The sequence below is a fragment of the Cuculus canorus genome, chromosome 4, assembly GCF_017976375.1.
Source record: "Cuculus canorus isolate bCucCan1 chromosome 4, bCucCan1.pri, whole genome shotgun sequence".
NCBI classification, from domain to species: domain Eukaryota; kingdom Metazoa; phylum Chordata; class Aves; order Cuculiformes; family Cuculidae; genus Cuculus; species Cuculus canorus.
The window spans coordinates 38,014,366-38,086,454 of record NC_071404.1 but is presented as its reverse complement, the minus strand read 5'-3'; the positions used below and the strand labels follow the sequence as shown (position 1 = coordinate 38,086,454).

General features: G+C 38.2%; 2 protein-coding genes across 5 annotated transcripts; one reads left to right on the top strand and one right to left on the bottom strand.

Annotated features, from left to right (window-relative positions):
* The first annotated feature begins 15,311 nt into the window (after positions 1 to 15,311).
* NEIL3 (nei like DNA glycosylase 3) lies at positions 15,312 to 41,216 on the top strand. Of its 4 annotated transcripts, none has more exons than XM_054065032.1 (11): positions 15,312 to 15,435; positions 17,193 to 17,308; positions 22,871 to 23,005; positions 24,061 to 24,274; positions 25,456 to 25,530; positions 27,969 to 28,135; positions 30,645 to 30,814; positions 34,030 to 34,288; positions 36,138 to 36,312; positions 37,135 to 37,291; positions 39,333 to 41,216. In XM_054065032.1, the coding sequence occupies exons 1-11, from the start codon at positions 15,337 to 15,339 to the stop codon at positions 39,443 to 39,445; spliced, it is 1,680 nt and encodes a 559-aa protein (XP_053921007.1). In that variant the 5' UTR covers positions 15,312 to 15,336; the 3' UTR covers positions 39,446 to 41,216. The 4 variants fall into 4 exon arrangements, with proteins under 4 accessions (XP_053921007.1, XP_053921005.1, XP_053921006.1 ...); XM_054065030.1 differs by having other exon boundaries at positions 33,886 to 34,288; positions 39,333 to 40,028; XM_054065031.1 differs by lacking the exon at positions 39,333 to 41,216 and having other exon boundaries at positions 33,886 to 34,288; positions 37,135 to 38,349.
* A 199-nt stretch (positions 41,217 to 41,415) lies between these two features.
* On the bottom strand, positions 41,416 to 69,933 carry AGA (aspartylglucosaminidase). The gene is made up of 10 exons (XM_054065034.1): positions 69,779 to 69,933; positions 67,785 to 67,938; positions 67,049 to 67,161; positions 60,043 to 60,155; positions 59,074 to 59,188; positions 57,039 to 57,114; positions 56,077 to 56,184; positions 53,857 to 53,990; positions 42,963 to 53,056; positions 41,416 to 41,744 (listed from the first exon to the last, which is right to left on the bottom strand). Exons 1-9 carry the CDS (start codon positions 69,915 to 69,917, stop codon positions 52,956 to 52,958), a joined length of 1,053 nt encoding a protein of 350 aa, XP_053921009.1. The 5' UTR covers positions 69,918 to 69,933; the 3' UTR covers positions 41,416 to 41,744; positions 42,963 to 52,955.
* Positions 69,934 to 72,089: the final 2,156 nt, after the last annotated feature.

The window sequence follows — 72,089 nt, the reverse complement described above, 5'->3', positions numbered from 1 at the left end:
CTATTATTTATTATTTTTAAATGCTCCTTGATATACAATGCAGTGAATACTATTCCCCCTGGATAACATCTTTCCTTAGCTTCAAGTTTCATCACTCAAACACCTTTCAAGAAGAGGTATCAAACTCATTCTAAAGTATAGTTCAGCACCTAAAGAGCTTCAGAGTCTTATGCCTAGGACTGTGACTAGCAAGAAAACAACAGTTTGCAATACTAGACAAGACTGGGGTATGGGTGGTCAAATGAACATTGTTTAACATAATACTTAGATCTACATCTTATTTAATTTACTTTTAGCAGTCTTCAAATCTAGGTCATGTTAATAATATTTTACATCTATAGCATATGCTTCATTCTTACAATATTAGCTCACAAAATATACATTGCATATATAATACCAATGAAGCATGTTAATTTTTGGAAACAGTATCTGTAAACAAACTGTAGCACACATCGAAAAGGAATTCTTGACAAGGAAATGTAAGAAATCCCTTGATTTTTTTACATTATTAGAAGATTTTTAGAGTTGTATTGTAGCTTTTTGTCAAAGCTTTTATCTTTTAAATTTTCACTGATTTTCATAAAGAAAATATGACAGCTCAATTTAAATTTTTTGCTGCTTTTAATTTCCTTTAGTATTTATCCTGTTAGTTCAAACAATAACTCAGGTACCCAGAATGGCATGATTTATTTTTGCTGTGCAGCACATGATAAAGTTTCTTATGAGTAGGATGAAAATAACAGGCATCTTGGGCCACAACAAATGACTTTTTAAAAAAAAAAACAACTCTATAATAAATATTTTTAATTCAGTTAAACTGTTTTAATTTTAATAGGGTACATCGGGGTAATAATTCAAATGAAACTAATGGGCCTGTTTTAGCGCATAACTGGCACAGGAAAAACAAAGCCTTAGGTTCTCAATAAATATTTTTAATAGCAAGTCTTCTCATTTGGGCTGGAACACAAGAGACAGCAAATCCCTGAATAATAGGGTAATTCCATCAACACAGTTTTTATAATTATAACCTGAACAACAGTGAGACTGAATAGCTGAACTTAGCCTAGCAGCTTAAAAACATACACTTCAAAAAATATCACCTTGCCTACTTCTTGCACATAAATCATAGAGTGCCACCTTGCCTTTGCAGCCCTTACCTTCTCAAGTGCTAAAAATTGCTGGCATCATTAACTCACTTCATATTATGCTATTTCTCTTTCTGCCTAATGTGTCACCACCTCATTTTCTCCTGTATCTCCTGGTTTGACAGATGCAGTTGCAGCAATACTTTTCTGTTTTTTTACTTATTCAGATGCTGCTATATTGCCAGCTTCCTCCTGAGAGCGCTGCTGTATCAGCAGCCTGCCTCCTGTGCCAGCAAGTAGACTTCCAAGCACCACAAGAACTGCAATACTGCGTCCTAAGAATACACCATTTATTTCCAACTTAACCCATGCTGTGCGAATTTATCCACAATTTACAGAAACAACTGACTTTTCCAAGGAAAATGCATGCAGCCCACACTACTGTGGCCCAGACAGCTCTGTCTCACTGACCCAGGTAAGAAACACATTCTTTTTGCACACAGTCTATACAGAACATTACACGCAAAATACATTCACAACTTCTGAAAAATCAGGCAGATTTGTATCCTGTGTTGTTTTGACTGTATGTGCCTGATTTTAGAGCTGTTGATCATAGCTATTCTTTCATGTTCATAGAATCATAGAATCACCAGGTTGGAAAGGACCCACTGGATCATCGAGTCCAACCATTCCTAACACTCCCTTAAACCATGTCCCTAAGCACTTCATCCACCCGTTCCTTAAAACTCCTCCAGGGAAGGTGACTCGACCACCTCCCTGGGCAGCCTGTTCCAGTGCCCGATGACTCTTTCCGTGAAAAATTTTTTCTGATATCCAGCCTGAACCTCCCTTGGTGGAGCTTCAGGCCATTCCCTCTTGTCCTGTCCCACTTGGGAGAAGAGGCCAGCTCCCTCCTCTCCACAACCTCTCTTCAGGTATTTGTAGAGAGCAATAAGGTCTCCCCTCAGCCTCTTCTTCTCCAGGCTAAACAACCCCAGCTCTCTCAGCCGCTCCTCGTAAGACTTGTTCTCCAGCCCCCTCACCAGCTTTGTTGCTCTTCTCTGGACACGCTCCAGAGCCTCAACATCCTTCTTGTGGTGAGGGGCCCAGAACTGAACACAGTATTCAAGGTGCGGTCTCACCAGTGCCGAGTACAGAGGGAGAATAACCTCCCTGGATCTGCTGGTCACATCGTTTCTGATACAAGCCAAGATGCCATTGGCCTTCTTGACCACCTGGGCACACTGCTGGCTCATGTTCAGTCAGCTGTCAATCATTACCCCCAGGTCCTTCTCCTCCGTGCAGCTCTCCAGCCACTTTTCCTCCAGTATTTAGCACTGCATAGGGTTGTTTTCACAAGACCTTGTGTAAAGCTGGTACATAACAGATAATGAGTTCGTTTTTCTTTTAAAAATACATTCTAAAAGGCAAACTAGGCTACAGCGGTGATTGCAGCATGGATAGACTGACACGGAACAATAACAAAACCATGAAACTGCTGATACAGCATTAATTCAGTAAGGAATTAAAGGATAATAAATTAAAAAAAATACACTATTTATAGAAAATCTTATAATCAAACAAGTTTGGTGACATTATTAGACCACATCCAATTCTGATTAAAAGGTACTTGTAAAAATACAAAGTAAATTAAACCACCCCAAAGATCTAAAAAAGAAAGTTACAAGTATCAAGTTGAGATGTCTGTAGACGGGTCCATCCAACGCTACTCTTAGTGCTGTGCGCTTCGAGGTTTTAGGAATGGTCAACGGTTATTATATTGACAAAAATTATCTAGAATTTATCACAGGTAAATGTTCAGGGGAGACAGAATCACCTAAACTTTGTCTAAAGATAAGCTGTAGTGCACTCTTTTGATCAAGTAAGAAATCAGAACACACTGTTTGTACCATCTTACACCCTTATTCCTGCTAAAAAGGATATCCTGTATCTTCTGTAGCTGTTACTTCCCTCAAGCTGTTGAGTGTTTAATTGCAAAATAAAGTGTTCAAATGTGCAGATGATACAAGTGTACCTGTAATCACAATCTGTAAAATAACCCAGACATGACTGCAAGCAAAGAGAAACTGTTTTCCCAAATTAATCTTAAATTTTTAATAACTGTCTTTGGATTTGGTCTGCCTTTTCTTCTAGATAGGCTCTCATAATCATTTCTGTGCAATATCTGCCAATTTAAATAATGGTCTGATTAGTTTGTCTTCCAGATTATTAATGAAGATGTTAAATAAGAGCAGTTCTAACACTAATCCCTTGGTGCCTTGGTAGATACCTCTCTTAACACAAACCATCACACCCTTTGTTTGGAGGTTGTTTGGATAATATAGCTGATGTAAAAGAAGGCTATCTGCTTCGCTATGTTAACCACAGGGAACATATTACACCAGTTACTGAAAAACATCACTAAGTTTATTTCCTTCTTGCTGCAAGTCAGAAAACGAAGAGTGTTGATAAGGTCTGGAGAAGAGCTCTAAACCTTTTAGTTCCTGACACCTGAGAGACAGTTCAGCAACAAGATCACTTTAAATACTCTACATGACAGACAACTCATAGAAGCAAATCCCTATATTTTGAAATGAAGCCCTACTGAATAAACTGAGAGTAGTATAAACTCTCATTAAAAACAAACAAACAAACAAAACCAACCACAAAAACTTCAACTCCTAGAAGAAAACAATCATTTTTTCTTATAGTGCTCCCAAACCAGAGCGTATCTGGCTGAAAGTGACTTATGAGAAGTCAGTTTCCTCTGCATCTTTGAGGGCAAAACCCATTTAGCAGCAGTTGAACTGCACTTGAGTTACTTTAGACAGAGTCATCTACAGATGGAGGATTTTCAATCTAATTGTCCTCCCTGATAATGGTTTAGGTAACTTTGTTCTTACCTACTTGTTATCACCAACTCTTCTTTACTGGTTTGCATCCCTTTTTCTGTCGAAGCTTGTTGGTGTATTTTTCCTTCCTTCCTGATAAATCAGTCCACAGATGGTCAAAGCAAGATCTTTCCGCTTCTGAGAAAACAAATACAAAGTAAGACATTTAGTGGTCACTGTGAGTCTCAAGAGTTTTATTCTATTTTATATAACCTCTTTTGAACCATAATAGAAGCTTGCTGCTATTACAAAGAGTCCAGGGGCCCTACTTTGCAAGAGAGCAGTCTGCTCGAGCACAAGACTACTGTAGGTGGTTATTTCTTTGGGCAGCATCTTATGGTGTACGTTCATGATTCAGATATTATTCATGTTGGTTTTAGATACAAATCCTATAAACACTCATGCAGTGTTCTTCTAAAGTCCAGTTAGAGGACATCTTTGGTTTATTTTATGCAGTTCTTTCAGTTTTTTTTTTCGCCCTCAGCAGATTCTGCTTATATTAAACATTAATCTTTCCCTAGTTACTCTAGTCTAAAATTTTTTACAGTATCAACACTTTTATCCACTGTTTAATACAGCTTCTTTTTTCCTTAGATCTGACTAAAGGTGGGTAGTAGAACAAGCATACTTCACAACTACTTTCTCAACTGTCGTCCTTAGCCTGTGATGGGCCACACTCTATTAATACAAAATGCCCACTATTTAGGAAGTCTGCATGACGGAACTGAAGGCATAGGCTGAAATACGGTAAAGAGAGTTCAAAATATCTGAAGGCAAAAGGAATAAATCATTTCTAGTACTGCACTGTTGCCAACCCTTAAATTGAAAAAGTGCATCCAAAAGCAAGGTTTTGTCCTTTTTGAACTTCCTAGTGCTCCTGTCAAATGTCTTCCTCATCAGCTGCTACCAGGTTATACCCTGACAGATAACCTTGTTGCCAATGCAACATTCTCCCCACTTCACAAATCATGAGAAACTTTATTGCAGAGAAGTCCATCGCTTACTGCTATAGCAGTTTAATCTGCAACTCCTTATTGACAGTCATCTGCCAACACCTCTTAGATATCGTACTTCATTATCAGAAGGGGAAAAAATAAATAAAAGCTGCAGCATGTGCAAAACACAGTTTGAAAATTAAGTAACATGAACAATTTCACACAATTCAAAAACACAGAGGAATCTGCCTCACGAACAAGTGCGGATCTTAGATGCACAGAAATACACAGATTGGAAGAGAGTTCTGATGTTCACCTCATCCAACGTCCCACTCAAAGCAAGGCAATATTCAAATCGAGATCAAGTTCCCCAGTGTTTTCCCCAGGCGTATTCTTCAAGGGTGGAGATTTCATATGCACCCTTGCCAACCCGATCCTGTGCTTAACCGCTCTCCATGAATTTTGCTTTGCTTATATAACAAAAATTTGTCTTCCTGAATGTGTTCCATTGCCTCTTGCCTTTTTTGCTGTGCACCTCTGAGAAGAATCTCTGCACCCTTAACAAATTCCCCTTTCCTTAAGTGGGTGAAGACAGCAATCAGAGAAGCATAGAAAGCCTCGCCCTTCTCTCTCGCTGTCCATCATGCGCTCCAGATCCCTAAATACATTAGTGGGGCTCTCTTTAGTTTTTCAATGCCCTTCTTTGCTGTGAAATCCAAACTACCGTCAGGATGTGGCTTCACGTGTGCTAACTGAACAGAAATAATGGCTTTCCTTGACCTGACGGCTATACACCACCACCTGGAGTAGCCCTGGATGCGGTTCGCCCTCATTGCCACAAGAGCGCACTGCTGGCTCACTTTCCATCATGCCATCAGGATACCTGCAGGTCCCTCTGGCAGCGTCGTTTCTCTGCCAGTCAGTGTCTCGGCCAGCATTTGTCGCATGGGGTTATTCCACCTCAGTAGCTGGATTTCGAAAAAGACGCATCTTCTTGCTTCTAGCCCGGGCTTCTTAGTTTCTGAGTTCTCTCACGTCTTTCAAACACGCTGCCACTATACACTTTGAAGCCCTGCAAGTCGTTCACCAGTCCTGGGCTTTGTGACCCACACTTGTTTTCTCTTTTGCTTCCTTCTGCTTCCCAGTACTTCTTACCACTCGAGGCAAAAAAAAAAAAAAAAAAAATCTTGGTTGGTCCTTCTCCCATTTCCAAAGCTCTCCCTGGGTTGAAAGCCAGGAATGAAGTGAAAACCTCAACTGCACTAGTAACGCACTGCTTCCTTCCGGCCAGGACGAAAAATCTTTTTCCAGTCTCCACAAAGAAAGGCAGACATTCATGAAGAGCTAAAGCTTTTTATCCACTTCAAAACTGTCTCTAGCCTTTAGGAAACTCAGCAAGGTCTATCCTTTCCTTCCAATCTGTTACCTTTGACTGAGATTCAAGAATAAAGTAGCAACTGTAAGCTTTTCGGGTCAGTTCTTGTATAGCTTCATCATGAAGCATAACGCCATTTGGGGGCAAAATGGGTATTTTAGGAAACAAAAATAGAAATAAAAGTTCATAAGAAGGGATATTCACATTACTTTTATGAACCAATTTGAGTTATGTTATTGCATTCTTACATGACTTGCTGATAGGGGTCCAAGTAATAAATATATCTATGGAAGGCATCCAGTTTTGTTTCATTTACCAGCATTGTTTGAGGCGCTATGAATCATGTCAGAGATTTAAAGCGATTACTGACAGAGAAGACTGTAACCTTTCTTCCAATACAACAGCTGTTCTGAAAAATTTCCATAATAATAGTTGCTTTTAATTATATAAAGAACTGCAGTCTTTTTAGCTTCATATTAATAATACAGCTTTGATTCAAAAGTTGCTAAAGAGATAATCCTCTGACTTTTTTTGTGAAGGTCATTTTGTGAACAGCAATGATTTGAATCCCAGTGTAATAATTTTTTTCAAGGGAAGTAAAGAATAGTCCTCAGTTCTCTGGAACTTGGACTGAAAAATTACAAAAAAGAGTTTGGAAAACATTATTCACCTAAGAGTCCTTCAAGAAAATGTTACTGATACCTAAACAAACACACTTAAAATAAAAATACCAGAAATATGGCATAGACATGAGAAAAAGTTTATCCTAAAATATCTAGTCCAATACTACTGATAAGAATAAACCAAAAATCTTTATATCTAGAATTGGTGTATTTTACTGAAGGATTATTTTCAGTAATTTTCAAGAATCAGGCAAGTCAGTGAAAATTACATTTCTTTATCTTCCACTCTTCCTGCTTCTTTCTGTGATTGATTACTGGCCCCTGACTGCTTAATGCTTATTCATTCTTCATTTTTTCTGGGCAGATCACTAGTTTGTGAAGAATTAGAGCCCCCTGCTATTCCTTCTAAGCCTTGAATCTTCAGGTTAATTAAGATGGAGTGGTGAATATACATATGTAGCTGATAAAGGCTTGCAGCAAGGTACTAGGAATCGTACTGTTTGTGTAACAGAGAAGCAAAAACTGGTTGAATCTGTTAGGACAACTTTTGCTACAGCCCTCATTGTATTTTGCCCAGAAAATGTCACTTATTTTGGTCAGTTATTATAGCTTTATGGGTCTTAGAATACTTTGCTTCAATGACTATTATCCTGATGTTTTTCAGGACAGCATTAAAATACAACTTCTAAACCTGAAGGAAAGATAGCAAGTTCTTCATCCCAATATCATCTTCTCCTACATCCTCTTATTTTTCCTTGAGGTTCTAGTTTTAAAAGTAAAACATCCAGGGTAAGAGAATACACCTGAGAGCACTGTATGTATAAATGCAATATTGGTAAGAAGGCTACAAAGTCTGTTTCTGCCTCTCTCCTGGTACCAATTTTCTCCATCTTTCTTTTGACTGCATTAGTGTGTAGATAGCTGATAGGCATTGCTGGACACTTTTCCTTAAATATCTTAAGAGCTTTACCCTTTGAATAAACTGCTGAAAGCTTCAAATATTTTCCTTTCTTCTCCATATAAATGTAGGAAGTTTTACTTATTTTGAGACAAACCAATACCCACCAATAAAAGAACGAAAACTACTGGCACTGAACTATGTCTCAAGATGCAGTAAAGTTATGCGTGCTGTTCATAAGTCGCTAGGCAGGTTGTCTGTACTTATCGTATGAATATCCAGCTTCAGTAAGATCTGCTGTTCCCACCCTGAGGCAGTTACACATTGCTGTCAAACTCGTTTCTCCAAATGAAGTTAAACTATGACTGTAAATGAGATTATGCTTTTGTGAATGGGTAGAGGCATCTATGCCAATGGATCCAAACATCTAAAAGCAAGCAGAGGATTTAACTGAGAAGGGAATAAAAGCCTTTCCGGAATCTAGAATTTTCAGTACAAATTTATTAAATACCTTTGGGGTTTTTTTCAATTATTTTCGAAACATTTTATTTCTGAATTTAGACTGGCTCTTAGTAAATTCTACTCCAATATTACTCTAGAATTTAAGAACTGCAAAAGATGTTTTCTCCTTTGGGCATAATATTGATAAATATAAACTTGATATTGCTTAATATGGTTATAGAACTTCAAAGTGTTCGTGTATTTCACCAAACATTTCTGAAGGAATCCATATATTTTCAGATCTTTCTTTTTCTCCTGCTTTGGTTTCTAACACACGTAAAAACCTTAGTCTGTAACAGTTTGATCTCAGAAGTCTGATACTGAGACATAAGGAGTCAAAAAATAGGCCTTCACACACTCAACTTCATTGCTACCTAGCCTTGAAGATACCTATGTTCCCAGGAAGCTAAGTTTCTGCTGCAGCAAAAATTTTTTTGCCCCAGAATGCGTAAAAGCATCAAGACTTGAAGATACCAGTTTCTTTATACCTCATGTGTAGATTAACTAATTTTGCTTTTGGAGTCTGCTCCAAGAGATAAACTTTCTTGCACTGTTAATAGGTCAGCTCCGGAACAGAAACATAGTGAAGAGAATACTGTAGTGATCTCCACAACTCTCTCTCCTGCTGGCTTAAAATAGTCCCACAAGGGATAATAAATCTAGGTTCAAAGCACTCAATGTGATTTGGAGCAGCATATGGAGTGCTGATCTCCTGTCACCAAAGGAACTGCCATTATCATTGTGTTATTAGGTACTCTGATGGAGAAAGGAAGAGGAATCTCTTTAGTAGCAAAACATTTCCTTTCAACTAAAAAAAAAGAAATAATGGATGTAGATGGATAGTGAATACTTAAAAACATAACTTAATAACTACACCATTAAGGTGCATACCCAACAAGCCAAAATTAAATTCATACTCTAAAAAGCCCCTGTTAAAACTAACAGCAAGATCACAGCCTCAGATCAGAATATCCTTCCAGACACAGTTGTACTACAAAAGATGGAGTTGGAGGTGGCTACATGCAGCAGTCAGATGCTGAAAATTAGGTTTGATAATTCCAGGCTAAACTAAACAGCCTTGGTTCCTGTCATTGCTCTAGTTAAAAACAAAGTATGTTATGCAGTGTAAAAGCCCCCTGGTTACAGAGACAGAATTAGCCTCAGTTCAGAACACTGTCTATTCTAGTCTCCTGCATACTTTCTAGGAAGTTAAGAACTCTAGGTTCGATTGCTTTCCACTTCGCAGAAGAAGGATGCACCACTGATTATCCAGGTATAACTGGATTGCTATAGCAGCTTAAAGAAGCTGCAATATTCTCTTTTTCTTGAAAAAATTGCTTTGCTTGGATATCTGACCAAAGAAGATGCTTCACTGCTGTGTATCCAGAGCACAGAGAGGCATCTAGGCAACTCCATGGCACTTCCAGACAGTACCTGGCTCAGCATACAACTGAATCATGTTCTTAGACATAACTTTCCCCTTGTACTGCATAAGGAAATAGCTTTAAGTTACACAGCAGGGTATCCAATAGCAGGAACTGGCATTGTTCCCTGTGTGGCTAATAGAGAGAAAGATCTAATGAGGTCTCTGCTCTAAATGACTGTCTGGTGAGGTGCCTACCTTTTGCCATTGATTAGACAGAGAGTTCAGAGTTTCTATTACCTTACAAATACAGTATAGTCAATGGTCCTCAATTATTATTGAATTTTAGGGAGTGTGAGTAGCTTGCCCCTCTCCTTTTAAGTCTAATTCGCTCTCATGGATTTAACCCTTTGGTATGAACAGAATAAAAATTCAGATTTAAGTTAGATTAGTTCTGCTTTTTCTTTTTTTTTTCCCCAACAAAGGCTAAGACATTAATACAGTACAAAGGTATCAAGTATGATTTGCAGTGTTTGAAAAGAATCTACATCTAATTCCTGACTGAAAATCGCAAAATTACTGTGCTGTAAACTAACATGTCGAGCTAACCACAATTTTCAAAGATTGTTATTCTTTTGCACCCCAGGGAAATCAAGAATGAATACAGAGATAAGATGCGTTTTTTACTAACAGAGCAGTGTCTTGCTCACAGCAAAAGTCATTGCCAGATGGATCTGTCATACTATTAAGCACTATTCAGAGAAATCCTGGTAATATTGTGACAATACTGAAATAGTAGTAATTTTTGAAATATAATTGGACACAATTAAGTGGTTTGGGCCTTTTTGCAGGCTCTCATGTCCTGCTTTGGCAACTTCAAATAGAATGTATTAAACCTATAAGTAAGAAACTGACTTTCTTGTTTAGTACAAGGGCTAGAAAGACAGTCTGAGAAACTACAGTCCTGTAAGAGTGACCTTGGTGCTGGGGATGTTTATGGAGCAGATTACTGTGCATGCCATCATGCAGCATGCAAGGAAAACCAGCTGATCATGCCCAGGTGGCATGAGATTAGGAAAGGCAGAACTTCCCTGACTAACTTGATCTCCTTCTATGACAAGGTGACCTGCTTAGTAGATGAGGGGAAGCTTGTACTTTAGTAAAGTCTTTGGCACCATTTCCCACAGCATTCTCCTGGAAAAAACTGCCTGGTCATGCCTTGGACAGGCATACCCGCCACTAGGATAAAAACATGGCTGGATGGCTGAGCCCAAAGAGTGGTGGTGTATGGACTTAAATCCACTTGGTGGCTGGTCACAAGTGGTGTTCCCCAGGGCTCAGTGCTGGGGCTAGTTCTGTTTAATATCTTTATCAATGATCCAGACAAGGGGATTGAGTAAACCCTCAGTAAGTTTGAAGATGACACCAAGTTGCGTGAGAGTGTTTGTCTGCTTGAGGGAAGGAAGGGTCAACAGAGGGATCTGGACAGGCTGGATCGATGGGCTGAAAGCACGTGTATGTGGCTCAACAAGGCCAAGTTCTAGGTCCTGCACTTTGGTCACAACAACCCTACGCAATGCTACAGATCTGGGGAAGCATGGCTGGAAAGCTCCCTGGAGTAAAAGGACTTGAGGCTGTTGGTTAATAGCTGGCTGAATATGAGTGTGCCCAGGTGACCAAGAAGGCCAATAGCATCCTAGCTTGTATCAGAAATAGTGTGGCCAGCAGGAACAGAGAAGTGATCGCACTGGTGAGGCCAAAACTTGATACTGTGTTCAGTTTTGAGCCCCTCACTACAAGAACAAGATTGAGCTGCTAAAGCATGTGCAAAGAAGGGCAACAAAACTGGTGAAAGATCTGGAGCACAAGTCTTATGAGGACTGGGTGAGGAAACTGGGGTTTTGTAGTTTGGAGAAAAGGAGGCTCAGCAGACACCTTATTGCTCTCTACAACTACCTGAAGAAAGGTTGTAGTGAGGCAGGTGTTGGTCTCTTCTCCCAAGTAAAACATGATAGAATCACAGAATCATAGAATGGTTTGGGTTGGAAGGGACCTTAAAGACCAGCTAGTTCCAACCCCATTGCCATGGGCAGGGACACCTTCCACTAGATCAGCTTGCTGAAAGCCCCATCCAACCTTCTTGAACACCTCCAGGAATGGGGCTCCACAATTTCTCTGAGCAACCTGTTCCAGTGCTTCACCACCCTCAAAGTAAATAATGTCTTTCTAATATCTAATCTAAATCTAACCTCTTTCAGCTTAAACACATTACTCCTCATTCTACCACTACAATCCCTGACAAAGAGCCCCTCAACAACTTTCCTGTATGGACCATCTAAGTATTGGAAGGCTACTATCAGGTGTCCTTGGAGCCTTCTCTTCCCTAGGCTGAACAAGCCCAACTGTCTCAGCCTGTCCTCGCATGGGAGGTGCTACAGCCCTCTGATCATATTTGTGGCCCTCCTCTGCACTCGATCTAATTCATGTCCTTCTTGTGCTGAGGACTCTAGAACTGAATGCAGTTCCCTGACCCAGATGCAGGACCTTGCACTTTGTCTTGTCAAACTTCATGAGGTTCACACAGACTCACCTCTCAAACCTGTTAAGGCCCCTCTGGGTGGCAAACTTTCCCTCCAGTATGTCAACCATGCCACACAGCTTGGTGTCATTGGCAAACTTGCTGAGGGTGCCCTCAATCCCACTGTCCATGTCTAAGATGAAGATATTAAACCCACCGGTCCCAATACCAACCCCTGAGGAATGCACCTTGCTGCTGGTCTCCACTTGGATATCGAACCGTTGACCATAAAGGGAATGTCTTTGTAGTTCACTGTACACTTTAACCAGGTGGAAGAAAAAAAAACTGCCTTAGTGAGAATCTCAATAATTATTTTGTTTTTCAGACTGTTGGATTAGAAGAACAGGGTGTGCTTGTACTCTGCACATTTCTGTTCTCTCATCTTGCCTCCAGAAAAATGTAACTTTATTATTTGGTCTAAAACGATACTCCTTATAAATAAGTCTGTATCACTATATGAAAACATCTTTTGCCAACACCTTTTTTCAAAGCTTTGTTAATTGCAATTTTAACTTGCATACTTAAACTGCACACTAATGTTCTAAGACTAACATGTTAACCCAGAGGAGAATATGCACATAAAGAGTGTGAGCAATTGGATGTTGGGCTTCAGCTCTTGCAAACTAGCCACCAACAATTTCATGCCAAATGTCCTGCAACATGAACTGGTACAACAAGGCAAGGAATTGGGGCTTCTATATGAATGCTGGAAAACATAATACAAAAAACGGACTGTCTACATTCCATAATTCTGGGGGAAAGTGAATTTTTTGAAACAAATGTACTTTTCATTTTCTTTTTTCTAATGAGATCACAGCTGCAATTATCCAAATGTAAATATTGGAAATGCACAAACAAATGAAGAAATGGTGCCTAAGAACACCACTGGGAAAAATAACAGAGGCAGCTGTGCACACGGCTACAATAACAGAGCACAAATTTATGAGCATATGTAGATTTACTCAATTTTTCTTTTAAAAATAGATTTTGCCTTCCACTGCAGGTGACTTGCTATTATTTGCTCTATCAATTACCATAGTTCAGTAGAATGCTATGATTTTGTTGATGTAATAGCAGACAGGAAGTAAAAAATAGTCAAATGTTACAATTATACTCCAGTGAGATTTATTTGCTTGTTTGTTCTTGAAATTTGCACATTTAATTACCTATGGGAGAGATTATTTCTTGTGGACACTAGATTTTTCGAAGTCAAAGTGAGGTGTGAACAACTATTGATGGAATTAAGTTCCAAGAAATGTTATATTCTGATGAAGAACCTTGAAATAAATTTAACAAAAGCTTTTATTTTGTAAGCAATCGATCAGCCTCCTTCTAAAACTTGCATCTTACAAAATATGTTCCCTACTAGCCTGGCAGTGTTTAAACTGAAAGATAGCAACTGAGATTTCCTGACTCAAGGAATTACTGTCACAAAAAGCAGCTAAGATTATTCCATTTGGAACACTGTAAAACACAAACAGTTATATATTTCTGTCTTGGCTGCACCACTACATCATTAAAAAAATGTATCAGTAATAATTTCGTCCAGCAACTGTTCTGCAGCTGCTGTCATTTATGTACTTTTACCTAAAACCCACCCAGATTTAGAATTCAGCACTGGGCATTTGTTTCAAACTTCAGAACTGTCAGACTGGCCTCTCTTATAATGCTACTACCCTTCTTCCTTTTGTTGCAAATGTATTCTTAAACATTTCCTTAAAGCAAAGAAACTCCCAAATGTTTACTAACCACCACCAAGCACTTCAACATACAGATCACCAAAGAGTTTGCATATACCTGCAATTCAACTTTTAGTGGAATAAAAGTGCACGCAAAAGGTGAGTTTCTGCAGAACCTCTAGTTAAAAATTCATTGTTTACATGAGTGGGAAAGGAGTAGGGAATCTTAATAAAAGAAAAAAAAAAGGAATACATTTAGAATCATAGAACTATTTGTGGTGGAAGGGACCTTAAAGATCACCCAGTTCCAAACCCCTACCACGGGCAGGCACATCTCCCACTAGATCAGGCTGCCCAAGGTCCCATCCAGCCTGGCTCCAGGGATGGGGCAGCCACAGCTTCCCTGGGCAACCTGTTCTAAGTGCCTCACCACTCTCATAGTGAAGAAATTCTTCCTTATGTCTAGTCTAAATCTGCCCGTCTCCGGTTTATACCCATTCCCTCTAGTCCTATCACTGCAAGCCTTTGTAAAAAGTCCCTTCCCAGCTTTTTTGTAGCTCCTCTTAGGTACTGGAAGGTCGCTATGAGGTCTCCTCTGAGCTTTCTCTTCTCCAGGCTGAACAAGCCCAACTCTCTCAGCCTGTCCTCATATGGGAGGTGCTCCAGACCTCTGATCGTCTTTGTAGCCCTCCTCTGGACCCATTCCAACAGCCCCATATCCATCTTCTGTTGAGGATTCCAGAACTGGACACAATACTCCAGGTGAGTCTCACAAGAGATGAACAGAGGGGCAGAATCACCTCTCTTGCCCTGCTGGTTGTGCTGCTTTTGATGCAGCTCAGGATACAGTTGGCCTTCGACCAGTGTGCGTTTGCCTCAGAACGCGGACGTGAGGAGATGGTGTCTAATGCTCTGCCTTCAAATGCAAGTTCTCTCGATTTTCTTAAAACTCATGAACTCTTACTTCAAATGCAGCTGATAAAGGAGAATTTTCCTTGCACAAACTTGGACTGACTGCAAAACCCCCTTAAATATTGACTTCTTAAAGGCTAAGATTAACTTCCAATTGTACATTAAATAAGTCTTTAAAAATGTACTTGCAAGAGTGGTTTCGACACCACCAGGAAACCTGCGACGGCTAATTAGGTATTTGAGGACAAGTTCACACTGAAGAACGAAATAAACAGGATACACCCCCGAAGGGTCTTACAAAACAACACCTTTTGGTTCCCGTCCACGCAAAACGCAGCCTGAGCTTCTGGCCGGGACCAGAGAGGTCACACGGGCCGGGTTAGTCCGGGCGGACCAGTAGGTTTCTCTCTGCCCCGCCCCGCGTTGCTCCGGGAGCTCTGTCCCGGGCGCGGCAGATTTGAACGGCGGAAGCGGAGGCGTTGGGAGCTGCGCGGCCATGGTGGAGGGACCGGGCTGCGCGCTCTGCGGGGAGAGGCTGCGGCGCGGCGTGCGGACGGGGCAGCCCGTGCGCGGCGTGCGGGGCTGCGGCCCGGCGGTGAGAGGGGACGGCCGTGAGGCCCTGGGGAGCCTTGGCGGGGGGGGGTGGGGGGGTGGTGGTGGTGGTGGGGTGTGTGCGTGCGTGAAGGCCGTGGGGCCGAGGGGGGGGGGCTTGAGAGGGGGGCACGTGGAGGCCGTGACGGTCTTGGAAGGGGGGTCGTGGGGAACTTGGGAGGGGGCGTGTGTGTGGAGGCCCTGATGGTCTTGGGGGATGGGCGTGGGGAACTTGGGGTGCACACACACGTGGAGGCCGGGGGGGCATTGGGGAGGGGGCCTTGGGGGGGGAGAGGCGTGGGGGCCTTGGGGAGCGTGGGGCCCTAGGGCAGGGGACATACCTGTATGTATATCTGTGCCTTACTGTTAAGGTTGTGATGACAGTGAATATACTGTTTGCAGGTTTCAGGGGGTTCTGGGGAACTTGAGTTGTTAGTCAGGGAGAGGGGGACCTTGACAGGCCGAGAAAAATGGGCTGGCAGACAGCATTCGTGTGGCTTTGAGTCCTGTACTTGGGACAAAATTACGTCATGCAGTGGTGCAGGCCTGGCTGTTGGTCAGGTGGTAAACTACTCCACAGACAAAAAGGTATTTAGGGAGCATGCCTTTAGAAGGAAGAGGGCCTGCTCCAGACTGGGCTGTGCTAACTACAGTGTAGTCAGCAGGCTGAGGGGAGTAGATCTTACCTCTGTTCAGCACCTGCAGGGCTGCATCTGGATTACTGTGTCCAGTTTTTAGCTTCCCAGGAGGAAAAAGGTAGCATACTGGAGTGAGTCTCCTGGAACTATTAGCAGGCTGAAGCACATGATGCACAAGGAGAAGATAAGTGTACTGGGTTTTTATTGCTCTCTTCAGCTACCTCAGAGGGAGAGTATGGGAGGGACAGAGCTAGACTCTTGTCAGAGACGTACAGTAGGGCGAGAGGAAGCAGATGCAAACAACAATCGGAGTAATTGTGGTTACCTATTAGGAATTTTTTTTCATTATGACAATAGTGAAGCCCTGGAATAAGAGCACAGAGACAAGAGAGTCTCCATCCTTGGAGCTGTTCTCATGTTGACTGGACAAGGAACTGGGCTGCCTATTCCTAGTCAGTCTGGACCAGATAACCTGTAGATGTCCCTTCTTATAATTGCAGTGGAGTTTCATGTGCTAAGCAAGAGAAGATTATTGCTTCAAACTCAGATTTATCTTTTTCTTCTCCTTTGGTAGTGTTCCAGCTACTGTTCAACACCTCCCAGTGTTAGGCTTTCAACCAGTAGAATGAGAGAAATATCTCTGTGGTCTTAGTGGAGGTTTTTCTGTAACACACAATGCCTTATGTCACGCACTGAAAACGTATTATTAACTTGGATAGAAACTGCAAGATGAGGCATTGGGAGAAGGATGTAGATCTGCAAATGGCAGAATTGACATTCTGACAAGTATTTAATATTTAAACTATACCTGTTTAGTTTACAACAGCCTAAAACTCTTAGTGTGAATTCATGACTTGAAGGAAAACTCGGAAAATACCTTGATAAATGCATACTATTTCAGTTTGAAAAAGAATGAGCTAAGTTATGATAGCATTAACTACAGTGACTGATTCCTGGGTTAATAGTCTCATAGTATTGATAGAGCTGCTTAAGGAGAAAACATTTAATATTGTCAAAGTTGGAAAATTAGTTCATACAGCTACTTGCTGAATGTGTACAGATACTAGAATCAAAGTAGTATAAATTCTGTTTTTAATCTTTGTGTGTGTGTACTCATTTTCAGACTGCTGGAAGTGAGGAGAGGACCTCTGGTCACGATTTTCTTATTGGACATGTTTACAGGGGTGTGGAGACATTGGGAAAGGAGCTTTTTATGTACTTTGATCAGAAAGCTTTAAGGTAAGAGACAAGCAAAAGGCCTCATGCATTCAGACTGTACATATCTGGGGGGGTCATCTTGTTCTTGCTTAATGTTTGTTTCAGAAATTTGAAAATTAGTGTCACAGAGAAACTTCTCAGAATCCTTTCTGGAGTGCTGGAAAATACTGGATAACAGTCACTTACCTTTTCGAATAATTTACTGCTTTATTCTTGGTCTAAGATTCCATGCAAAGGTATCTGAAAAGGACAGTCGTTCCCTGAAACGCTTTGTTTCAAACAGGAAATTGCATTTTCTAGGGACAGAACTTGGAGAAATGCTTGCAGTTACAGTTACTTAATATCTGCCACTACAACCTGCACTTGCAATTTTTTTTAACTTTCCCTCAGAAATTTAGACTGAGATTCTGTACTTAATTTTTAATGATTTAGTTGCTCTGGTAATAAACTTGTGTGAAAAAATTGCCCAACTTAAAAATATTCTGCGTGTATGCATTTATGCTGCTTTGATTTCTTTCTTTAAAAAAATATTAATGACCCCTTGGTTTAGAACTATCTTTGAAATCTGGCAGGTGAATGGTTTGGTTATCATAAATTTACCTCTTAACTTTTCAGTGAAACCCTGTCTCCTAAATGAATGGTAAAACTGCCAAATCATTGTTTGTTCATAGTTTTCAAAGCTTATTAGGGGTTTGTTGGCGTGTTTAGGATTTTGTTGTATGCTTTAACCCCTTGGACATCTTCTTGTATAGCCACCAAGGTTGTATTTGGAATCTGTTTCACTTTTTCTATCTCAATATGCTTCTGTGCTGCCAAGTCAACTAAAAAATAAGTAAAACCAAATGCGCACGGTGATGGATTATTAAAAAAAAATCCCCTCTCATTCTTTATGATAATTAGTATAGATTACTTAAGTAAGGCCCTTATATTTAATAGCTATGGCTTGCATCTAAAGCTTTTCTTTTACCTTTCTACTTGCAACATAATTCTAATCTTTCTAAGTCTTTAGAAGGGAAAACAATATCACTTCTACGTTAAGGGTAGTCTGTCACCTAGTAACTGATCATGAACAAAGGTCATGAATTTTGTTCACTCGAAACTGGTAATATCAATTAATACCTTACAACTCTGTGACATAATATTTTGCCAGTGGTACTGATGTTATAGGAGGGAGATGGAACTGAAAATGCTTGGCTGCAAGTATAACAGTTTACAGTGGATGCATTCTGGATAAATAAAGGCAGTGATATATTAGTAATTACCTGGGATGATGTGTAGACTGATCTTTGGTAGCAGGGGCCTGCTGATTACCATATATAGTGCTATACGCTTATTTGTCCTACTGTTGGTGAAATGCAACTAGTCTTACAAGTACATACGAGACTTTACGTCGTAATCATACAAGTAACTAGTAGGACAATTATGTGTTTAAAGCAACCCATATTTATGAAGCATAGGATTATGTTCCTCATCAGTGTCTCTTGCTTTGTATTGTGCTTTCTTAAATAGAAATGGAGAAGAAAAAGCAGGAACTAAAAAGAAAATGATAAATCAGTTATAAAGGAAGATTAAAAAATAAAGACAAGGGAGGTAATTCATTCAGGCGTTAGCCTTTTTTTAAATTACTATTGTATGTATTCCAAATTGATTGGATAAGCAAAGGAGTAACTTGAACAATAAGAAAATATTGTTTCAACAGACTGGATTTCTTTATTGGAAGAAAAAAGCTATTACTAAGGAATGTGAGTAAGCATTTTGTGAAAGTTTTCTTCAAATAGAAAGAAAATCTGGCCAAGTTCTAGTATGGAAAATATAATCCTTTGATCATGGAAGATCTTAAATAGTCGTTTAGCTTGCTAGCCAATGCAATAACTTATTGTACTTAATGAAAACAACCCTCAGTTATTTTTTGATAATGAGCATAAAAGTTTCATCAATTCATCAGTTATGGTAGCTCTAGAAACTGTATTTAAGACATTTTTGTCATGTCACTAGTTGGTAATACTGTAGAAGTTGTATACTAGAAAGATTTCCTCTATGTTGGAGGAAGAAGTTAATTATTATTTTATAACGAAGATCTCCATTCTCTTATTTTTAAAATGTATATTGTGCATCTTAAAGATGTTGAGAGGAGGCAGAAGGCCTCAGAAAATGCATCAGATTAAGATTGGCTACCAGGATTGTTTGTTAGGAGAGGAAATAAGTAATACATCTTCAGAGGATCTATTATTTATTCAGGTTAGCTCTCAAATATATGATTTTCTTGTCATGAGAAGGGCTACTGATTAGACAGATTCTGTATTTTTACATAGTTTCTCAACATAACAAAACCAGCTTTTCCTGTATGCTAAAATTGCCTGTAAAAAGCTGGTAGTCATGCCGGAATAATGTTATTCAGATATGTCTTGTCAGACATGACTGGGCCATGAAGGGTTATTTACTCATTTTATGCTCCTGGGTTTTCTCAAGTGGGGAATGACTGCCTGGTGAGAGGAGATAACCTAGCCATGAAATTGTTTTATGCAGTTTGGCTACTGTCTGATTGCTTGCCTGACTTGAAAATCAGGAGAATACTTTTCAAGTATTGCCATGCTGTGGATAGTGATTAGCAAATGAAGTTCAGTATTACTTGTATATTTGCAATCCACGGTGGGCAGTAGAAGCCTCTTTTCTTTTTTTTTTTTTTGAGTACAAATGAGCAATGACACCTTCTGAAGTAATTAATACTTCTACTTTTTGATGTCCATTTAAACAAGGACAATAAAGTCATTGAAGAAAGTCAAGTGGGGTTTTTTTTTTGGTTTTGTTTCTTTGTTTCTTTGTTTCAATCTGAAGCCTTTTTTTCAATTTTGCCTTGAAAATCACTTAAATAATCAATGAAAATGGAAAAAAAATCTCTGATAGTTGTGAGTTGTGCAGGAGAGGCTTGCATGGACTGTATGTTTTGTCAGGGAAACATTATAGCTATGTGAGAAAGGTTGTCCTTGATTTAATTTCTGTAGTGTGCTATTAGTGTAAATTTGGAGTCATAAATGGTTTAGAAAAGTTTCTGGTAATTGGTGGTGCACATATGTTTTTGCTTAACTGAAAACAGACAGTTATGAAAGAGACTGGAAATTATATCTTGACTCCTAGTGCTTGATAATGTGAATTGTCTCTGTTGTCTTACATCTCCATATAATAGTTCAACTGTGCTGCTACTAATCTTTTAATTTTTTATGGGGAAAAATGTTTGTTTTTTAAAAAAAGCAGATCTTTCCAATATTGTGCAGCATGAAAGTTCTAAAAACTCACCTTTTTACTTGAAAACAGCAAAAAGCAATAATCAACTCCTTACTGATAGCTATCATTGAACAACAGGCCTTAAGTTCAAAAATGCCAGGAGGCTGGCATGGGCGAACAAGGAACTCCTGGACCAATTCAGACATGAAAAGGAAGCCTACAGAGGGTGAAAGCAAGGACAGGCAGCCTGGGAGGAATACAGAGGAATTGTCCAAGCAGGCAGGGATCAGGTTAGGAAAGCTTGAGCCTCGATAGAATTAAATATGGCCAAGGACATTGAGGACAGCAAGAAAAGCTTCTATATGTATGTCAGTGATAAAAGGAAGAATAGGGAGAACGTGGGCCCTCTCTGGAAGGAAACGGCAGACCTGGTTACCCCAAATATGGAGAGAAGGCTGAGGTATTGAATTATTTTTTTTTTGTCTCAGTCTTCACCAGCAAGGACTTAAGCCACACAGCTCAAATCACAGAAGGCAAAGGCAGGGACTGGGAGATCAAAGAACCACCCACTGTAGGAGAAGATCAGGTTGAAGACCAAGGAAACTGAAAGAGCACAAGTCCATGGGACCTGATCAAATGCATCTGTGGATCCTAAGGAAACTGACAGATGAAGTTGCTAAGCTACTGTCTGTCATATTTGAGAAGTTGTGGCAGAGTCCAATGAAGTTCCCATGTCTGGAAAGGGGAAAACATAACTCCTACTTTTTAAAAAGGAAAAAAGGAAGACTTGAGGAACTACGGACCAGTCAGTCTCTTCTCCGTGCCTGGCAAGATCGTGGAGCAAATGCTCCTGGAAACTCTGCTGAGGGACATGGAAAGTACAGAGGTGATTCGTGATAACTGATGTGTCTTCACTAGGATGAATCATGCCTGACAAATTTGGTGGCCTTCTGTGATAGGGCTACAGCATTGGTGGATAAGGTAGGAGAAACTGATATCATCTACCTGAATTTCTACAAAGCATTTGACGCTGTCCAGCACAACATTCTTGTCTCTAAACTGGAGAGACATGGTTTTGACAGATGGACCACTTGGTGGATAAGAAATTGGCTGGATGGTCGCAGAGTTATGGTCAATGGCTCAATGTCCAAGTGGAGACCTGTGAGCAGCAGGTTGAGGGAGGTGGTTCTTCTTCTCTACTCTGCTCTCATGTGACCTTACTTGGAGTACTGTGTTCAGTTCTGGAGTCCTCAGCACAAGGAGGACATGAATTAGCGTGAATCCGGAGGAGGGCCATGAAGATGCCAAACTGCATAAAACATTCTGGAAGTATTTAATGCATTAAGCAATTGAAAATATGTATAAATGCTATAAGGAACTTACATAAAGAATTGACTTTAATGAAATATTGTCTTAACCAATGTGTAAATATTTAAAATGCCTATCCTTCCTGAAGTGTAACACAGTTTCATCTTTTAAATCTTTTTGTAGCTACAAAATAATCCACATTTTCCTGATATACAATATGTAGAAGTAGGGAGCTCTCTTTCTTATGTTATATTTATTTTGGTCTTGAATGTAGCAAGTGAACTTGTAAGAAATAGATGTAGGAGATCATAGTCAAAACTGCCCTTTGCCCAAGTAACTGGCTCTCAGTAGAAAACATTATAAATTGTAAAATCTCTTGAAGCACAAGTGATCTGTAAAAGCAACACTTGAAAGAATCTCTTCCACTCCATTGCCATCTGTGCATATTTCATTTTCTCTTTTATTAATTTTTAATTGACCTGTAGGTTTTGCCTTGGTTTTAGGCAAAGAAAAGCAGAAAACAACATATGGCAGATATTAATTATTTTTTGTGGATTTATTAGAAGCAGCTTTGATATGATAACAAAGTTGTCAATGTGAGGACTGAAATCTTTCCTTTTGTACCATGTGACTTCTGCCTGATTTAACAGAAAATTGTGTGGTAAAGTAGCCTCATTTCTTTCAGCCTCCTTGAGGACTTAACCTATATTGGAAGACCAGTGTGTTAAGTGAAAAAAATCTAAGTGTGATACACCAGAAAATTGTTTTACTTAATGAACAGGTTTGACTTCTGTATAATGGATTATGAAGACCACTGGAAAACTGCCATGTTTTGGAGTATTTCTGACTTGGGGAGGGTGCTTCTCTGGGATTTAAGCACTATGCAAGCAGGTACTTTGTTGAAGTGTTATGTTACACTTAATGCCTAGAATTAATGTACATACTTATTGATTTGGTTAGGTAAGAGTAGTTTGTAGCTTTACAAAATAGACTAGTTCAATACTTGGAAACATTGTTAAGATAAAATACCCACAAGAACTCTTTCTCTCCAAGGATTCACTTTGGTATGAACGGTTCCATGCGCATTAATCCTGACGGATGCAAAGACAGAAGTGGAGCACCACCAGTTTTGGAGATACAGCTTGCAGAGGATACTGTTTGTTTTTTTGAGGTGACAGCAGAGTATAGGTAAAGCAGAAACTAAGCACATTATACACAGCTTGGTTTAAGAACATAGTGAAAAAATCACACACAAATTGTTAACCACTTGGGTGAAAGCCATCATAGCCACAAAGAAACAAAATAAAACTTTCTAAACATATTGTATATAAATCGGTGTGATATTTTAATTTTCTTAGTTATGCATTGGAATTTTCATACAGTTAAAGTAGTTCTGTGCCATAGCCTCAGATAGTGTCAAGACTGGGAGTGAAAGTTGAATTGAATTCCATCCTTTTATCTGAATGCTGAACGCCATTGCTTCATTTTCCATGCAAGTCTCACTTCCTTAACAAGTATAAGGAAGATTACGGCTTTAAAATTTTTATACTGTCAAGGTTGTGGTTTTATTTTCTTTTTTAGAAGCAAATAGGTATAATTGTTCTAATAGAGATCAAGTGGACATTTTTGTCTATCATTGTTCTTCTCACTGCAAATAAAAATTATATAACAATCTTAATTTTAAAGCATTTGAGGCTCTTGTGTGAAAAGGAGCATGTAAATTCAAGTAACACATATATGCTTATTTAATATTACAAAAATGAAAGCTTATGTAAGTCTGAGATGACTTGTACTGTATTATGTTCAGCCTATTTGTTTTTCAGTTTATGATTTTCCTTAGCCTAATAAAATCAAGGTTTCAGAAAATATCTTTTGTTGTCATGTTGTAACTACTGGACCATGTAAACATGTAGCTGGTTATGCTTGATGGTCCAAACACATGGTCTGTTCATGTTAGAAGTAGTTTTAGAGCAAGGACCTAGCAATTAGTTTTCAAACTGAAAAGAATGAGGATGATTTCTTGTATGTTGGACCAGGTGCATGTTCTATGCATTTGTCATTGACCTGGTTTTGGTGGGCGCGGGTTAATGGAATTTCTGTGCCTCTTCCTGCCACTGGTATTTTCATGGCTTCTTATTTGCATTTGTTGTTCTATTATACTCTCATGTTGTCTCTTAAACTGTACTGGTATATTAGCATATAATTAAAATAAAACTAAATCTTTATGTATTTTTCTTTTCTAGAAGTGCTGCTGAGAGTGAGCAGAAAGTGAGAATGATGGAAAGCTTGGATGTCTGTTCCCCAAAGTTTAGCTTCTTAAGAGCAGAAAGTGAGATTAAGCAGCAGAAAACCCGCATGTTGTGTGATGTGTTGCTGGATCAAGCAGTATTACCTGGAGTGGGAAATATAATAAAAAATGAAGCACTGTTTGACAGTGGTCTCCATCCAGCTCTTAAGGTGGGTGAAATGTCTGAAGATTTTTTGTTAAATGACTCTAAAGTATTAAGAACATAAATACATGTTTATATAATATATTGTAGTCTTCTTATCTTTGCTTTATGATCTGTAATTTCTTAAGTTGTTCTAAGACACTAAACAAATATTATTGTAACTGAAGATATTTGTCATGACGTTCCATGGAACTTGTTGCTGCTACTGCTGCCTCACAAAGTGGACATATTTTGTGAGGCTAAACCTTGTCTCTCAGAACTTGAAAACTCTTCTTATTAGAGAATTCAATTAACTTTCAAATCCCAACATTGTCTGGCATCCTGTTGTGCTACCTTTAAATTGTCAGCATATAAATAAAGGAAAGAGTACTCGGGTTTTCTTTGTTCAGTTACTACCCAAAATGGCTTATGTGGTAGAGTTGATTTATTTTTGCAGCTCCTTCCCATTTTCTGCCCTACTAGCTGGCATGATTTCCTTTTCTGTCATTGTTTACTGAGCTTGTTTTTCTTAAGATCCTCAAGCGTGCGTACTCAGATTTTTGGTTGAAAAGAAGTCTGATGTTTGCAAAACAGATTGAGATTGCATGGAATGTAAAAGAAAGCTAGTGAAGATAGAAACTGAAAGTTTTTTTTTTTTTGAAAAGTGTTTCTGAAAGTTCTTCATAGGATCAGTCAGGATTTTAATTGTACCTGCAATGTGAGCTGGCAGAGGAAAGAAAAATGTGAATTAAAATTTTGTGTTCTTAACAAAACTGTCTTTTGGTTGATAAGTCTCTGTAAGTGTGATTCCATTTTGCTCAAGTGTTCTTCTTGAAGATCTCTCACCTATGATAGATAGGTCATTTCATAATCCATGGGGAAATTAAGAGGGATTAGTTGCCAGCTCCACATGATTCCTGTGATCAAGAACTCTCCTCAGTTTGAAGGAAACTTGAAATTTTTACCTAGTGTGTTATATGGATGACACAAAGCACATTTTTTGGTATTCAGACAATGAGTTTGTGTAGTATAGAATATGAAAATTACTGAGATGATATATATAATGTGAATTCAGAGAATTATCGTCATGGGAAGCAATGCAATTCCACATGAGCTGAAGGTGTTCAAAGTGACTCAGCGTTATAGGTCTTTCTGCTGTTGTCCCTTAACATTCTAATATTCTAAAAATCATTTTTGTCCTATTTACAGGTTTGTCAACTGACAAATGAGCATATATGTCACTTGGTGAAAATGACACGTGATTTTACCCTGCTTTTTTATAAGGTATTGATACACACTTCTGAGAAACCTCTAGAACTTAACTCTGGCATGTTAGCTATGTGTGGTTATCTAGCAAAAACGGTGAAAAGTTGTAATAGGGAAGTTGTAATAGGAACGTTGGTTTGTGTGCTCTTTGTTAATTGTGAATTCTCAAACGATGGAAAGGTGGGGGAGTTTAGGCTGTAAGAATGCACATAGGCTGGCCCAGCGGCAGCAGAAGTGTTTGACAGATGCTCCCTGAGGGCCAGTACAGTGCAGCTGTGCATGTGCTGTAATGTCACTGTGAACATGTCAGAATTGATGTAGGTTAAGCACGCTTATATGTAAGATAACATAAAGGTCACTTTTCAAACTGGGAACTGGAGATTGCCCCAAGGAAGTATGAAGGTAATTCGTGCGGCTTCCTTTATGGAACTTGTAATAGCGAGTATATTTATTGGACTAAATAGATTGAAACTTCATCTTTCTTTTTCTAACCAAAACAACTTTTTTGGTTGCTAAAGTGAAATAAATTCAAGCTTCTCCCTGCTGCCACAATTTCACTAGAATTTAATTTTTTCTTATGTTAAACTTTGCAATTCCTGGTTGCTCTTTAACTTTCCAAAAAAGAGAGAATTTGACCTAATTCTTATGTTTTTCTTCTTTAAGTTGTGAGCAGAGAAAGGAATAGCAGCAGTGAAATTTTTGTCTGTTTCTCTTGGTATTCATGAAAGGCAAGAAGCTAGTGCTGCTAAAATTCTTTTTTTGGTAGGCTGGGAGGAGGGCATCTAACTTTCCTAATACCTTCTTTCACTCATAAAGGCTAAAACCGTAATTTCTTTAATAGTTTGCTTTCCCCCAGCCACGGAAGAATAGTTTGTTGGCAAGGGAAATCTTTTCATTCCCCACACTACTTAGTGAAGTCTACCAGTAGAGAGAGAGCTTCCAGTTCTGCAACAATTATAATACTAGGAGATTTGTGTCATATGCTTTTAGATTGACAATAAGCAAACAGGTTAACCTTTCTGTAGGTCAGTTGTATAGCAAGTGTTCACCAGTCAAATGGTTTTAAAAGAGAGCTATCCTGCTCCCCAAAGTCTTTTATCCCAAAATAAGAGGAATAGTGCTTGATCATTTTTTAATAGACTATTGTAGAATATTTGTAGTAATAATACTGTATCATTTGTAGTAACACACTTTACAGATGCAAAGATGAGGAATCTTGCTTGTGTAAAAGTTACTGCTTTTGTCTGTTTTTTTAAAATAACTGGATGGGAGTAAACTATTAAGAGGAAACCAGCTGTAAACCTTCAGGAAAAATCTTGAGGAGAAAGCAAACTGCTTGTAACATTCATACGAGTATGTATTAGCAATTCATTCTGATTGAATTACTAAATTGTACTGGCAAAAGCATACTCATTCAATAAGGGTGATGAATAAGAGCACAGCAGTAACAAATACTCTGTGCTCAAAGACTGGGAAAACTCCAGGATCTTTGTGCATTGTGGAGCTAGAGTTATTGAACCCTGCCAAAGCTGGGCTGGTATTCTGAGCCAGCTGTGGTGTCATCTGAACTCTGCCCAAGGAACTGTGAGGGTAGTGCAGAAACAAGTGTGTCTCTTCAGAGCTGGCTGCATCTCTGCTGGGCTTTTCTAGTTTCTGGTTTTGTGTTTCTGTTTGGCTTGGCTTTTTTTCCTGCCAGTCTATACTGATTCTGTGTAAATTGTCTCATGAAATGCGCCAGCTTGTCAGCCCTCTGGAGGCTCTTTAGGCCACCGTGGCCTTTGGGCATGTACTATACTTAATTTAATACGACTTTCTGCCAGGATCTGGGAGCTTGCCATAGTGTCAAGTGGCTTTTTATGAGCCAACTTGTCTGGCATGGCTGGAGCTAAGGTGAAGTTGAGCAACTTTACTGGGTACTATCTGACTCCTGCAGAATCTCTGGAATATTTCTGCTTTGCACAGTACTTTAGGTTTTGGGAAGGTTGATCAACCCAGATTGACCTGGCTTTACTATGTATTTTTGGTTCTTTTTAAGGTGATGTTTTATGTTTGTTTTATTTTTGTTTTCTGTGCTACATTGATTGGAGGTCATCAGCTTTTTAAGAATATTCCTGTAGGTGCCAGGTCAAAGACAAATGGTGCTGAATTAGACCCAGCTGGTCCAGCTGAATTCAGGAGCTCCCTGTTTGCACCATGCTAGTATGTTTTTTCATCTTATGTCTTTTATTGCATTATGTGGAGAATTCCAGACAGTGGTCCACTTGGTTTAAACTCTATTCATAAAAGAACATGAAATACAAATGATAGCCCTTACGAGTGTGCTTTAAATATCTTTATGTAGTCATTGAGCTGTCAGTTTATGTAGCAGTTTTTATGTTACTGTCAGCTGAACCGAAGACTGATACAAAATTCATCCTGGGTCCCTAACTTTAGGTTTTAATCGTCTTCTGTTTTAGTGCCGCAAGACTGGGTCTGCACTCTACAAACACTACAAAGTATACAAGCGCTCAGCCTGTGGTCAGTGCAACGGGAAGATCACTGTGTGTCGTTTAGGAGAGAATAACAGGATGACTTACTTCTGCTCGCAGTGTCAAAAGGCGGATCCCCAGCTTGTCAATGTTCGGTATGACAGTGTAATAACTTTATAACACTTTTAATCATCAAAGTGCTTAAGTACCTTGAGGTGCTGTTACAGTAAGAGGATATCACTTCTCAAATAGAATGGATCCTCGTGCATTTTATATCTAAGTTCACTTGACTTTGCAAAAGAAAAATGTTTTGACCATTGATATTTAAAAATAGTTATAAGCTTTGATTCTTTGATGCTATTTCTTTTAAAGGCCTCGTCTCTTATGAAATAGCTATTACTCTAATCAAATGTAGGAATTATAAAACAACTCAGAGTACTTAGAATTATTCACCACTTCTGGAAAAATTGCCCCTTCTGGATGTTACCAGTATAATAGGCTTGGATTTTTACACATAACTGAGAGGAAAAAAAAAAAAAAAGGAGGAGGTAGGAATTTGTCTCTATTGTTTTTCCCACAGGATAGCCACTTCAGTCCTGGAATACCTATATAGCTGTGTATGTATGAAATTTTATTCTGTCTGTAGAGTTGCAGTGAGGAAAAGTAAAACTTGAGTAAATTCAAAGTGAAGCAAATACTGTAGGGCTTATGACTTTTTCTCTTCCTCCTTATTGGATTTGGAAAGCTTTTACTACAGGTTTGCCACAGAGACACTTTCAGTTCCACATAAATTGTGCTAGCAGCAGCTTTCCTCCTTGTATTTTAGAAAAGCAAAAAATACATTTGATATCACAAAGGGTCAAAAGCTAAAAGTTCCAAAAGGACCTTATTCATAACTCTATGGTATTCTTGAAAATTTTCATCTGAGGTTTCAGAATCTTGCCTTTTTATACTGAGCTCTGTCAGTCTATCAAAAGGCACTGCTTCACTTTGCAAACTGCCTTCATTAGTTTGTGTATGGGTTTTTTGGTTTTTTTTTTTTAAAGTAAAGTTTACAGAACACATTAATCTCTCTCTGTCTCCCACCTTCTTTCAAGATTCAGACAGCTGAAGGGATTTTACTTAAAGCTTAAAAATTGCCTTTGAGTACAGATGAAATATAGAAAATTGCAGCATGGAAGATAAATATTTCACATGCTGATAACCCCAGTCTACTGTATTTTCAGAAAGTAATAATGAGAAATCTTTTGCAGAAGGATAGGAAGACAGCAGTGTTCTGTTGAGTCAGATAACTAGAAAATGGTGCAAGAAAAACAAAATCTTTCTCTCTCTGTTCTAGAAGTAGCGGGTTGGATTTTTGTTGGGTGTTGTGGCGGTGGTGGTGGGATTTCTTGAAACAAATAATTAAACAATGTCTGTTCTGTCTCTTGACAGCACAGGATTTCTGGTATGTCAGCGGTTCTCATTATCTTCCTTAGTTTTCCTGTCGTGGGTGAGATGTAGTACATAGTAGATATCCTTACCATTATCTTAGAAATGTAGCCTGTTAAGGAGAGCGATGATTAGGGAATAATTGATAGGTGTAAGGAGTGACACAACAGTTCCCAAGTACAGCATTTGCGTTATTAATTGAAGTGCTTAAATTTTTAGGATTAAGTCTCAAAAAAGTACTTAATTCCACAGAAACTATGGAGAAAAATGCTTGATGACTTATCAACCATAGTACTTAAAAAATTTACATATGCAATGTGCCGAACAGGTGTGTTCAAGTTACCTTTAGCATGCTAGCAATGTTCAGATACTATGACAAATCTAGACGTTGGTGACATACAGCTACTGTAACTGTAAAACTGTAAAATAGTAACTGTGGTTCTAAATCAGCCTATCAATATAGGAGGTATAATTTACATGAAAATAAATTTTTAAAAAATGTAGAGGTGCCTGGAGTACAGCTTTGGCTCACCAGTTACAGCTAGGACACTTCTGAATCTTTCTGATGAGAGTAAACAAAATCCAAACCAAAAAATGAAAAACAAACAAAAAAAAATTGAAGAGAAAATCCTTAATTCTGAATAGGCTCCTAAATGTTCAAAAGTTTTCCAGCAAATTGTGACACACGAAAAAAACTTTATAACTTTCAAGGTATTCAGTTCTGTTGGCTGTTACAATGACTAAGTGGTCTAATGGGTGCCATTTAAATGATAGCAAAAAATTTTTTTGCTATATTGTGTGGCTTTCTGTAGTTCAGCCTCTTAACAGTTACATTTGTTAGCAAGCATTCTGCACAAGGGGTTGGGGGGAAAGTACTGAAAGTCTCCCTTTCTTGTCAAGTTTCCTGCTGCAATGCTTGGAGAAAGTAGTGAATTTGAGAGAGGCCGAGGCATTGTGCGGGAGCATACATCAGTTAATTATTAACTTTCTGTCCATTTTTGTTTAAGTATTTTTGTTTGTTTTACTACTTCAGCATCGGGAAAGATTTGCCCTTGAGGTAAAGGAAAAAACAAATAATCAAAATAACCATGACATGCTGTCCAAGCTGTGACAGGCAGGCTTAACACTGCGTACTGCTTGTTCTTTAGCCCTGTGCCTCCCTGTATATAGTGGTGTAAGGCAATTTGTAGAAGAAACATCACAAAAGACTAACAGCATTCTTTTGTTTCACAGCAAACTGCCAACTAGAAATAGCCTAATTGGCTGGGCATGTGGCAGGGGGTCATGTTCTAATGAACGTGTAGCTCAGAAATCTGAAGAGGAGTGGACGTGTGCACGCTGTACCCTAATAAACAAGCCTTCTGCTGAAATTTGTGATGCCTGTTTGACTTCAAGGCCTGAAGGTATTGAAAGTTTCTCTGGAACTTCTGCTGGGAAGGGTGGGAGGACTGTAGTTTTGATGCAGTTTTTAGAATTATAGAACTGTAGGAGTGTCTCATTGTGAATCATATTTATATAACATTAGCTAACTTAAAGTCAGATTTTGGGGAAACCTTATACAGACATGGAAACTGTTGTGTCCTAAGCCCTAAAAGTGTCTCGTCTTCCAGCTTTGTGTGCAGATAGGGTTACATAGACAAGCCTCTGCAATTACTACTGGTTTTACTGGGGCAAGGAGTGAGACAAAATGCCATTCCTTCAATGCTCCTTAAAATTATTAAAAGCTTGGAGTATATGTCTAATAGAGAAATCACCAGGGGGTAGAAAAGTGACTATCATACTCTCACCTGAACAAAAGCAGTATATTTTGGTATCCTTTTGAAAAGGAAGTTGGGTTTCTCAGGGGCTGTGTTTTTTCCTCCAAGTTCAGAGTAAGGATGATTCTATACCTTTTATTTATCTCTTTCTGGAGATTTCAATGGTGCTATCTAGATCTGGTGGGCAGAAGCAGCAGTGAATGAGACCTAGAAAGGGACAGGAAGATAGAATGAGTAACATGCTAGCTTCTCTCCACATTGTTGTATAGAAATTTAGATTTTAAGAAGGGATTAGTGAGGTTATGAACAGACTTTCCACTGAGACCTTTTTTTTTCGTGTGGAGGGAGCTGTGTATTCTTTTTTACTTTCTGTAGAAAAAGTGAGTATATCCCTCTATGGAGGGGATTTACAGGAAGTTATTTGAATCAAGACTGTTCTGAAACATTTTGAGTTGCTACATATATTTCAAGAAACCAAGTCTAAAGATGTGCATGCGTGTGCATGCGTGTAACTTAGGAAGTTGTTCTAGAACTAGTTTTATCCCTATTGAAACTCTTCTACATCAAAAACCAATAGTCCACTTATTTAAAATTGTGTAGCAGATTACTCAATGAAGTGGCCAAAATATTCATACTACAACGTATTTCTTTTTTTCCTAGCTTCAGAGCTGTAAAATTGAAAGATATTTGTAAACAATATATAGGCTTTTGTATCTCAGAAGGATTTGTTTTTATGCAGACTCCACAACCTGTTGTTAAAGGTTCACTGAATTTAACTATATGACTCAAAATATGTATACTGAAATCAGAATTCTCATAGCTTTTGATGGTACTTTGAGCCATACTTCCCAAAGTGCCCCAATTCCTAGCCTGTGAAGAACTGACTTTGTGTTACTGATCTCTATTTTTACAAAATAATTCTCTATGCTTTTTTAAAGCATTGCTTCATTCTAGTTATTCCTTTTAAGACTTTCACACATCATTCCATTCATAGTTTACACTAGCTAAAATCTATTTCTTCAGGTCAAGAATCAGTAAAATTATGTCTTAGTGCCTTACAGGACAGCTGTTGCCAGCCAGGGCTAATCTTGCATAATTATGCAAAACCAGCACCAGAAACCTCAAAGTTTTAATTTGTCCACAGACTCAGATTTACCAACTAACATTTATCCTGGAATTAATACTGTCAGCTGGTCCTTAAAATTTATAGTAGCATGTCTGCAAATGGTTTATTTTAAGCTTTGTAACAAAATCCTGTTCCTTTTCCTTTACTTGCAAGTTTCATTTGTTTAGCTGTATGCCAGTACTGAAAACAGGCTTGGAATTTAAAGATGTGTTAATCTTCGTAGAATACCGTTACAAAAATTCGTCTTAATAAGAGTTATTTTTGCACCGTAGGAGTTGATATTTAAGATTTTTCTTAAACATGGTTTTGCTTAGCTCTCTCTTTTCAGATTTTAAGATTCCTTGCCTTCTCACTTTGTTCATTTTTTGTCTTTTATGTTTCTAAAACTAACTACTGTCAGCAGAAATGCTTGAACTTTTGAGGACAGAATGCTTGGTACATAAAGTTAGCTGCTGGCTTATACAGCTGAAATAATTCAATCTGCAGAAAGAGAACTATTTACTATTACATCTCAGTGTCCTTGCCTCTTTGCTAAATACAAGGCTAAGCTTCTATTCTCTCTTAAACAAATCTGAATGTACTGGAACCAGTATATTTTATTGTGCAGCAGTGACAAAATGGAAGGACGCTGGAAACAAGTATTGTTGCAAGTAAACTGTGGGGATTCTTATTTTGTTTCTGAATGAGAATGCCTTTGGAGGGAGTGTGGCCTTGTATATGCATTGTCTACCCATTTTTCTTCTGCTTAATTCCCTCTTCTTCGTAAGGAAGAGAGATGAAGGATGAGAAAGTACTCTGTTCTTCAATGCTATGGCTTCACAGCTACTTAAAGATTGTACATAAGGAATTCATACAGTTTCTTTTCACCATTTTCTTGGGAAGGATTACCTACAGACTCCTTATTTAGTAAACTGGCATTAATAAATTATCCCCAATGACTATTGCCCACTAGGCAGGCCTCTGATTCTGTGAAGAAACATACTGTTGTTCAGGTCAGGAAATATTACAAATGCAAAGTAAATGTCTGAAGTGCTTGCTTCTGAAGCCTCTTAAAGTAATGGATCAATAAGTTTGAACACAACATTTGGAAAGGATGGGGAGCCCTGAAAGCACTAGTAAACTCAAGAAATGAATATTCCTTTTTGCATCAACAGTAAAACAGTACCTCAAAAACTGATAATGTTTTGCTGCTAGGAGGTACCATACCTTGCAGTCTCCCAGTGCCGGGGATATAAAAGATCATTTTGAAAAATGTATGTATTTTAATCCCTATATCTGGTCCAAATTCAATTTCGTATGGCTAATTCTTCATGAGCTTTCATTTATAGACCACTATTCACATCTGGTCTTATATTAGCAGTAGTAATAGTATCTTGAAACACATGTTGTATGTGATTCCAAAAGCGCATGAGCTTTTTTACTGTAAGAAATTTGGTACTATATCTAATCTGTGACAGGTTTTGAGTTCTTTCAAGATGGTATGATGAATTTACTTTCAACCTTCCTGTATGATGACTTATGAATACAGATGAGAAATATGATGTATAACTCTACACAGACCGATTATAACTAATAACTTATTTTTCCTTAGTTCCAAAGACAGAGAATGTTGAAGATTCTGCAGCCTTTAACATAAACTTAATAAAGTACCCTTGTAATAATTTTGGAAAACCAAGCACAGAAATAAAGATCAATAGGAAAGCTGCATTTGGAACTACAACTCTTGTCTTAACAGATCTTGGTAGCAAAGCTGTTCTGAAAAATGATACTGAAATATCTGGTAGAGCCTCTCAATGTACTGCTCCAGAAAGGAATTGCAGTCAAATCCAAAACGATGTCTACCAGTCAGGGAGAAGCATAGACAAGGATCATTCAACACACAGAATTGCTATGGCTTTGTCCTCCTCTCAGCAACTTCTCTCTTTCAAACACATACAGAAGAAACAGAAAACTGATAATCTATCCTCTGTTCACCAATATCATAAAGGAATCAGGTATGTATACTAAAATGTAAACAAGTCTTTTTATAATCCTATAAACCAACTTTATCCCCAAAGATTAATGGAATACTGTGCTGTTGGGTTTAGACACTGTTGTTTTTGGATTTCTGCCAGAGGTAACTTATTATTGTGCAGCTAAAATTATAGCCAGATTTCAGAAGCACTGAATGACCTAGGCTGTCACTGGAAAAGTGCTGATTTTGGCATCTGGCCAGTACTAATGTTATCTGAACAGCTGTTCATTGTTCAGCTATTCCCACGGAATAGGACAGTACAGCTCTAATAGCTCAAGAAGCAGAGTTCAACCTAAGGAGTTGTCTGGTCTTAGCACTGTAGTTGCTGTCTGCTTATAGAGCTATTGAAGGCATTGTGAAAGATGACAAAAGGAAAGTAGTAGTGTGAATTAGTATATTCTAATTGAATTTATTTGTCAAGTAGGAGTTTTCAACATTCTTCCATGATACAAAGCTCTGTACAAGTACCTTGATGAACCTCCCAGCACTACTTTCTCTTAAGTTTCATACTCATCGTATATGCAATTACTTCAGCATTCTATCCATGCTGAATTTTTGTTTACATAGGCCTCTTCAGACACATCTATTGCCTAGCTGAGAGGAATGTGAGAACCTATTAAAGTTGTCAAGGAAAAGCTGGGTGGACATACGCAACAGTAATGAGAGGGCAAAGTAGATGTCGCAGTGGTAAATTGTGCAGGGTGAATGTGAAATATTAAGGATGTGCTACGAAATTCTTGTTCATATGTTTATTCTGAAATACAGAAATTATTTCTTCCATTGTCTAAGGATCTTAGTGGCTAGCCAGGTTAGTCTGTATGAATATACTTTCTCCTTCCTGTCTCAATAGAGGACTACAGAGAACTGAGGATCTAGGCAGGAAAACTGAGAATACAGAGGAGTGCAAAGAAGAAAGCAGGTTTTAGAAAGTCATCATCTTAAATGTTTTAACAAAAAACCCAAACCAAACACTTTGTAACAAACAAGAACATAAAAGAGTGTTTTTTTCTTTCTTTTTAATGAGGTGTCAGAAGAAAAATTGCTGATAAATGCAGGACTGCAATATTCCAGACATAAAAGAGAACATAATTCCTAAGCTGATAATAAGAATTAATTAATTTTTTTATTTTTTTTTATTTTTTTTTTTTTACTAAGGCTTCATCACTGCTTTCTGCTCTACAATTATATTGGAAAGATAAATTTCAGACTATTAATTTTTTCATGATGCTATTTTAAAAAAGCCTTGTACATTGCATTCATAAAATCTCTGACTACCTCAGTCATGAGGAAGAAAGCAAAAAAAAACCCAACTTTATGCCATTCAGAGAACACTGTTCTACTCCCTCAGCTAAATTCCTTCTTGTCCAGATATGATCTGGAGCATTACTGTAACTTTTTAGTAAAGCAGGTGACAGTCTTTTCTGTGAAGCATCCAAATACCTTCAGCCTGAAGTAATTGCTTGCTATTGGTCTTTTTCCTGCTGAGATCAGAATACTCTTTTAGAGTATGTTGGAATTTGGGGTGGATAGTGTAATAATGATGCTAAGGTTTATTTTGTTTAGTAAATTAATTTGAGTGCTTTGAAATAATTTAAAACATGGGCTAATGCTGGGTAAAACTGGTATAATAATTGCAAGAAAAGCACAGAGTCTTGTCTGTTCACTACTAGCAATGATTCAGCTTTAAAGGTGTAGACTGCATTACAGAAGCAAGTTCTCTGTCACTCTGTGTAAAAAGTACACTGAGTATTGTAATAGCAGGAGGGAGTTTTTTGGTTGGTAAGCTCTTTAATCTTACACAGGCATCATTTTGTAACTTGTCTTTACAGCACATCTCAAGCTAATATGACAGATGATGCTTCTATGTTAAATGCGCGCCATCCTCGCTGCAGTAAACATGGCCGTCTCTGCAGCCTCAGAGTTGTAAGAAAGGATGGAGAAAACAAGGGCAGGCAGTTTTATACCTGTCCTTTACCCAGAGAAACTCAGTGTGACTACTTTCAAGTATGTATAAGACTTCAAGGCCTGTTTTTGAATAAGCACTTACTCCTGCAGCCTCCTTAGCCCAGTAATCTGTAATTATGGACAGATATAATCCATTTAAAGTTTGAAGTAATTTTAAATACTTTTTCACAGTGAATTGAAACCAAAAGGTTTAACAGTAGTTACACACTTACAGTTTTAGTTATGCCTTCTCAGCAGTAAGAGGACTGTGCTTGTGCAAATGCTCTTAATGTGCTTCCATGTGATGTAAAACAGATGCATAGCAGGAACGTTGATTTGAAGGAAGTTGTACAAGTTGTTTAGATCAGCCTTTTGCTTGAAGAAGGACTATGGCAAACTCTAGAACTAGACATCAGCCATGTTTCTGTCTAGCCAAAATCTTGGAAACTTCCAAGGATGAGGATTCTGTTATTTGCCTGGACAACACTGCTGCAGTAATAACTAACCTGGCCCTCCTAGCTGCAACTAGTGGCCATTGCTCCTTGCTGTGAATGTGCATGACTGAGAAGAGTTTGACTTGGTCACCTACTGCCAGGCAGCTAACAGATGAACTCAGGACAGTGGTGACCATAATGCCTTAATTTGAAGTAAATTATGTGTTAACATTAATTAAAGTTGCTCCAGTTAAAATGCTTGCAGTTGCAAGTAATGTTAAAGAAAAAACTAACATTGTTGATCACAAGCTAGAACTGTCTTAAATACTAGGAAGAGTTTCTTCTAAGACCTCCCCTGCAGATCCGTTTCTGTTGCCAATTTTAAAGTAAGGAATTCATGACCATCACATATACTAAAACTGTGCCTAAAATATGTTTCTTTTGACAGTGGGCTGACTTGAATTTTCCATTTTGTAACCATGGCAAGCGATGTGTTATGAAGACTGTGCTGAAGATTGGTCCGAATAACGGAAAGAACTTTTTTGTGTGCCCTCTTGGGAAGGAAAAACAGTGTGGCTTTTTCCAATGGGCAGAAAATGGGCCAGGTATGCAGATTATTCCTTGATGTTGATGCTCTTGTTAACTACTCCTTGGGATGTCTTAAATGCATACAACTTGCCTAGTCATTTCTGTTTTGGTTTTGTTTTGTCTTTTTCCCTGTTCACTGGTTCATAATTAAAAGACCTCCAACATGCAAAGAACTGCAGGTCTGGGAAGAGTAATTTTACATAGTGCAATAAAAACTAAACGCTGCTTGTATGATGCATATTATTTTGAAATAAACACCTGGCTTGCAATATATTGTGACATACTGTTATTTCTAATAAAAAAAAATGTTTCCTTTTTTCCATGTAAACATCAGTGAAGTTTGACAGCACTGTGTATTTTCAAGCATATGTGATTTACAGAATGGATAAGTTTATCTAAATTAGTATTTTAAATTGGTAGACTTCCTCATAAATGTAAATATGTATTTAATAAAGGGGAATAAGAAGTCAATATACTCTTTTAAATACTGTTTTATGCTTTATTTCCTTAGAATTTAAAATGAAACGGCAATGGACTGTATGCTTTGAATTTCACCATAGCTGAATGTGTGACCTTGCTCAAATTTAGAGAACAAAAACTGCCTTATAACTAATAATGTGACTCTGTAGTTTTCTTAATTACATACCTTTAATCCTGGTCTTCACATTTTAGTCTACTCGCTACTGAACTTTTTTTCTCCAGTCCATGTGTAATGCATAATAAAATCTTACCTCCTAAATGGTTAAAATTCAGTTTACATTTGCTTGCCTTACTACACTTTGACGAAACAAGGGGAAGAGTAAATAGAATATGCTAAGCTATCAAACGTAAAGTAAAGCAAAAATAGAACTCCTCAAATCTTTGAGCATGTACTACAGATAATAAGGTAGATGAAACAAATGAAAATATGGCCATAGAGTCACAGATTATTGCATGACAAACTTTTTAATGGAAGTAATTGGAAGTAGCATTTCTTCCCACCAAAAACACAAGATGAAAGTTTTAAAAATTTCTGCAAATGGTCCTCAACCTATGCAAATACTTCAGAAATAGTGTTATTTCTGAGAGCGAACTGCCTTTTTTTTCCCCCCCCCCCCTGCGGTTTATTGACAAAAACTACTTAATTTTTCTCAGAAAGTTGTGGAACTTCAATCCAATTTAAATCTTCCATGTCATGGTGCAATTGAAACCAGTTAATTCGTGTCCTAACCACTACATTTTCAGAGGCTTTTTTTCTTGCTCTTTTCAAATAGCTTTTGATACCTTTCAAATCTTTTAAAATTTTCCTTTATGCAAAGGCAATCTAATCTAATTGGACTGTAGAAGCTATAATCGTTACGCTGCTCGATGGATTCTTTCCAAATATTATATATCTTTCATGAAGCCTATTATTTAAAGTCAGTTACAAAACCTGTACACATATATATAGCTAAGAGAAATGGGACGTATTGCCAGTGTCTACTGGAGGCTATTAGGACTGACATTCCCACTCCTCTGACTGAATGCATTCTGAACAAAGTGGTGATAGCAGTTCTATACTAAAAAGGAGTCTTCCTGTAAAGCTGACTTCTAAGTAATCTTAGATACATTTTTTAGGGAGCTTTTTGTAGCTAATAACATTACAAAGTGTTAGCATGACTCATAGCAGAAACCTGTCTTTAACCTTTATGCAGAAAACACTTTTTTTTTTCTGGCTTTATATAGTATGAAGCTAACCTCATAAAGTTCTCTGAACTCAGCTGTGATGCTGTGTAAAATAGTTTTTAAAGGACTGAATCAAGGTCATGCAAATTGTGAAGTAAAAATTTTAAACCTAGAAAATGCTAATGCCATACTCAGTTTCTGCTTTATAGCAACACTTTAGTTACGATTACTGTTTTAAGTAACTTTAGGTAGAGTATACCTTTCATTTTGAAGGTAAAATTTGTTTTCCAATTTGGGATATTCAGGTTAGAAGCAGTAGATTTTGTCTGTTTTCATGCTTTTATACCCTTACTTAAAATACTTCTATAATCAGCTGTTTGTTAAAAACAGATGTGCATTTTTCTTAATCCATAGAACCATTCAGGTTGGAAAAGACCTCCAAGAATATCAAATCCAACTGTTACCCCAACACTGTCATGTCTATTAAACTGCCTCCTCCTGAAGTGCCTCGTCTACAGGTTTTTTGAACATCTCCAGGGCTGGTGACTCCACCACTTCCCTGGGCAGCCTGTTTCAGTGCTTCACCACTCTTTCAGCAAAGAAATTCTTCCTTGTATCCAATCTAAACCTCCCCAGAGGCAACTTGAGACCATTTTCTTTTGTCCTGTCACTTGCAAGAGGAGACCACCACTTGCCTCACCGCAACCTCCTTTCAGGTAATTGTAGGGGGCGATAAGGTCTCCCCTCGGCCTCCTTTTCTCCAGACTAAACAATCCCTGTTCCTTCAGCCAGTCCTCACAAGACTTGTGCCACAGACCCTTCACCAGCTTCATTGCCCTTCTCTGCATGCACTCCAGCACATCAATGCCTTGAAAGGCCCAAAACTGAACATAGTATTGAGTTGTGGCCTCACCCTTGAATACAGGGGTACAATCGCTTCCCTAGTCATTGACATTTGCTGATGGCAGTCAGAGTTCAGCATCTACTGTAACTTAATAAGCTACATTTCTGCCTTTTTAATTCCTCTAATGCCTGAAAGATTGTTTATTATGTCAAATTTTTACTTGAATACTGAAAATATGCATTCAAAATCCATTTAGAAAAGGGTGGAAATGTGCAATGCTGTATTTTAGTGGAACAACAAAATAAATCCAACACAATGATAAAACTATTTTCCAAATAAAAGCTTATTAAAAATGCAACAGGCACACTTAGGGATGAGTAGAATTCAGAGTGTACAGAGTATTGTTTAAACATAGTCAGTGCTTTAGTTATTTAACTTATTGAATTGCTATTCCTGTACAAAGTGCAGGTCCCTGCAGAGTTTGTATGCTTTATGATTTTATTATAAAATTAACTGCAAACAACATGACTGTCTTCTAGGTATTAGTCATATGGTATAATCATACTGTGAAAAGATCCTAACACTAGGCTTCTTTTAATACTAAGGTTTCAGGTGAGACCTTAACAGAGAGGTGGCAGAGTGAAGGAAGACCTCTCTGAAGGCACTGATGAGCAGCAAAGCCCAGCTTAAAGACTGGATGAAACTACAGTTAGGAACACTGAAGGGAAAAGTGAAGACCACCTGTTTGGTTACAGAGAGAGCTGAAACCTAAGTTCTTCCTTCAGACATTATATGTCCATGTGGTCCTTCACACCAACCCATACTACCTCCATCTGAATTTTAGATCAACTAAACAAATCACCTGCAATCCAAATGCTTTGTGCTAACATTAACCAGGCTTTCAGCTCAGATTATGAGTAAATCCAGCTGCACATTTCACTAGATTAAAAAATGGCCTATGCATAAATTCTGCTGACAGGACTGTGCTCCAGGCAGGCTGATTCCAGTCACAGATTTTCCAAAAGCAACTCATGCTTGACAAACTTATTCTCCTTCTATGACAAAGTAACATCAGTTGATGTGGGGTGAAAGTTGGACATTGTCTACCTGGATTTCTCCAAGGCTTTTGATCTGGCATTCCATAGCCTCGTCCTAGAGTAACCGATATGTAACAGTCTAGATGAGTGGTCACTATGTGATGCTGGTTTGAATGTAAATAAACCAGGGACTGCAGTACTGAACTCAGCCTCTGATAACAATAATCAACTGCCATTCCCCCCCTCCCTCCATGCTCTACACAATCTATGTTTGGGTTTACCTAATATACATGAATTTCAAATTCAGTTTAAAGTCTCTGATTCATTGCAGAAGATGGATTCACTTTATTTTTAATTTATTGTTACGTCAATACATGAAATACATTAAAAAATTCGAGCACTTGAACTTTATTATTTAAATCTCCAGAAGCCAGATAAAGCCCACCTCAGATCTATCCATGTAGCTGTATCTATTGTAATGTCTCTGAAAAATAACAGCCTTCAGGACTGACAGCTTTGATGGTAATAAATCCTGGAAAAGGTCATTCCTGATATAGCACTACTAATCAAGCCACACAGCTATTTTGTCAAAAATACTAGTCATTGTGTTAATTGCAATGTTTCCGGTGACGATCAGTTAGCAAGCTCTGTTGATTGAGATGAATCTTTTAATGACTGCTTAGGCTATTATATTCAATCTGTACTTACAAATTGCTCAGCTGCTTGATTGAAGAGATTACTGATGAAAAACTTGTAACCAAGGGAGGAATTATTTCCTAGGAACAAGAATGACACTGGGCAGAAAACAGAATCTGCAGCTCTGCAGCTCGCTGCTTCCACTCCTATGCAGGCTCAGTCACCAACTGGCTGCAAGTCTGCTCATGTGTGAGTCAAGAACCATACATATCAGCTGATCAGTGCTAGAAGAGCACAACTGCATCAACTCTGAAAATGAAAGGCACATCCAACTAACTCCCACTGTGTTTAAAATCAAGTTACTTAGAATTGTTATCTCACTTTATCTTGCTTTATGGAAAGTATCTAAATTAGGGACTACTGTTCATATCCACTGGAAATATAATTTCTTAGATGCTGCAAACAGTAAAAAACTTTTGCATTGGAAGTAGGCAGTAACAGGAATGACCTGGAAATGCCCTCAATGTCCATTCACTCCTAAGTTTTGCCAAAAAGATAGATACATTGCAATAACGATAATTTATTCTATGTTAATTTCTTCATGAGCCTGCTAACTGTTGCTAGTTCCCTCCTACCGGCACATGAGCAATTAAAGCATATTTTTTTTCATTTTGAACTGAAAAGAGATAAAACTACACTCTTTCCAAAACTTTTGGAAGGGTCTCCAAATCAGGTTTCAGTTTAAGACAGTCAAGATTCAGGAATATATACATTCAGATTGCAGAAGAAAACAAAAGAATTCCCACTAATTTCCTGCAACAAGAATTAATGAATGTAGCTTTTACAGTTATAAAATATCATGAAACACATACACCTTGTGTGCTTGGCCATATAATTAGCATACATGGAATTACAATCTCTCACCTAAACCAGCACACAGTATATCCACTTTTCAGGCTGTAACACTACTTAACTTTACCATGTAGCATAATCTGAAGCATCACATCTGAACAAAGGTCCCTTTAGATAAGGCTAAAATAAATGTTCTTAGATGTAAGACAGATTTACTGTTAATTAATTAATTATTCAGATTACAACGGTATCTGTTGAACTGTTCTACGGATAGGCTGCCAGCACTGCCAGAACATCATTAACAACACTGAAATTTGTCAACAGTGTAAAGGGAAGAGATTTGTATTGTTCTCCATACATACAGAAAGGCAAACCCAAAACTCTGAGTACATAAAGGGAAAGGTTGTGCCTAGTGTGGCGATCTCATGAATTTTTCTTGTGAATAAAGTCTACTCAATCACATTTCACAGGCAAATGAGAAGATTGCCTAGCTTGTAACCCTGCAATGCTTCAGGAAGAGAGAGGTATATTGTTAGCTATGCACTATTATATCATATGCCTTTATAACATCCTTGGGAACAGACACTACTACGGAAATTCAATAGATGGTAATGTAAGGAACCTCACTGATAAAAGATTCTTGATGTCATAAATCTACATTTATTCTTTACTCACCAGAAAGTTGCCTTTAAGTTCTTGTTAGTGAATTGCTCAGGAACTTCGCCAGTTTTCTAAGCTCTGCTGGTATTCATGGAATGCTTACCAGATGCTTGGTACTGTGTACTACCTAACCAATACCGGCAGAAGAACAGACGTGTCAGGCTGTATATCCTCATGGAATCTTACTTCGATCTTCTAGAGGAGCAGAACTTCATGCGTTATCTTCCTCACCACCTCATGTTTCTTACCGTTACGTGCGAAGCAGCACTCAGTGCATCAACATCCTCATCAGATCAGACCCTAGGCTTGGAAGAATAAGAGAATGACTACAGCTTGAGGGCTTACTAGTTTCCTAGTATTAAGAGTTACTGGCTGTATGCCTCCCCACTAACAGAAACATCTATAGATTTTGGGATACCTACAAAGTTAGAAAGCAGCACTTGAGACAAAGTACTGAGGTACCTATGAGGCTTAAAACGTTGGACCCTGGTTAAGTTCCTTTTGGATTTAAGCAAAAAAGGGCAACTTCTCCCTTTCTAAAGAAGGAGCACTCAAATCTTTGCATACTGAGACTAAAGGCTTCAGTAGTTCTGTATTGTTCAGTAATTTTGTTATTCACTGTGAGAAATGCTTTAGAGGCACTTATACAGGATGGTCTATAATACGACCAGATTGCCTCAATTGCTAGTATGCATTTGAAGTTCTTCCCAAATGCTAAGCCTGGAAAAATCAGGGCTAAAAGGCAGGACTTCTATAGCAAAGTATATGGTTAAGTAGGACATTGATTGACACACTATGAATAGCCAAGACTGACCAAAGGTACATAAATGACGATTATAAATCACAGATGGAATATTTATCTGGCATTAGCAGTTACATTTGTCATAGTGTGGCACTAAATGATTTTTATGCAACTTTATGCAAGATCAAACTTCTATTCTCAATTCTGAAAGAGACTTGATTTTTCAAATTAAGTTACAGGGTTATATCTCTATTCATGAATGTGATTGGAGAGGTTATCCTGGCTTCGCTGAGCATATTGGCACTTACCCCTTGTCTAAAGCTTTGTCATTCAGTAACCAGACATCCTTGTGACAAAAAGCCTTGAAAGCCCCATGTAGTAGTCTGTCCAAAACACTGTGGCATTAACACAAAGTACATCTCATAGTAACTTCCAATTAAATAGCCAGTCAAGGAGACAGAATTCATGGTGCTCACATTTTCATAAAGCACTGTGGTAAAACAGCAGTTGCTTTGAAGTATGAGATTTCAGTTGTAAAGCTTCCTCAGCCAGAAGAAATGAAAATTCCCATTTTAACAAAGAGATGGCAATAAAAAAAAAAATAAATTGTATGGAGACTTTCTGGGAAACCTATCGTAAACAATTATTTACACAACAGAAAAGATGGGGAACATGACACTAGCCTGTTGATGAGAATGTTTCTTGAAGTAATGGGACTCCTGGATTCAAACCCTGATTTCTCATGTCTCTTACTGAATTTTACTGAGGAGAAACAGAAGGATGGACATCTAGCCTGAGGGTTAATCTCCAAGAAATTTTTTAAGAGCCTGCTTTGGCCGATCTAAGTATGCGCTATCACCAGCTGGATAATTTCCCATGTTCCTCAGTACCCTATTGCATATTCCTGCAGTCCACCTTGTGCTGGTATTAGCAGCTGGCAATGGGGTGGGGGCCGTATGGTAAAACAGAAGGGGAGAAAGATAAAATAGTGAAGTATCACCACTATCGTTGCCAGGTTCCAAGAATGGCAGATGCACACTCTGGCAACATCTCCAGAGTGTTTTTCACAGATTAGGATCCTTGAGGGGAGGGTTTGTTTTTTTTTTTTTAGTCCACTTGTGCAGTGCCCCTTCTGGAGGTTCTAGAAACGGGTCTGGGGTCCTTGGTGAGACAGGTCTCTGCTGATCATTGTGCCCTTGCTTCCTCTACTGGCAGGACTGCAGTATGACGTCTCTTGGCATGCAAGCCCAGTCTTGCGAGATAAGGAAGTTGGCACAGAAAGACACTGCCTCGCTTCCTTCTTGCAGCTGCACAGCCGGAAACAATTGATTTAATGCATACAATTTTCATTGCAGAATTAGTCTCTTAGAACAGCAGAATCTTTATCCAGCTGAACTCATACTCCAGAGACGGAATATTAAAATATAACCTAGTCTACAGCACTTCACAATTAGCTAACTGTCCTCTGTTCAGTTGCTTTTCATGGATTTTTACCTCCACTTCTGTAACTACAAGCTTAGGAGCTCAATTCACAGGAATAAGGATAGTATATACATACCCGAGGGCTCTGATGCATACCTCCCCAGCAAAGAGCTGCAGTCAAATTGCCCTGGAAGCGTTTGTTACAGCTCTTTGATTAGAAGTTATGAAGCCCACAGTCGAGCCAGTGGAATGGGGTGCAGACATTTGCTATTCTCAAGTGCAAAGTGCAGGCAGAGGTCAGAGAGGTTAAACTGTTTGATCTGGCTGGAAGCTGTTAGGGTGAATGCCTACACTCTAGTCTGCCGGTACTGGAACAGGAAGAGCAACCTCCAGCAAAGACATAAGAGTGAGCAGGGAAAAGTAGCACTGCAGAAATCAGTTAAAGGCTGTTAACATCCCTAAGCCTATGCGGCAAAGTAATGCTAGCTCCTAAAACCCGTTTTGCGGGGCTAGCACTTTGACTAAGCAGTAAAAAAACTGTCACACCTCTCGCTGAGTACTAAAATCACAGGACTTTTCACGTTGATAGATTCATAAGAATGAGTCAAGACTGAATTTAAATAGTTAGAGTTTTTAACGCTGCAGCTACTTCCATATAATTTATTTTCCACTTTATAACACACAAATTAGTCTTTGGTAACAACCAAATTAGCAAAGCACACTTGGCTGCATATGAATTAGACCTGTTTATAATATTTTATACATTCAACCTTTATAATATTTTATACATTCAACCTTTAAATCTATAATGCTTTACTTCAACTATTACCATAAATCCTTCAGGAAAAAAAAAATCTCACCTAGCTAGAACTGGTTTGAGTTGGAAGGGCCCTTAAAGATCATCTAATTCCAATCCCCCTGCCATGGGCAGCGACACCTCCCACTAGATCAGGCTGCTCTAATCTAAAACTCTCATCTAAAGTCTTGATTATGCACCTGACAAGAAACTGTCTGTCCTGTGTTGCTGCTAAATGCTCAGTAAAAGGGCTGCAGATAAAAATTTTCGTTCTGGGGAAATTTTGTTCTTCTGTACTTCTCTATGTATTAGCCTGTCAACCTAACCTCCATCCTCACAGATGATCTATGATAATTTGCCTTGAAATTTTTCTTGTAACAATGACTATCCAGGAGCACCATCAAGCTAGAAGCACAACCATTATTACTTTCAAATTGTCTGTCACATTGTATTTAATATAAAACCACATTTACCATCAAGCATCTACTTGTAAAAACACACATTCATGACCTACCAAAGTATAATCCTAAATCTGTAGCATTGCAATACCGGAATCTACTGTGATACTGCTTCTCAGTTTGAATAATTCCTTCAACAGGAAGAAAAATGAGTAACTAGTTGAGGAATTATACCACCTTTAGCAAGCCTTAACATCCAGAAGTCGCATTCTCCCTGCCAAGGGCAAAACAATATTAAGTTGGTGCAAAAATAATTGTCTTTTTTGTTGTTGTAAACTGTGATGCTTATTTTGGTTTAAACTTTCATTTAACTGTTTCTTGTAGTATACCATTTTAAAGAATGAAATTTGCTCTTCTTATTTATAATAATAGTTCTGTTTTCACTTTTTTTTTTTTTTTGTTATTACACTGTCAAATTAAAGATGGGGAAAAAAACAAATTTGAGTGGTTTTGCTGTAGTACAAAAGAGGATGTAAAGCAGTGGAAATTCCTAGCAATATAGACAAAACATTTGGCCAGGGAACCATTAAACAACAAACAGCTTTACGTTGTTCCAAAAATTTCATAACAGAAACAAGTGGATTCACACAGAACAACTCAAGAGGCTGCAAAACTAAGGGCTGACCATTCAACAGTTTTTTGACATTTGCACCAAACTGCAAAAATCAAAAAAGCTCAAAATGGGTGCCGCATAAGCTAAACAAAAATAAATAAATAAATAAATCACTGTTACAAAAGCTGCTCTGCACTTCTTTTGTGGGGCAAAAAACAATCTATTTCTGATGGCATTGTGACATGCAATGAAAAACGGATTTTATACGACAGCTGATGGTGTTCTATACAATGGCTGGACAGAGGTGAAGCAGAAAATACTTCCCCAAACCAAAGGTGCATCAAAAGAAAGTAATGGTCACTGTTTGCTGGTCAGCAAGTGGAATCACCTCCTATGACTTCTTGAATCACAAAACCATCACAGCAGAGAACTTTTGCCAGGAAACAAACAAAATGCACCAAGAACTGCAATGTTTATATCCAACACCAGTCAATCGAGAAGGACCAGTTGTTCTCCACGACAACACCCAGCCACATGTCTGACAAGTGACTCTGCAGAACCCAAACTGGGCTACAAAACTCTACCTGACCCAGCTTACTCACCAGATCTCTCTCCCACCGATTACAACATTTTGAAGCATCTTGACAATTTCCTGCAAAAGAAGGTTTTCCACAACCAAGCAACAGCTGCTCAAGCTGCCTTCAATAATCCAGGACTCTGGAATTCTATGCTACTGCAATAAGCAGACTTGTTTCTTGTTGGCAAAAATCCATAGATTCCAATGGTTCTTATTTCCTTTCAAGTTCATAATCTAAAGTGGCAATTATTTTTTGCACCAACCGATACAAGATAACCTACATCACACACAAAATAAGCTTCAGAAAGAGAATTAACTAACAGTTGAACCTAGATGGGTGCAGTCAAAATGTGCCATGAAAGCTGTTACAGTGACACAAGTCTGCAGATAGCAACAAGAAAACAACTTAATATGGAGAAAACATTTATAAATCAAACTACACATTTGAAGAAAGTATAAAGTACCATTCATGACAACAGACCAGGAAGAAAAATCAGCAGTATTATTCTGATTTCAGAGATGGGAGGTAGGAAAAGGAGCATGCCTATATATGGAAGAAGGCTTTAGACACAGAAAGTACTTTTAAAATTGCTGTAGTTTGTAACAAGTATGAGCAATGTATCTATTACAGAAGCCAAGAACAGGAAGGAGTGTTGAAGAATTTGAGTGACAAGAGAAAACATCTTGCCTAAAAGCCTTGTTTATCCTGCATATCTGAAGCGAATCTAATCTGTCAAGGTCCTGTGCAACAAAAGAGAACCTATACAGCAATTTAAGTGAAGGCTAAGAGTAAAACGAATGTGGTAACATAGCTTGTGGAATTTAACACGATGGCAAACATTCTTCAGACTTTCAAATAATAAAACATTCAGATCCTAAAAGTCGATGCGAGAGGAATTACTTAGCTTATATTTCCCATTTCAGTTTTGCAATTACAAACTGATCCAATATTATGGTTATTTAATATTATGAAATATTACTGTAACATGTAAATATCTACATGTAAATACATAACTTCATTTATTTTACAAGAAATTAATCAGCAGGAAAACATCTACAAAAATCTGTTTGACAAAAAGCTCGTCTGTAACTGAAACCATATAAAATTGTGAATTCAAGTTACTAAACTTTCAACAGAGAAGAAATCTTAACGTTTTGAACTTTTAACCACAAAACCAGAAAAATTGAAGTGTCAAAGTCAAGAGTAGCACAGTGCATTTTTCTTGTTTAGTTACTACCTTGACATTCTACAAAGACTGTATTCACAGTCTGCAAATGCAGTCAGAAGCTAAGATTCAAGTAGACACTTCCACAAAAAGCCTTTCTCCTGCTAGGAGGATTTGCTTGTGTAAAAATCTCCATATACTTGTCTTGGAAAAGTAACAGGTTCAGGTTTTTTCCATCTGTACATAAGAACATTCAAATAAACCAAGCCACTGGATTTCTTGCTAAACCAGATTTCTTATTTCTTAAGATCTTTAAATCACAAATGCTAAGAAAGTAGAAATATAAAATGCAACCCAACTACATAACTACATTCAAGTAGCAGAGCTCACCGCTTTTGTACTTTATGCAACATGAACAATCACAATAATAACTTAGTGACAAACAGAATCACAACTGCAATGTATATCAGGTTCAGCCTGGAAAGTATGCAAAAGGTGAAAAGAAGAAAATTCCTTTTCATCTAACATATTACGTTTTTCTCCATGCAGAGCTCTGAAATCACCACTTCTAACCAATAAAATATCAGTATTTATAATACAATTGTTTTTGTAAAGCTCTACCTGAGAAAAGTATAATCAAAACTTTTTCTTAAAGATTTTCCCCTGTTCTATTAGGAAAAAAGAAAAATCACACTTTGAGGTTGCTGTTTCTTTTGTTTCACAGACCATCAACCTGTCACTGTAAATATCAGCTGATTGCACCAAGACAGCTTTGCACCAGGAAGTGCATTTACCTACGCTGATTACAACTGTCAGGGGGAAAAATAGAGGAGAATGAAAACACAGCTAATATTGTTAAATGCACAAACATCTAAAAACGTTTGCTGCCCAACTCAAAAGCTTTAACAGTAACAACAAAACTAGTCACAAAATCCTGGGATTCTGCCACACCCGTTCATGGACATTTCAGTAAAGTTCTTTTGCTGTAAATTTAATGGAACTTATGTGGAGGAACATACAGACCCCCTGGAGATAACATCCGTAGTTCAGTGGTTAACGTATAACATACTAGTTGTATATTAGAGCTAGAGTAAAGTTTCACAGTTATCACTAATGGTTCCTCGCATACACAAACCACAGATTATAACACTGAAATCCCACACATACTCTGTTTCAAAACAAAGTTGTTAATGCGTTACAACACTCATGTGATAACTAAACCCAAACAATGAATGCTAATAGAATTTCTAAGTTAAAAAGCAATCAGCACCACTGTTATTTTTACCCTGCAAAGAGATAACAGATTTACTCTAGTTTATATTACTTGTAGATTCTACCTGAAAGACGAACCTTGAATTCTCTGAAAATCCGAATTATTCCTTACTTAGGCAGTTTCAGGTGAAAGAACATATTTCATTGGTAACCTATAAACAGCAAAATGACAGGGAAGTTTCTTCAGTAAGTGCACACAAAAGCATTGTCAGGGTTCACATAGATTGCGTTTATTAAATAATAAATCAGTGACATGCAAAGCCAGAGCATAATTGGCATTATTAGTCAGACCACTGAACTAAGATTCTTTTTCTGTCTACATTAGATGAAGTAATGATTTGGTAAGAAGTTTTAGAAACAGAAATAAAGTAGACTAGCTAGAAGCTAATGAACACAGTTGGGTTTAAAAAAGCCCCACAACTTTACAGACAGGGTGCATTCAACTGTACCACTAACTTGCAAATACTCATTTTTACTTTTTGTAGTAGAAGTTGGAGAGTAAAAATTTAAAAATATAATTTCAAGGAATTTTGTTAAACAGTAATTTTTTTTTTTTTTTGCAACTCTAGCAGAAACTGTCAGAGCTTTTGCTTACTTTTAGCAAAGTTTTGCATTTGTAAAAAGCTTTCTTAAAGAAATTAATTTATCCACTAAGCACAAGAGAATAGCACTAGTAACAACCTTTAAAGAAATATTTTTAACACAAAATAGTAAGCACATTCTTTTTTTATTCAAAATCGTAATTTATAAAAATTATAATTTATTATACTGCCAAAGTAACAGTATATTAAAATAATTTACTCAAAGTAACCCTTTCATTTATGATAATTAATTCAGCATGATAAAGCAACTTACATTATTAAGCCAAATGTATTAGTATGTATGTCTCACGGATACGAATAATTTTGTTCTCATGTAGATGAGCTGACTACGCAATAAGTTAAGAATTGTCAGAGCACACTGTTACAGAGCACTCATCTTTCAGCACGGGCACTGAAAACTCTAGTGGTACACACTAGCTAGCACAAAGTGGCACAAGGACACTAGAAAGTAAGCCATGGATGTTCCCAACCTCTCTCAAAAATGAATCGTGGTAGATTCAGCTGCAGCAGTTTGAGATATAACTCAGCTGCCAGTACTGAACCTTCTGCGTTTACAATCCACAATGCTATCTTCAAAATAGCAATCTACCTGCACTACTGCCACGGTAGAAGGGCTGAAGGCAGAGTCAGGTAACAGACAGACAACTTATCTGAAACCACTACAGATACATCCAGTAAGAGCTCCTTTGACTAAAGCCTGTTGGGGCCTACAGTGAACTCAGTGCTATGAGATGTTCTAAAGATCCTGTAACAGAAGTGAATCCTCCAAATAAATTACTCTATTGATGAAGTTCAACAGCAGGCCCTTAAACTCGACTATTCTAGTTTGAACATTTTGTGTCCAGCTTTTAAAGATACCAACTCTGAATATAACGCAACAGTCATTCTAAGGCACAGCAGACAAGCACCTAAACAACGTTACTTATAGATGATACATTAACATCTGCTTTTATTACTGAATGATTTTATTCTAGTAAACAAAGTATAAGTAAAGTGTTTATGACAAGGCATGTTCATTTTACTTGCTCCCTCCTCTTAGTTTTTCCTAGTTAAGTTTAGCAAAGTTTCAATCAAATGATCAGCTAGCCACCAAGTTAAGAAAATGATCATATCTTCAAATACCTTTGGAAGGATCCTTGAAATGTTTAAGTTGTTACAAATAAATTGGTATCTCTAGACACGGAAAGTGACAAACCCATCTTCACCTGTTGCACTTATCTGTCACCCTGCAGGCATGCAACTGCTCTGCTACAGAAGAGGGCAAGCGTACAGCATATTAGTGACAAGGAATTCACTGTGATTAAGATTCGTAACTTAACTTTCAATACAATAAAAAAGGTGACAGGATGATTTCCACCTGTCTTCCCATCAAGTTAGAGTCAGTGCAAAACTCTGAAGGCTTGTATTCTCAGCTGTTGTGAAACAAGATAAAAAGGAGATGCTCCTTATCGCTTAAATAAAGCTTTGAAATCTTTCCCTACTCCTCAACTCCCTTTCCTCAGTTGTCAGCATTTGCATGCAGTTTTCAAGAGAAAAGAAAACCTGGACTGAATCTTAGAAAAAGACAATAAAATATTCTCAAAATAAGTCTCAAGTGTAGAGGCAGTGCCCCTCCCATTCCCTTCCCCTTATTCCAGATTTCTGTGAAACACGTTTTTAAATGGAAAAGCAAAGGTGCAATTTAATGTTTATGATTCATCACTTTTGGTTACTCAGTTCTAATGAAAAGAGACAGACTACAAGAGTCATTATATGCTTGGTCTCTTTGCATGTGTAGGCCACCTATTCATTTTCTGTGCTTTCTTTGAAAGCTTTTCTCCAGTGACCAAGGCTCTACTTTCCCCCAAAAGCAGGTGAAACTTGGCATTATTTGGAAGTAAATACAAAACTCATAACTTCTTGTGGTATTTAGAACCACAATTTGATTTTCAGGTTTGCAAGAAGTTTAAAAATTGAGTTGGGATGTAAGGTAATGCCTACTAAACTCATGACTTAAGAGACCTCAGAAGTGAAGCGCATGAGTTTCGGATATTTCACTGAAATGTACATTTTTAAGCACAGATTAACTGCCTATACTAACTGTCAGCTCTAACTTTGCAATCATGTTCACTTCCCTCAAACTACATAGAGTCAGCTTTTTAAACCTCTCTCTAGATTATAGTACCAGTCTACAATCATTTAGAAATAAGTTACCAAGATAATTACTAGGAAACTACAGATAAAACTTAGTTGCACTACACAAAGCCACAATAAAGTAGAAGATACTAAAAACAGTGAAGTAGTAGATGCACCAACAACATACCTTTGTACTTGTTCACATGATTATGCAACAGTGAATATGAAAATCCATTTAAAAAAGTAAACACCTGAGGAACCTTAGCACCTTCCTCTAAGTCTAGATGTTAATAGGACGAAAGAAATTAAATGCAATCTACTACTTGCTCAGTTGGCTGATGTAGCAAAGGGCTAGAAACCATGAAGTGAAACTGAGTGAATCCTGGAATTTTATTACAAGCAGCACCTAGGAAAGAAGAAAATAAAAAAGCATAACCTGCTACATTTAGGATTAGTGTCTTTGTCATTGCACTTATCATCTAAAGACCCAGTTACTAATACTACCACAACATAAAATTATTCTTTTGCCATCTGTTTAACCCAAGACATCTTGAAAATATTTCTTTTAAAGAAAAATACTGACTGCTGTAGTGCAATTAATGCCCTTATAATACTTAAGTTAGGAAAATATCTCTAGCTTTCAATCATGATTAACTTAATGAGTTCCTCCAACACTAATCTCTTAAACACAGAACTATGGGAAATAAGAGATCAAAGATCAGCAATAAGCAGTCTAAGTAAATAAGCCATGTTGATTAGCAAATTGTATTTCCTACTGATCTAAGAGTTCACTAACGAGATGCCTGGCACAATGACTGATCTTGGGTTGCTTTGAAGCTGTGCTTAACATTCACATACACCCTGTCTTATGCCATATCTAGGGGAGGCATAAGCATTCTCTTTTAAAACCATCAAATTAATCATACACAGTCCAGGAAAACACATGAAGGTTGTAAATATTTTTGTTTCTTGCTAAGACTCACAAAATTTATGCAAGTCTAAGACATCAAAAGGCAGAGGAAAAATTAAAATATCTCAAGTCCACACTATGATACAGCTGCCCCGCTAACCAGTATTTGATATTATGAATGGCTGGTACTGCTGCAGCGTTCAAAGAAAAACTAAAGACTTCTGCTTTAAAATCCACTTATCCTACTGTGACTTAGTCAGGGTCAATAAGCTTTGTCTGTTAACCAAAGCACATACCATAACTTCCAGTTGTATTGGCACATACAATGGCACCAAAGAACTTCGGAGCATACTTCTGGATTCTGGAAATAACTTTCTGACAGGCTACAGTTGGGTCTGTTCCCATCCTCATATACTCCACAGCTTGGTAACTAAAAAAAAAAACCAACCTCACAATCAGTTAGCCATACTTGGGTTATACATTCTAAAATCCCATTAAGACACCTTTATTTCTTTGAATAATGGAAACACAAGATAAACAATCTTTAGCCAAACTCCATATTGTCAATTCTTATACAAGTTCTACGTGTAAAGTAATCAGAAACAGGACTAAAAAGGACCGCAAGATGCCATCTATACCATCTACCATTCTAAGGCAGAACCAAGCCTGGGATAACACTGATCACTTTCCGCAGAAGAGGCTAAGCAGCAGATGACCTAAAAAACTGCAAAGAAGCAGTTCAATAGTTAGTGGCTTTTATTTTTCATTGCATGATTAAGTCTGACATTAAAAGTTATTACAAGTTTTCAAAAAGGCCAAAGTCTAGACAACTTTTTTAGGAAGCTGACCTCTGATATTACATTACTGATAAATTAAAAAAGTTTCTAAAAACTTCAAAATTTATACTTTTTTACTTCATTAATATGAAGGTAAAACGTTTTGATCAAGACTATGAGCCACTTTCAAATTTTTTGCAAGCCAATGTAAAAAAAAAATCTTACTCTAAACGAAAGAGTAACCAAAATAAATTTTCTTTTTATCTACAGTATCGTTAGACAATATGGGCATTGCTTGAGATTGATCAGTTGCACTTCCACAATATCCTCAAGAGGCAAAAAAATTACTTTTGTTGTCATTTTCTTCCAAAGCCTGAAGATTAAAAGGTAATGCATAATACACAAACACACTAGATCTTGTTTTGATGAAAGATGTACATACCCAGACCAACTCTCGTTACACTGACTCATCTACAGATAGCATTAACTACAGATGCTATCAAAACACTGCAGAAGAGAACTTCCCTTGAATTTTGAGATTCCCTATTATCTTTGATTTATTCTAACCATCAAATAGGTTCAAGTTATCTAAAGATAATTATCTGAATATAAAAATATATTTCACAAGAGTCTCTTCACTAATCAGAAACTCAGTAAGGTGTTACTATCTCAAATAAGTCAGATGGAAAATATTAGCAATTTTGCCCTTTATCTGCCACTTCCTTCACTTCTGGCAGGTCAATTCTATTCTCTGTTCTCACGTCCGAACAGCTAAGTAACTTGGAATTAGAAAAGATCGATATCTACAAGGAACCTGTAATTAACCATTTAGTTTGGGTTGCTTTCTAAAACCTATTGGTGCCCACACAAAATGTTTTCAGCATTACAGCCAAATCCTTCAGGCTACTCAACTGTAATATAAGCTTTTATTGATTGACCTCACAGTGGAGTTCAACCCACTACTGCTGTTAGTATCTGATACCTCAGGATAATTCATGAAGCTATCAATTGCCTTTTATTTTGAGACTGGTTTGGAACAAGCTAGAAACTTACTGAGGACATCTGTAAATATACAACAACGAAGTAGGCATTCATAACTACCCGTTTCAGAAATAACACCCGAGTAGTATGAAGGCCACTATTATACATCCCTTCAAGCATCAGTGTCTATAACATTTAGCACAGACTTCCTTAACTCACTCCTCTTGAGACTGACACACAAGAACAACTGTCAAGACTCACTGATGGAAAACAGATATATTTTACAGACATCACACAAGCATGATGACAGCACTAAAACACCTCCTCTAGTTTCAAATTAGATGCAATTTAAATAGGATTGTTATAGTGACACCTTCCTACCCTCCTGTGTAATCCCACACTCATCCCTCATACTTTCTACAATTTAATACTCACATCCTACTCAAGAAAATACTTTGGAGGAGAAAGCTCATCAGTTCTGTTAAAAAGCATACAGGTTAGGAATATACTCATCACTGCTTGTGTGCTCACAGCTTGGCAAGATTAAGGGGATCTGTCATCACGATATTTCAGAAGTCACTTCTTTAAGACAGACCATAAAGACGACTTGATTCTGCTACTGCCCTTTCCCCTTGCATTACTGCCTTTACTCCCACTTTAGGAGCCAGTAAGACAAGCTGTCTTTATATTCAATTACTTCATTTGCCGAATTAACATTTTTGCTACAGAACACTAGCAAAGTCTAGCCTAAGGACAAACCTCGGTAAGAAGCGCATCATGATGTCACCATCCCCAGTAGCTGCAGCTCCTCCAGCTGTACTATCCGCATAGGATCCTGCTCCAGCTATCGGAGAATCTCCTACACGGCTACAGAGAACAATGAAAACAAAACAAACAAACAAAACCTGGAAACTATAGAAAACTATAATTTACTAATTCCAGTGGGACTGCATTAAAGTAATAGCTGTCGGCCTCATACCAGCAAGTTCTTGTGACTTATGCACACTTTTAACTTCGTCAACCTTACTGCCTCCAGCTGCGTTAGCATTAAACCCACAGGAGAACAGAACAGGTAGAGATGTCACTGCTCTGCAGTCAAAAGTCTTGTCTTTAAACTACTGATAAAAGTGATCTGTGGTAACCTGACTGACCTGAGGCTTAATCCACCTCCAATGAATACCTGTTTGTTATTTATACTGACTATAGTTAGAGCAGTAAGGTTTAGCCAGTGGGCAACAGTAAAGAGCTGGGGACATTAGTATGTTCAATAATTTGTTGCTAAACCCAGAAACTGTCTGACTTGGTTAACACAGAAGATTCCTAACTAGGTAGAAAAAAATTCTCAAAGACAAAATATAGGGCTTGGGCTCTGAATCTATGTACAGTTCTTTGGAGACTGTACCTCTCTGCAATGCTCATTCATTTCCAGTGCCTTGCGTTACAGGTTGTCTTACAACTCTGCCACTTATTTGTGTCTCTGTATGGTGAATTAAGCAGGCTGAAAAAAAAAACCAAAAACCATCTTCCCTCAAAAAACCACAAATCATCTTGAAAGTGCATTACCATCTCAGTACTGGGATTTATGGCAATACCCAGAAACAAGCAAGGCCATTTTTGATCACTGCAATCTAACACATGTAACTTCAGCCTAATATAGGATAAGTTTAACATAGGAAATGAGGTGGAGAGCAAAGATTTTCTGTAAAACCAGAGATACTAACCCTGGAATTTTGTGGACTGCACCATTAGTAGATGTCCCGGAAACAACAGTTCCAGTTGCACCAATTACAACCATACCTAAAATTTTCAATAGGGATGAAACATATTTAGAAACATTCCTAACAAATTTGTGAAATTTGCAGTATGGTTAGCAAGCATAACTACAATACTCAGAATATTCAAATTACTGACATCCTGAAACACAGAAAAGTTGCACTCCCGAAGAAAACAAGTCCTTTCTAAAACACATTTGGAAAGTTTTTTGGTGTATTATAAGAACTCAGAACGGAATCTAAATCAGCAAGTGCCACACTGTTCAAAGTTGTATGTTACCGCTGCCCAAGCAGCCACTGTCTCCTAATATACACCCATATTAACCAGTAAACAAGAAGTAACTGGTGTCATCACATCCTGCACTGGTACCATAAGAACAACAAAGTCTGGAAACTATAAATGGTGTTTAGGGGAGACTGAAAAACCTGTCAGAATGATGAGCTTACATTTGGCAAAAGGTGAAATACTTTCTATCAGAGTAAGAAGAATTACATGGGCGGGCAACCAAATGTGTGGATAAGCCTACCCTTTGTTAATTTTGTGCTGATAAGGAAGCCACTGCCTCCTTAGAAAGGCTTGGATTGGCACCCGGAACAGGATTGGGATCAGATGCTTCTCTGTAAAGCAAGACTTCATGTCTTTAAGAGAGGGCAGAAATTGCAGCTAGCATCAAACTCCAGTATGAAGTGAGAGCCAGAAAGCAGAATTCAAATTCTATAATCTCATTAAGCAGTACCTCCTTCTCACAAAAGAGTTTCCTGACCAATAAAAGCTAAAAGCATAGAGGTACCAACTCTATGGCCAACATTAGCCTCTGCAAAAAGTCTGGGAGGGCATCAGTTCCTATCAACTTCCTAAATGCATTCTGAATGAAGACTTCTTAACATGTGCTAGTCAAGGGGACATTTCATATACAAATTAAACAATGGAGTGGGAGAACTTGAAGTACAAATATAAGCAGCATCATTTACTACAAACCAGCTTAGGATACTTAATATCCGTGCTTGAATTGTATTTAGCAAATTGACCTCTCATCCTGACACTCTGGAATTTGAGTTTTACAGAACATAATGAAGACTGTATATCCTAGTAAAGAAAGCCACCTACCAACTTAAGAATTTGGTAAGTTGCCTGACTTCTGTTGAATGTTAATTGGTTATTAGTAGAGTGGACTGGAAGCAAAGAAGAAAGATTCACATTTGAAACAACTTGTCAGTTCTTGGTATTGCAAATACTGTCAGGTAAAGAGTTCTGAATTGCTAAACTGAGTGTAAGCTTCAAGACTAAAAGTATAAAGCTTTGAAAGACATGAATCTGTAACTGCTCCAGTCCTTTCTTTGATCTGCTCATTAATCAGCTTATAGGCTTAGCAATTAATGGTACTCAATCAGTAAACTCTTGAAGTCTTTGGGGACTACTAACCTGTTTTAAGCATAGTAGTTTCTGTAGAAATTTATTGATTTAATCCAAAGACAGAAGAAAAATGAAAGAAGCTTTATTTTATAAGTCGTACTCTTTGACAAACATTGCTTTTGGTTGGCAAACTAACTGCTTACTCACTTCTTCGACTAAAGCAAAGCCTTTTAAGTTGGTCTGACAGCTACAGGGGAGAACTGACCTAAGTTAACTATAATCAAGATAAGAATAATTATTTTTAACCTTGATCAGTTTTCTAAGCATTCATAGCTGCCCAAGTAATTATGCCAAGATACATGAAGGAAAAGCAGCAGGGCAATGAACAAATAGCTATAGGCAAAAAAAAAAATGAAACAACTGGCTGTGCAGGCAGTGCACTGGAAAAAAACCAAACCAATAAATACTAATTTTAGGCTCTCCATCTTCACACAAGTAAGACAAATCTTGAAACCACTATAAATAGAAAATAATGTCTATATGAAATACTTTCCTTTAAATTCAGTATGATTTAATCTGCAGGAGAATAAAGGAAAGAAACAGAGCATCAGAGTCACCAAAGTTTGTTACCAATAGTATCATGATTATGAACACTTCTTTGTGAGATGGTCTGTTCTTCTTTACAAGTTACTTTTTCAGGCCGTTTGTATGGTCCACACGATTTTGAAGAGTCTGGAACCACATTCTGTAATTATTATTTTATTTGCATGAGTAATATATAATGTTTCATTACAGATAAAAATACTACAATCAATATCCAAGATCTACTACACATTTATCATATGCCCAAAAAATTATACAGCTGTACTGAAATCTTGCAAAGTGTTACGCTTTAAGTAATAAAGACTGACTGTCATTACACAGTAAAAAGTTCTTCCTCTAGAAAGTCATGTTATTCAAATTAATAATGAAAAACCCCCCTCATTCTTCAGGAAAATGAAGAAAATTTTCAAGGTAAAAAAAAATAATGAAATGAACAGAGCTTGTTTTACTAACGTCAGGCCAAGATATTACTGTAAAGTCAGTATTATAGTCAAGACATTTTCCCAACTGAAAAACAGAATATGTATTGAATTAAAATGGTTCAGCAATGCATTTCATATCCAAGAAACAATAAAGACACTATACAGACATGTAGAAATCTGCAACACTAACTCCAAGTCACAACAAAACCAAAAAACCCAAACCAACCACAACAAGCAAGTTTAACATGGACAGCTGCCTTAATAGGATGTGTTCACAGGTCTGCAGTCTGCATAAAGCCTCTATTTAAGGGTCTTAATACATTGTTACTGTAAGATTTTCTTCCAATAATGGATACATGAATCAATAAATACACACATTGCTTAATTTAGTTTGAGAAGCCTTATCCAAATTTAGAACTGAAAAAAAAAAATTCTCTCACCAAAACAAAATAAGCAACTCCTTTTTTTTTTTTTTCTTTAAATGAGAAACACATCACCTACACAAGGTAAAAGAAAAAGGCAATGCTGCAGCGACTTTCTAAACTCATCCTTCAACATCACCACTGCACCATACCTTCCAGTAGTTTGGCTGGCAGCTTTGATTTAGCCACTTTGAATACATCAAGAGGGATTTTTGGGTAGTTAAATCTTCATAGGGAAATCCCATTCTTACAGCAAACAGGGAGGCTTAAAAAGTACAACAAAACAAAACACATTAATTTATTTCCTTTTTAATGTATCTTATGATAATGCATTTATGTAATGTTATCTGGAAATCAAGAAATTCTACATTCTCTAGCGAGATGAGAAATAAATGTTCAGAAAGCAGTACTAGCCATTATAGTGATGCACAAGCACAGTAACAAACTCTCCCTTCACAAGCAATATCCAGTTTCCCCAATTCACTGTAAGTCTGTTAACGCATTGAAGTTCTACCACTGAATGAGAAATTCAACTCTGCTAACCAACTGGACACAAATAAACTGGAGCAAGAGTGGCCTGAGGTGTGTGTGTCACAGAAATATTTAAATAAGTGATACAAATAACAGCATATTTTCCTTACAAAGCTAGCCTATTAGGAAACATAAGAAACATAGCAGCACATTTGCAATTAAAACACTTGCAGAAATCAATCCACCAGCTTACACCATACTACACTTCTTTACAGTTTTAAAAGTGACTGCTTCCTCCGTTTGCAAATTAAAATAGTACGTGTCAAGGGAGGAAACGAAATACCAACACAAGCAATGAAAGAATGCTGCACTTTCAAGAATGGCTTATATATTAGGGGAAAGGGAAAAATAAATAAGATCAACTGTTCTTTCATCCTTTGGTTGGAGACATCCTTGATATTAACTAGTAACAGATATTATTGCTAGTTGCAGATGCTTGAGCAATTTACATTAACAATCCTTGCTAATAATGTCACTGTAATACACAGCAAGCTTCTCCAGTCCAAGAATTAAGAAAAGTCTTCCATTATTTCTGTACAGCTTTTCTGTGTTTTTCTTAAAAACTGAAAAAATAGAAGTCTCTTTATACTCAAGCGAAAAGAAAACTGACAGCTTCAATTAAACAGACACTTATTTTCCCATTTCTAGAACAAGCAGGCAGGTGTTTGGGGTTTATGTTTTAGGTAAAATTGTGCTTTTGCATATTTGTTAGTCATTCTTTCACGACTTTTGAAACCTCGTTTCTATTCCAGGAAGCAAAGCTGGTCATCTTTATCCTCTGAAGTTTTTACTTAAATTATTGGCCTAAGTATTGCTAGGACAAAAAGGGAAAAGCACAAGCACAATGTGATTATGAAACTTTCCTATCTATTGGAGACAAATTTGAAAATTTCTTGGCAGATGGTAACCAAAATTACTCTTTTTTTTTTTCCCCTCACTTGTAACCACTCTGCACCAAATGTCCCTCACCAGACTCAGTTCTACATTGGTCTTTATTGCCAGTTTTCTGTGATCTTTCCTAAAAAAATTAGGTAATAGAGAAAGCAGCTCTTAACACAACAAGAACTCATCAGTGTGGTTATCTGTATCTGTTCAACAAAAGCTACACCGACTAACTTTTATATACAACACTCCCATTATAAATCTTAGCTGTAAAAACACACTAGCTTTGGTCATATTCTAGCTTACATCTAAAACAGCAAAAGTAAAAGAAGTCATCAATTTTGACTTGCACAAGTTTTTGGATGAAGATATATTTTATCACCATCACACTCCTCCTCGAGTGTGGCTCAAGCTTTCACCATAGCTCGCTATTAGCTAAAAACTGTTCAAATATAACTCACAGGATCAGCTTCCTCATGCAATAAGATACATTAATTTCTTCACATCTACAATGTGAACTACTCTTAAAGCCTCTTTTGGAGTGTTCTTTTGGAGGCAAAGTAATGCAATTTGTTAAATGCTATTTACTCGGTGAAAGTGATGCAACAATATGACTTCAGACTTTAAAGGTTATCAAATTTTAATAATTTTGTTCACTGGCTAATTAGTTCAATGTTAACAGCCTCTGACTCAACTTTTCACTTCTAGACCTAGAACACACTGACTCACACTATCTGACATTTTTATTTTCTAGTTCTGTCTAGTTGTTTCCTCCCCGCTCTTGCATCCCCCTGAGAAATACTGCACAAGTATTCTTAAAAGTTAAGACTAACAATTATTTTATTTTTATCAATAATCAGAGGCATTGCTATTTTAAACAACACGTTATGAAGGACAACACAACAGCATAAACAATCCAGGAGACTTCTGGACAGCATCAATGACTACCTCACGACAGAATTGCCAACGAAGTGCACTGCTCTGCTGACCCTCATACTTAGAAACAAGGAAGGGCTTTTTGGGGATGTGAAGGTCCAAAGCAGCCTTCACTGCACCAGCCATGATATAGTGATATTCAGGATCCTGAGAACAGGGAGCAGGCCAAAAAGCAAGACCACAAGCCTGCACTTCAGGAGAACAGAATTTGGCCTCTGCAGGTATCTGCTTGCAAAAGTCCTGTGAGCCCTGGAAGGAAGAGGGGTCTGAGAGAGCTGTTTGATATTCATGAATCACCTCCTCCAAGCTCAAAACCAGTTCATCCCAACAAATAGGAAGCCAGGCAAAAATGTCAGGAGGTTTACACAGATAACAAGGAGTTCTTGGAAAACTCAAGCATGAAAAGGAAGATATAGAAGGTGGAAGTGAGGACAGGTAATCTGGAAGGAACACAGAAACATAGTCTTGAGCATGCAGAAATGAGGTTAGGAAAGCCAAAGCCCACCTGAAGCTGAATCTAGCAAAGGGACGTCAAAGGCAGTGAGAAAGGCTTTTAGAAGTACCTAAATAGCAAAAGGAAGACCAGGGAAAACATGGGCATGCTGTGGACTGGGGCAGGGGTGCTGGTGACACCAGGCATTGAAAAGGCTGAGTTACTGAATAACCCTCTTCACCTCATCCTTACTAGCAAGACTGGCCGTCAGAAACCCAAGGCCCTGGAGATCAGTGGGAAAGTCTGGAGCAAGAAGCACTTGGAACAGGATCAGGTCAGGGAAGTCTTCAGCAACCTGAACACACACACAAATCCATGGGCTGTGATGGAATGCAACCACAAGTGCCTAGAGACCTAGCTGATGTAGCTGATGTCACTACAATACCACTCTCACTTATCTTCAAACTATTATGGCGTATGGGAGAGGTGCCCAAAGACTGTAGAAAAGCAGTTGCCACTGCTGTCTTCAAGAGCAGCAGAAGTAGGAGCCAGGGAACTACAGGCTAGTCAGACTCACCTTGATCAAAGCTAATGCTGAAAACCATTTCCAAACACACGAATGACAAGAAGGTGATTGGGAGTAGTCAGCATGGCTCCACAAAAGGGAAGTCACGCTTGATCAGTCTGCTAACCATCTACGACAAAACAACTGGCTTGGTAGATGAAGGGAGCGTAGTGGATATCGTCTACCTTAACTTCCATAAAGGCTTTTGACATTGTCTCCCATAAGATCCTCATAGAGAAGCTGATGATTTACTGACTGGATGAGCAGACAGCAAAGTGGAGTGAAAACTAGCTGAAGGGCTGAGCACAGAGGATTGTGATCAGTGGTATGAAGTCTAGTTGGAGCCAGTAATAAGCAGTGTACCGCTGGGGCCAATGTGGGGTCCAATACTGTTCAATATCTTCATTTAATGATCTGGACAATGGTGCAGAGCGTAGGCACCCTCAAAAAGTTTTCAAATGATACAAAACTGGGAGGAGTGGCTGAAGCAGCAGGGGGGTTACACTGACATTCAAATAAGTCTCAACTGGAGAAATGGACTGATAGGAACCTCATGCATTTGAACAAAGAGAAGCGCACTTCGGGAGAAACCACTCCATGCACCAGCACATGATGGGGCCACTCAGTGGTAAAGCAGCTTGGTAGCAGACCTACCAAGGGCAGCAAGCTGAAATGTCAGTCAGCAATGTGCCCTTACAGCAAAAGACAGATAACAGCAGGCTGGGCTCCAGCATTAGAAGTGTTGTCAACAGGTCAAGGGATCATTATCTGTTGCCATCAGATCCTTCTCCTCTGGGAAGCTACACCTGGAATACCGTGTCCAGTTCTGGGCTCCCCAGTAGAAGACAGACACAGACATATTGGAGAGAGTCCCATGAGGGGCCACAAAGATGAGCAAGTGACTGGAGCATCTCTCCAGTGAGGAAAGACAGAGAGCTGGGACTGTTCAGCCTGAATAAAGAAAAGGCTTAGAAGGATCTCATTAGTGTACAAAAACATCTAAAGAGAGGATGTGCCAAATCAGGCACTTTTTGTTAGTGCCTAGTGAGAGGACAAGAGGCCATGGGCACATCTGAAGCATAGGAGATTCCCTCTGAAGAGTAGGAAACACTCCTACGCTCCAAGGGTGACAGAGTAGTCCAGAGACTCCTATCAAGATACTCAAAAGCAAGCCAGACATGGTTCCAGGGATCCAGCTCCAGGTGGCCCTAGTTGAAGGTGAATTGAACCAGAAGTCTTCAAGTCCATGCCAACCTCAACCATTCTGTGATTCTGTAATTCAGCCTCTTAAGTTCTCTATGTACCAAAGGTTTTAAAATACTTAAACTTCAACTTTTTGAGTTAAAGTAAACAGAACTGTGAAGACTGTTCAGGTGGCATGGCACTCCAACAGATTCCATCCACGTTTTTAACAGTGAAAACAAAATTTTCATGTTATTTCCATTAAAAGTTTACCACCAGGAACAATGTACTGCTTACACATTTAAAAATGACCAACTGAAATTTAACGCACGTCACAGCTTGCTACCTTCTCCTCGCTAGTATCAACTATTCATAGGAATTAAATTTTAGTAGACAAGACAAATTTCCTAGATTATGTCACTAAATATACTCAAATAGAGTGCAGCTTAGTTATTGGTAAAAGAATAGGGAATAACCACAGCAGTTTTGCATGATGAATAAAAAAAAGCCTGCAGAGATTATATAGATTTGTATGAAAGGGTTCTACTATTCCAGCTAGCTTTTCTGGTGAAAATGCAAATATTTTTATTTAGAAAATAAAAACTGTTATTTCTCTTGCATGTTGATTTGAAGGTTCAAATGTATTATTCTGAAACTAGAGCTCTATTCTCTCTTTAACAATCTTCACCTGGTAAAGATGACTATAGTTTCCTTTATCCAAGTTTCTGCTTTCACAGAAAATACATTCCTTCACAAGAAATATTACTCTTTCTCAATTTCACCATTGCCTTGACTCATTCACTAACACTCATCACCATATCCAATTTTTACTCAGATATATCTTCAGCTTTTCTGTTTGTCTTTTGTCACTACTGCTAGACAGTTTCTTCTGAGAAAGATCTCACTGACAGTAAGGACTCAGCATAACAGCCTTATCCATGTGAATCCATTACGCAAAGACTTCTCTTCTTAGGCTTGAAAATGTATTTTAAATCAGCACTTGAATTCTTCCATTTCTTCACCTTCCTTATCTTTTCTGCTCATTCTACCAATCAGAAATTAAAAATATTTTGATAGCTACCAATGATGGTGAAAAGAAGTATTATGACCATCTCTTCCTCCTCTATTTAACAGCTAACCAATCTATTTTTCACAATCACCAGTGAAATCTGTTACCAAATCCACCTGTAACCTAATCACGGCCAACAGCTTGAATTAAATACAATCTGAAAATATCTCTTTCTCTTTTCAGAGCTTCTGTTAAATACTGCCCTCACCTCCCTCTACTGCCCTCTTCCACTCCATCAAAATCTACTGTTGTAGTTATTTCTTTATAATTAATACACATTAATTCCTTAAAGAATCATTTATTTTCTCTAGATTTCAAAGCATTTGACTCACCCTTAATGTCATATACCAATTTCCACATTTCTTTCACAGAATCATGAAGGCTGGAAAAGATCTCTAAGATCACAAAGTCTAACCATCAGCCCAATACTACCATGCCTACTAATCCATGTCCCCAAGTGTCACACCTACATGTGTTTTGCACACCTTCACAACTTCCCTGGGAAGCCTGCTCCAAAGCTTCACCACTCTTTCTGTAAAGAAATTTTTCCTTATATCCAATCTAAACCTCCCCTGACACAACTTGAGGCCGTCTACTCTCATCCTGTCACTTGCTACTTGGGAGAAGAGACCAACACTCACCTCGCTACAACCTCCTTTCAGGCAATTCTAGGGAGCAATAAAGTCTCCCATCAGTCTCCTCTTCTCCAGACTAAACACCGCGAGGTCCCTCCTCACAAGACTTGTGCTCCAGACCCTTCACCAGCCTTGTTGCTTTTCTCTGGACAAGCTCCAGCACCTCAATGTCCTTGTAGTGAGGAGCCCAAAACTGAACACAGTATGTGAGGTGTGACCTCACCAGTGCTAAGTAAATGCCTTTCTTATCATGATGGCAGACAGCATCTGAAAGTCCTTAATTGTAAGCCAAGTAACCTTCCATTCACTTCTCATATACCTCCCTGGAACATACATCTCTTGAAACCGGTATTATTCTAACAGCAGCAGCTTATATATGAAAAGTGAAACTTTTCTTCCAGGCTGCTCTCCCTTTGCTGTTATGCCTAGGGGTACAACCCATATGTAATATTTTTATGTTCAAGTTCTCACTAATATTTTTAAACAATTAAATACAGTAATCGTGCTCAATATATACTGAAATAGTAGAATGTAACTGTAGTGTCTCTTAATTCTGTCATTCCTTAGAAAATGTTACTCCATCGTTTTAAATGAAATATTTACATCTAACAGCTTCTATAGTGTCTTGTATCAAATCATCTTTGATACCCTGCATATCAGTGATATTAGCAAAGCCTTGAGATTACAAGTTAATATTTGCAGCTAAATTTGTGAGAAGACCATAAATTGTATTTTTTCTTCTCATGTGCAAATAATGGAATAAAACCTAATTGATAGAGAGTAAATACTTCTGAATTATTTGACCAGATCTATTTGATTGTCAGGAAATCCTTCCCCCTATATTACCAAGATTATTATGTCCATTTTAACAGGAAGTGTTTTAAGAAGAGGGTATTGACTTGGAAACAGTTAAAAGAATAATTACCTGACTCTCCCACTAATAATGTATGCTTAGTGTATTCAATGACCTTTCGAGCTACACCAATTGCATTTTTCACATGTCTGAGATCCGCAACTGCACCAACTTCCATAGTGTTGCTGGAAACAAGAAATATTTAAAAACTTATTAAAAATACAAGAATAACTGCTTATTTTTTTATTAGACAAAATCTATTCTCAGCTAAATTAGAAAGCTTCCTCCTTTAACATATTGTTTTAATTGCTTTATGCTACAGACAGATGGCATCACACCAGTAGGGAAAAGCTTCATACATATATTTCCTTCCACAGGCATGGGGATGTTGCTCAACTGTCAACAATTCCATCCACAGTAATGTTTTCAGTAGAGGAATTATTTTCTTACCTAAACTCATAACACGAACCAAACACTTGCAATTACTTTTTAATCAGAACAGCTTTACATGGTAAATAAAAGTATAGAAGACAACTGCTCCAGAAGTGAAATATTATGGAATGAATGTAAAGGGAAAACTTAACAACACTACAAACCATATGCTTACTGCAGTACATGTAAAAATTCAATAACAAAGACGCGTAGTTACCCTTCCATCAATTAGATAAGTATTTTCCCGCGCTCCAGAAGTGAACATATAACCTGCCTCACAGTCAGCCCTAAACTAACAAGATCTCTGTAACAACCCTTACATTAAAAGGTGCTAAAAATTACAAGGATTATTCTTTTCTCCATGTAGTTTTCTTACCCATCCATAATCATGGCATCCAGTGTTGTTTCTCCACTTTCATCTGGGCTTCCTCCATATCCCACACTCCCATCACATTGATCAATCTCACACCGACCACAGCCTCTCTCAACCGCATCCAGCTCAGAACCTCCCGACTGTAATACTCTCCAAGCTGTAATAAACACAAATAATTACATTACACTAGTGAAAAGAGTCTCCACTACTGCTTTATGGAATGTTTTAAAGATGGACATAATTAAGATACACTATGTAGGTGGATTAAAAAAAAGTTAACTATAACTTTCAGCTGAAGTTTAAGCGTATTCAGAAAAATGTAAAGTATTACTTTTCTAAATACTGTTTTTGTTGCATATCTGAATAGTGGTTTTGACTGAGAAATGAAGCTGTTTTTCTGATTTGGAAGGTATTATTTACTATAATCATCACAACTTCTATAAACTAAATAACCTCCTTTGCCCAGAATCAACCATTATTTTCTCATTATTTATTTAAAGCCTTTTGAGGAGAGGGGGAAGCTAAACTTTTATCTCAACAACAAAAAGAGCCCTCTAAAGCTTCATGCAACACTGTGTGCAGCTGCAAAATGAGAAGACCTAAAACATATTGTGACCTAAAAGATTTAAACGTACATCATTAACTACACAAAACCAAAAAAAGAAGTGCAAATTATATACAAGAAATAACAAGTCTCCAAATGCTCCTGTTCAAGCCTTCGTCTTCTATTCCTTAGGCTCTAGCTCATGGTGCAGTTTCATAAGACATGCCGAACAACATGATTTGAATAAACTGGGCCTGAAGGCTTGGCGCATGACATTTCACAAGGCTGGACCTCAGGCAAGATTTTCCAAGACGTCTGAGCTTGCTGCCATTAATAGCAGCAATCCTGCTTCCTCCTCCTTGTGCTGGCTCTGGTGCTCCACCATCTGCCAGACCCAGCACATGGGAGGCAGCAGAAGCACACAACCCAGCTCTTTTTGGCAGAAGTTATCACACTCTCTCAACAAGCCTCATCTTCACAAATGCTGCATGCAACTGCACAAAACCACCTGCACCAAGAAGAAAGTAAGACTTAACACCTAGCTTCCTACTCTACTAATGCCCATCCTTACTACAAACTTCAGTGTGAGGAGCACTGCTTCAATTCCCATTACCTTTACTACAGTAAGTAGCCTTAGCACAATTCCCCTTACTACCGTGAGTAGCCTTAGTACAAGCTTTTCAAAACCTATAAACCAAGGGACTTGAATGACTATTTTTCTTCAGATCTATACAAGGCTTTATAGGTAACCCAATTCACTAGGAAAGCTTCTCTAATAAGGAGTTATTTACAACTCAACTATGCTAAAATAGCATATGAGACTTTTGATAAGCACCCACAACCAAATTTATGAATTTATTTATAGCCTATGAGCCTTTTAATAAGTATCCACAACTAAATGTATGTTGCCATAGCAAAACCCGCTTTGACTGTCAGTAACGCATCACACAAACCAAGACAAAAGCTCCACGAAAATATGATGTTCAGAACTATTTAAAACTTTGGGAACAGGAATGAATCTCAGAAAGGCATTATTAAAACCAAATCAGCACGGTGGAGAGCCACAAGAGTGTAAATCACATTATTAGTGAAAGAATGCTTGTAATCCACCTTTTCCACAGCTCAGAACTCTTCCTTTTCTTTCCAAACACATTTTTTTCCCCTAGCTTTTGAAGTTAAACCATCTGCTCGCAGACTCCTAAGGCTCAGCGACAGCCCCAATGCAGGGGGGTCAAAACACTGGTTTCCCCGCTCCTCCGCGCCCCGTCCAAGCGGGCAGGAACCGCGTGGAGCCTCCTCAGCAGTACCAGGGCTCGCTCTGAGCCCTGCTGGGAGCCCAGTCCCCACAAGCGGAGTTTTAAGCTTGGTTTCAATCCAACACCCAGAGCCCCCCCACACCCCACCCCCGGGTCCTCAGCATCGAGCGCACGGCCCGGCCCCCCGCCGGGGGCACCTGTCTCCGCGGCCGTCCTAAACGCCCAGGTGTTGATGACTACGGGCAGGGCGGCGGCTGAGGAGGCGCCAGACAGCTGCAACACGCTGAGGAGAAAGGAGGCGACCGCCATCCACCGCCAAACCCCGCCAGCCGCCATGGCCGCCCGCCCCGCCCTGCGGCTGCGCATGCGCCGGGGGGGGGGGGGCGGGGGCGGGGCGGACCCGCCCAGGGACGGGGGTGAGGAGGACTTTAAAGGTTGCAGCGTTTTAGGCTAATGGAACGGGTTGGGGTGGAAGGGACCTTAGAGGTCATAGAATCATAGAATGGTTTGGGTTGGAAGGGACCTTAAAGATCATAGAATGATAAAGTTATTGAATCATGGAATGGGTTGAGTTGGAAGGGGCCTTAAAGATCATAGAATCATAGATTCATAGACTCATAGAATGGTTTGGGTTGGAGGGGACCTTAAGGATTATAGAATCATAGAATGGGTTGCTTTGTAAGGGCCCTGGAAGATCGTAGACTCATAGACTCATAGAATGGTTCGGGTTGGAAGGGACCTTGAAGATCATAGACTCATAGAATGGTTCCTGCTTGGAAGGGACCTTAAAGGTCATAGAATCATAGAATGGGTTGAGTTGGAAGGGACCTTAAAGATCACAGAATCATGAAATCGTAGAATGGATTGGATTGGAAAGGACCTTAAAGATCATCCAGTTCCAACCCCCCTGCCATGGGGAGGGACACTTCCCACCAGACCAGGCTCCTCAAAGCCCCATCTGACCTGGCCTTGAACACCTACGGGGGTGGGGCATCCACAACTTCTCTTATTGGTACGAGCTGGAGAGGGGCAGATTTAGACTAGACATCAGGAGAAATTTCTTCACCATGAGAGTGATGAGGCACTGGAACAAGTTGCCCAGGGTGGATGTCCCTGCCTGCGGACTGTGGGACCTTGGGATAAAGTGCATTCGAAAGCCATCTCTATGTATGCCTCTGGGATTCAAGTGCAGCATCTTTACGTGCCACCTTGTTAACATGTATGTTTTTGTCAGACGTATCTTCATGGCACATAGATGTTTTTGTGAAGGGTGCATTTTGGGATGTAATGTAGCAAACAGCTTATGAAAGAATTTGTAAATCACCTTGCTTTATAGAAATCATAACATGTATCAAGTAATTTCTTAATCCTGCCCCTGCCATTCAAACTTTCCATTATAAACCATTTAACACACTGGTTTGAAACTATTCAACACATTGCTGTAGTTATATGACTTTTTCCCGGTCTGTAGGATGTAATGTTATTTAATTTCATGTATTTTCGTGCTAAGTATGAAAAAACTCACAAAGCAAGCACTGCTTTCAGATATAGTGTGCAAAATCAACACCAAGGTAAATAAAACTCTGTTTTTACATGCTGAAAGCTGGGGAGAAATTAAGCAGTATCTGTACAAGACAGCTCTGCAAGTCACTTCTGCTACATCTATCTGGGTTCTTGATTTGCCTTTTGTCTCCGATATAAAGTATTTTAAAATTTTTCTTAGAATTTAAAACTTGCTGTATTTAATGAAACTTAGCTGTTATTTTATATCAGTTCTTCCTACATCAGCAGTGAAAATGTGTCTTAATCTGTTTGTCCCTCAATACTTATTGTTATTTTAGAGACTGTAGCAAAGATAAATGGTGATACTGGTAGATTTTTATCTCTGCAGCTGAAAAGCAAATCAATGTTTTCACAAACAGAATTTTTCTTCAAATGCACAATATTGAAAGAATATTCTGGAGAAAGACTTGTATGGACAGGGGATTACTGAGAGGATCTACAACAGACAACACTGTGAATGGCACCGAGTAATTAATGAAAAACGCAGGAGGAAATTCACCTCTTTCCCTCAGTGTCTATTCCTACAGTGGCCAAATTCTGACCTCAATTATATCTATGTGACCTTCTCTAGCACCAGCTGTTAAAAAATGCACGACTAGCTCCTTTTTGCTGCCTCAAATTTTCCACAAGTATGCTTTGAAATCTAAATAAGTATTGTAGTTATATTTGCAATTTGTTTACATTTATCTTGATTTTAGTTACAATTTCTATTATTAACATACACAAACACGTGAAAAGCAAGTCATTGAGTATAATTTTCTTAATAAAAATAATCAACTGACTAGCATTTGCTATGGAAAATTAGTGAAGTGTGATTTTTTTTGATATTTAGGCTTTTGAATCCATCATTCTAATTAAAAAAGAAAACATTTTTAAATGACCCTATGTTATGGTTTTCTGGTTTAAGTAGATTTGTGGAAGCTCTGTACTCTCGGTTTTTAAAAT

What these genes read in the sequence shown, in the direction of transcription:
- NEIL3 (XM_054065030.1), top strand. Translation starts at nt 15,337, where the DNA reads ATGGTGGAGGGACCGGGCTGCGCGCTCTGCGGGGAGAGGCTGCGGCGC. An exon ending in TTACCCTGCTTTTTTATAAG is followed by an intron (nt 25,531 to 27,968) that starts GTATTGATACAC and finishes CTTCTGTTTTAG; the next exon opens with TGCCGCAAGACTGGGTCTGC. An exon ending in TTTGACTTCAAGGCCTGAAG is followed by an intron (nt 30,815 to 33,885) that starts GTATTGAAAGTT and finishes ATTTTTCCTTAG; the next exon opens with TTCCAAAGACAGAGAATGTT.
- AGA (XM_054065034.1), bottom strand. Translation starts at nt 69,917, where the DNA reads ATGGCGGCTGGCGGGGTTTGGCGGTGGATGGCGGTCGCCTCCTTTCTC. An exon ending in GATGCCATGATTATGGATGG is followed by an intron (nt 67,162 to 67,784) that starts GTAAGAAAACTA and finishes TCTTGTTTCCAG; the next exon opens with CAACACTATGGAAGTTGGTG. An exon ending in CAATACAACTGGAAGTTATG is followed by an intron (nt 53,057 to 53,856) that starts GTATGTGCTTTG and finishes CTTCTTTCCTAG; the next exon opens with GTGCTGCTTGTAATAAAATT.